Here is a 64,056-nt window from a genome sequence, read left to right as displayed (position 1 = left end):
CTCGAACATGCAACGTACAATTGTCCATGGGAAAAACAATCAGGATTAAGATCTATACCAAATTTTTCTAATGATTGACCTTGAGCTTTGTTAATGGTGATTGCAAATACTAATCGAATTGGGAATTGCAATCTTTTAAATTGAAAAAGCAGATCCGTTGGAATCATGGGAATCGCTCTTTCACTTAGCCATTTATTATTTTTATAATTTTTTAGAATATTCGGAAATACTTTTTCAATCAATTCATTTTTGGACGTCACTAAATTACAGAAATCAGCAGGTAGTTGTATACGTCCTGAAATTGAGTCTACTGTTTGACCAGAGTCATCGTTTTGCAATCGGACACGCATATTTGTAGTTAATTTTAATATTTTTACGTGTGCCTACAAATTAGAATTTTTTAGGCAAGCATTCATTTCGTCTGCAGGAGTTAAACTACGTAAAAATTGCGAATATACAACATTCTTGGCTTTCCCATTGTCTCTGCATATACAAAGCCGTATGTACTAATAATGACATCATATGCAAACGCTCTTTTTTACAAACAAACAAACATGCATACACACAACTCGTTTTTATATAGATAGATAGATAGATAGATAGATAAAATACAAATTAACTGCGTAAAACTTGCGAATATACAACATTCTTCGCTGTCCAATTGTCGCTGCATATAAATAGATTGTCAGGTTTACCGACCCTCGAACATGCAACGTACAATTGTCAATGGGAAAAACAATCAGTATTAAGATCTATACCACATTTTTCTAATGATTGACCTTGAGCTTTGTTAATGGTGATTGCAAATGCTAATCGAATTGGGAATTGCAATCTTTTAAATTGAAAAGGCAGATCCGTTGGAATCTTGGGAATGCGAGGAATAAGAACAGCCTCACCCTCAAAAGGCCCTGTCAAGATTGTGACCTCTATTAGGTTTTCCATTGTTTTTTTTACGGCAGGTCGAGTGCCATAGCAAAGCTTTGGTGGGTTTATATTTCTTAAAAGTAATATTGGTGGGCCTATTTTTAGTGGTAGCACGTGTGGTGGAAACCCTGAGAATAATATCTCGAGGTAAAAACTGATCACCGACCATAACGATGGCCACTTCGTCGATAGTTGGAGCATTGTATCTACGCACATGTTGGCCAGGAGGCGTTTTGTCAGCGGAAATAACAATTTTATGCGTATAAGTAGGCATCAAATCGATGGCTGTTTTGAACAGACGCACTAAATTATTATTTTCGTGGAAAAGATGTTGTAATTGGGAAAACGATTGTCCTTTCAATGTTGGGAGAAATTTCGCAACGTGCATTCAATTCAGAATTTCTATCACTGATGAAGTACAATTGTAAAAATTTATGATTCTCGCCTGAGAATGGTAGAAGAGACTCTGCTCTATGATAAATTTGCCCTTTTACTTTGAAAGTAGACATAAATTGATCTGGATTTTCAATTTGGGCTCCAAACGACGTCATTTGGAAACATGAGTTGTATTTTCTGATTCATTTATATTCCTTATGTCCCGGTGTCCCGGTCGTCATTTATATCCCCCTGTTTTATATCCCGCTTATTTTTCAGTTTTTTCCTTTTTTTAGTTTTTTTTTTACTTTTTTAGTTCTTTTAGTTTTTACGTTTTTTAGTTTTTTTTAGTTTTTTAGATGAATTTTTTTTAGTTTTTTACCTTTTTTTCTTTTTAGTTTTTATTGGTTTTTATCTTTTTTTAGCTTTTTATCTTTTTTTTTTATTTTTTTTTTTAATTTTATTAGTATTCTTTTTCTCTTCTATTTTTCATTTTTCCTTTTTTTTAGTTTTTTTTTAGTTTTTTAAGTTTTTTCCTTTTTTTAGTTTCTTTAGTTTTTTTTAGTTTTTCGGCTTTTTTATTTTTTTATTAGTTTTTAGTTTTTTTTGTAGTTTTTGCCTTTTTTTAGTTTTTTCAGTTTTTTTTTAGTTTTTAGTTTTTTAGCTTTTTTAGCCTAACCAGGATTTGAACCTGGGACCTTCATTCTCCGTTCTGACACCCTCTCTCACCGAGTGACTACTCCAGCATGTTCATTTTGGTGTTTTAAATGGTATATTATTAACCAAATTAATGTGTTTTACAATATACTAAGCATCGTCATAACAAAAATGACGGCAACTAATTTCATGACGTCAGCCGAAACATGACGTCACCTGATCCACAGATCCACAGACCCAGAGACAGACAGACAACTTATTTTTATATATATAGATTATGTGTACGAGGGGGTTTGTACCCTCGTTAATACCTGGCTCTTTACACTAAATCGTAAGTTTTGTCCCAATTCTTTAAGAATGACCCCGAATCAAAAAGGCCGTAGAATAAATAGTTGAAATCACTAAAAATATTTCAGCATAAAGAGCGAGGTATTTATCTCCTCCTAAATACCTCGCTCTTTATGCTAAAGTATTTTTAGAACCCCCTCATATGCGTAATAATCTCTGTTCGTTTTAAATTTCAATGCCATTCCTTACTTTCATTTGAAAAAACGTTTTCATGTTTTTTTTTTTCATTGTTTTTTTTTTATAGTAATGCTAGAAAATCCTGCGCCCTTTTCATTGAATTTTCTTCCCCCATGACATATTCCTCAAAGGAAAGATCCTCCCACAAAGCCTCTCCCATCAATCCCAACCCCCAAACCAAAAATCCCCATGAAAACGTCTGTACACTTCCCAATAACCATTACTATATGTAAACACTGGTCAAAGTTTGTAACTTGCAGCCCCTCCCTCAGGGATTTTGGGGAGTAAGTCATTCCCAAAGACATAGTTATTATGGTTTTCGACTATTCTGAACAAAATGGCTATCTTAAAATTTTAATGTGTTGACTTTTGGAAAAAAATGAGCATGGGAGGGGGCCTATTTGCCCTCCAATTTTTTGGTCACTTAAAAAGGGCACTAGAACTTTTCATTTCCGTTAGAATGAGCCCTCTCGCGACATTCTAGGACCACTTGGTCGATAAGATGACCCCTGGGAAAAAAAAAAAACAAAAAAAAACAAACAAACAAATAAACACGCACCAGTGATTTGTCTTCTGGCAAAAAATAGAAAATTCCACATTTTTTAGATAGGAGCTTGAAATTTTTGCTATAGAGTTCTCTGATATACCGAATGTGATAGTGTGATTTTCGTTAAGATTCTATGACTTTTAGGGGATGTTTCCCCCTTTTTTCCAAAATAGGGCAAATTTTCTCAGGCTCGTAACTTTTGATGAAAAAGACTAAATTAATTGAAACTTATATATTTAGAATCAGCGTAAAAATTCGATTCTTTTGATGTACTTTTAGCATCAACATTCCGTTTTTTAGAGTTTCGTTTACTATTGAGCCGGGTCGCCCCTAACTACAGTTCCTTACCACGAACTGTTTGAAAAGAAAATAATTCGGTATTTCGGGGCTTCTGACATTATTACTGCTTTGCGGAAGTTAGGCTCAAAATTTAAAAAGGATTATATATTTTTTCTCTGGGCCCCTTCCACCTCTTAGTTCGTTTATTTTCCCGTTAGTTTTTCACCTGTTTTCGCTTTATAGTTGTGTTATCTCTTAGCAGTTCTTTCGTTAGTTGAGTTATGGCTGTGGTATATATGTTTTATCGCTCGTATAGTTGTGTTATTTTCAAATTATTCTCCATAATAGAGAGGCTCCGAACACCCAGCATTGTATATTAAGCTCTTAATTTGACGTTTTTTTCTAACGTGACCAGATTCGTCCTGCGACCTTTTCATTGAATTTTTTTCGCCCATGGCATATTTCTCCAAGGAAAGATCCTCCCACATAGCCCCCTCCCTCAACCCTACCCCCAAAACCAAAACAATCCCCCTGAAAACGTCTGTACACTTCCCAATAACCATTATTATATGTAAACACTGGTTGAAGTTTGTAACTTGCAACCCCTCCCCCACGGACTGTGGGGGAGTAAGTCATCCCCAAAAACATAGTTATTATGATTTTCGACTATGCTAAACAAAATGGCTATCTCAAAATTTTGATCCGTTGACTTTGGGAAAAAATGAGCGTGGGAGGGGGCCTAGATGCCCTCCAATTTTTTTGGTCACTAAAAAGGACACTAGAACTTTTCATTTCCGTTAGAATGAGCCCTCTTTTGACATTCTAGGACCACTTGGTCGATACGATGACCCCTGGGGAAAAAAAACAAAAAAAAAACAAAAAAACAAACAAATAAACACGCACCCGTGATTTGTCTTCTGGGAAAAAATGCAAAATTCCACAATTTTGTAGATAGGAGCTTGAAACTTTTACAGCAGGGTTCTCTGATACGCTGAATCTGATGGTGTCATTTTCGTTAAGATCCTACGACTTTTAGGGGGTGTTTCCCCCTATATTCCTAAATAAGGCAAATTTTCTCAGGCTCGTAGCCCGCAAGCAATATTAATGTGCTGCCAAAGGGTTTCAACTTCCCTCTCAAATCTTTCAAGCATTGATCCAGAGCCTCGAGCGATTTTTTGTGTGCCATTGTGCACTCATCCCAAATAATAAGTTTGCATTGCTGCAATACTTTTACCCATCCCAGATGATTTGGAAATATTGCACGTGGGAGTTTCTGTAGAATGCAAATTCAGAGGCAATTTCAAAGCGGAATGAGCAGTTCTTCCACCAGGCCGCAACATTGCGACTATTCCGAACGACGCAATTGCCAACGCTATGTCATTTTTTGATCGAATTGATGCCAGAATCAGTTTTATCATAAATATTTTACCAGTACCTCCTGGCGCATCCAAAAAGAAAATTTCTCCAACGTTGTTATCGACACAATGCATTATCGTATCATAAATGTCTTTTTGTTCCAACGTTAACTTGGAAATGTTATTTTGTACATACGACAATAGATTACTCGTACTGTAACATTGTTCACGATCCAATTCTACACATGTCGAAACAGCAGCGATACGGTTAGGTGAAGGCATTCCCAAATCCTGAAGAGGTTTTGTTTGCCATACGTACGCACAAATCTTCTATAATAACTAAAGTGTAGTTATAAATTTCTGATGTAAAATCAAAAGTCATATCTGACGTCTCTAACTGATTTCAATGGAGTATATCTTCGGACATTTTTGACTTATATTTTCCCCATAACTCTGTAGGAGCTGATGGAGAGCAAGTTGTTAAAATGATGCCAAACAATGCACGAATTTGACTTGGGGTTGACGTTTCGCACGCGTCATTGATGCAGTTATCCCAGTGTTGGTCATTCTCCAATAAATTCAGAGCTTGGCATGCACTACGGTAAGTGTCATGTATAGTACCGTTTACAGTTCTCAAATACTCAAAGGATGTCGGACCGGGTACATTCACCAAAAGCAGGCGTAGAAAGAAGCATTCATGTTGATTGGGGTGAACGGTGTAGAGTCTTCCTATCGTGGTATCTTTGAAGATCGTAGGTTGGCCGTCGACTGACTTACCCTGTTTTCGACGTTCAAATACTTTATTTTAGTATTCCACGTGTAATACGAAGGCACTTCAGTATACAGCAGTTTTTTTTTGCAAAAGAATCATTTTTGCAAAGCGAAAAAAAAGCTGTTAATGTTGTATCACCGTCAAAGCAAAAATGACGACAACTAATTTCATGACGTCAGTCAACACAGAAACATGACGTCACCTGATCCGAAGACAGACACACAGACAGACAACTTTATTTATATATATATAGATATATATATATCATATATATATATATATATATATATTTATATATATATAATATATATATATATATATATATATATATATATATATATATATATATATATATATAGGTACTTATATGTTATCCCAACTACACTCAAGAAGTTTGATCTGTTGTAAAACCGGTTTCTCTGTCTGTATTGGAAGATAATTAGCTTAGTCTAAGTGAAATTAAATAAAAAAAACTAGTTTTTTTAACTGAAAGTAAGGAGCGACATTAAATAAAACGAACAGAAATTACTCCGTATATGAAACTGGGTTGTCCCCTCCGCAGTCCTTCGCTCTTTACGCTAAGTTTGATTCTTTGCCACAATTCTACTTTTTAAAACAATTAAAAACTTTAGCGTAAAGAGCGTGGGACTGCGGATGGGACAATCCATTTCATATACGGAGTAATTCTGTTCGATTTAAGTTTTAATGTCGCTCCTTGCTTTCAGTTAAAAAAACTAGATTTTTTTTATTTTAATGGCTAAATGGCTTTCTCTTAGTTTTTGATCAGACGATTTTGAGAAATAAGGGGTGGGGAAGGAGGCCTAGCTGCCCTCCAATTTTTCGTTTACTTAAAAGGCTACTAGAACTTTTAATATTCAACGAACGTTTTTATTAGTAAAACGGGGGCTTGGGCCCCCCCAAGCCCCCCCGCGCGCGTAAGTCGTTACGCGCCATATTAGTTATGCGCCATTGTAGTTGTGTCCCTGTGTCCCACCTGTGAATATAGATAGATTATATATGTGTTTCAAACTACGCAAAAATTGCGAATAAACAACATTCTTGGCTTTCCCATTGTCTGTGCATATTCAAAGCCGTATGTAGCTAATAATGACGTCATATACAAACGCTCTTTTTACAAACAAACAAACATGCATCCACATAACTCGTTTTTATATAGATAGATACAATACAAATTAACTGCGTAAAACTTGCGAATAAACAACATTCTTCGCTGTCCAATTGTCGCTGCAATATAAATACATTGTCAGGTTTACCGACCCTCGAACATGCAACGTACAATTGTCCATGGGAAAAAAACAATCAGGATTAAGATCTATACCACATTTTTCTAATGATTGACCTTGAGCTTTGTTAATGGTGATTGCAAATACTAATCGAATTGGGAATTGCAATCTTTTAAATTGAAAAAGCAGATCCGTTGGAATCATGGGCAATCGCTCTTTCACTTAGCCATTTATTATTTTTATAATTTTTTAGAATATTCGGAAATACTTTTTCAATCAATTCATTTTTGGACGTCACTAAATTACAGAAATCATGCAGGTAGTTGTATACGTCCTGAAATTGAGTCTACTGTTTGGACCAGAGTCATCGTTTTGCAATCGGACACGCATATTTGTAGTTAATTTTATATTTTTACGTGTGCCTATAAATTAGAATTTTTTAGGCAAGCATTCATTTCGTCTGCAGGAGTTAAACTACGTAAAAATTGCGAATATACAACATTCTTGGCTTTCCCATTGTCTCTGCATATACAAAGCCGTATGTACTAATAATGACATCATATGCAAACGCTCTTTTTACAAACAAACAAACATGCATACATACAACTCGTTTTTATATAGATAGATAGATAGATAGATAGATAAAATACAAATTAACTGCGTAAAACTTGCGAATATACAACATTCTTCGCTGTCCAATTGTCGCTGCATATAAATAGATTGTCAGGTTTACCGACCCTCGAACATGCAACGTACAATTGTCAATGGGAAAAACAATCAGTATTAAGATCTATACCACATTTTTCTAATGATTGAACCTTGAGCTTTGTTAATGGTGATTGCAAATGCTAATCGAATTGGGAATTGCAATCTTTTAAATTGAAAAGGCAGATCCGTTGGAATCTTGGGAATGCGAGGAATAAGAACAGCCTCACCCTCAAAAAGGCCCTGTCAAGATTGTGGCCTCTATTAGGTTTTCCATTGTTTTTTTTTACGGCAGGTCGAGTGCCATAGCAAAGCTTTGGTGGGTTTATATTTCTTAAAAGTATTATTGGTGGGCCTATTTTTAGTGGTAGCACGTGTGGTGGAAACCCTGAGAATAATATCTCGAGGTAAAAACTGATCACCGACCATACCGATGGCCACTTCGTCGATAGTTGGAGCATTGTATCTACGCACATGTTGGCCAGGAGGCGTTTTGTCAGCGGAAATAACAATTTTATGCGTATAAGTAGGCATCAAATCGATGGCTGTTTTGAAAAGACGCACTAAATTATTATTTTCGTGGAAAAGATGTTGTAATTGGGAAAACGATTGTCCTTTCAATGTTGGGAGAAATTTCGCAACGTGCATTCAATTCAGAATTTCTATCACTGATGAAGTACAATTGTAAAAATTTATGATTCTCGCCTGAGAATGGTAGAAGAGACTCTGCTCTATGATAAATTTGCCCTTTTACTTTGAAAGTAGACATAAATTGATCTGGATTTTCAATTTGGGCTCCAAACGACGTCATTTGGAAACATGAGTTGTATTTTCTGATTCATTTATATTCCTTATGTCCCGGTGTCCCGGTCATCATATATATCCCCCTGCCTTATTTTTCAGTTTTTTTCCTTTTTTTAGTTTTTTTTTTTACTTTTTTAGTTCTTTTAGTTTTTACGTTTTTTAGTTTTTTTAGTTTTTTAGATGAATTTTTTTTTAGTTTTTTTACCTTTTTTTCTTTTTAGTTTTTATTGGTTTTTTACCTTTTTTTTAGCTTTTTATCTTTTTTTTTTTTTTTTTTTTTTTTAATTTATTAGTATTCTTTTTCTCTTCTATTTTTCATTTTTCCTTTTTTTTAGTTTTTTTTATAGTTTTTTAAGTTTTTTCCTTTTTTTAGTTTCTTTAGTTTTTTTAGTTTTTCGGCTTTTTCTATTTTTTATTAGTTTTAGTTTTTTTTGTAGTTTTTGCCTTTTTTTTAGTTTTTTCAGTTTTTTTTTTAGTTTTTAGTTTTTTAGCTTTTTTAGCCTAACCAGGATTTGAACCTGGGACCTTCATTCTCCTTTCTGACACCCTCTCTCACCGAGTGACTACTCCAGCATGTTCATTTTGGTGTTTTAAATGGTATATTATTAACCAAATAATGTGTTTTATCAATATACTAAGCATCGTCTAACAAAAATGACGGCAACTAATTTCATGACGTCAGCCGAAACATGACGTCACTGATCCACCAGATCCACAGACCCAGAGGACAGACAGACAACTTATTTTTATATATATAGATTATGTGTACGAGGGGTTTGTACCTCGTTATTACCTGGCTCTTTACACTAAATCGTAAGTTTTGTCCCAATTCTTTAAGAATGACCCCGAATCAAAAAGGCCGTAGAATAAAATAGTTGAAATCACTAAAATATTTCAGCATAAAGAGCGAGGTATTTATCTCCTCCTAAATACCTCGCTCTTTATGCTAAAGTATTTTTAGAACCCCTCATATGCGTAATAATCTCTGTTCGTTTTAAATTTCAATGCCATTCCTTACTTTCATTTGAAAAAACGTTTTCATGTTTTTTTTTTCATTGTTTTTTTTTTATAGTAATGCTAGAAAATCCTGCGCCCTTTTCATTGAATTTTTCTTCCCCCATGACATATTCCTCAAAGGAAAGATCCTCCCACAAAGCCCTCTCCCATCAATCCCAACCCCCAAACCAAAAAATCCCCATGAAAACGTCTGTACACTTCCCAATAACCATTACTATATGTAAACACTGGTCAAAGTTTGTAACTTGCAGCCCCTCCCTCAGGGATTTTGGGGGAGTAAGTCATTCCCAAAGACATAGTTATTATGGTTTTCGACTATTCTGAACAAAATGGCTATCTTAAAATTTTAATGTGTTGACTTTTGGAAAAAAATGAGCATGGGAGGGGGCCTATTTGCCCTCCAATTTTTTGGTCACTTAAAAAGGGCACTAGAACTTTTCATTTCCGTTAGAATGAGCCCTCTCGCGACATTCTAGGACCACTTGGTCGATAAGATGACCCCTGGGAAAAAAAAACAAAAAAAAAACAAACAAACAAATAAACACGCACCAGTGATTTGTCTTCTGGCAAAAAATAGAAAATTCCACATTTTTTAGATAGGAGCTTGAAATTTTTGCTATAGAGTTCTCTGATATACCGAATGCGATAGTGTGATTTTCGTTAAGATTCTATGACTTTTAGGGGATGTTTCCCCCTTTTTTCCAAAATAGGGCAAATTTTCTCAGGCTCGTAACTTTTGATGAAAAAGACTAAATTAATTGAAACTTATATATTTAGAATCAGCGTAAAAATTCGATTCTTTTGATGTACTTTTAGCATCAAAATTCCGTTTTTTAGAGTTTCGTTTACTATTGAGCCGGGTCGCCCCTTACTACAGTTCCTTACCACGAACTGTTTGAAAAGAAAATAATTCGGTATTTCGGGGCTTCTGACATTATTACTGCTTTGCGGAAGTTAGGCTCAAAATTTAAAAAGGATTATATTTTTTTCTCTGGGCCCCTTCCACCTCTTAGTTCGTTTATTTTCCCGTTAGTTTTCACCTGTTTTCGCTTTATAGTTGTGTTATCTCTTAGCAGTTCTTTCGTTAGTTGAGTTATGGCTGTGGTATATATGTTTTATCGCTCGTATAGTTGTGTTATTTTCAAATTATTCTCCATAATAGAGAGGCTCCGAACACCCAGCATTGTATATTAAGCTCTTAATTTGACGTTTTTTCTAACGTGACCAGATTCGTCCTGCGACCTTTTCATTGAATTTTTTTCGCCCATGGCATATTTCTCCAAGGAAAGATCCTCCCACATAGCCCCCTCCCTCAACCCTACCCCCAAAACCAAAACAATCCCCCTGAAAACGTCTGTACACTTCCCAATAACCATTATTATATGTAAACACTGGTTGAAGTTTGTAACTTGCAACCCCTCCCCCACGGACTGTGGGGGAGTAAGTCATCCCCAAAAACATAGTTATTATGATTTTCGACTATGCTAAACAAAATGGCTATCTCAAAATTTTTATCCGTTGACTTTGGGAAAAATGAGCGTGGGAGGGGGCCTAGATGCCCTCCAATTTTTTTGGTCACTTAAAAAGGGCACTAGAACTTTTCATTTCCGTTAGAATGAGCCCTCTTTTGACATTCTAGGACCACTTGGTCGATACGATGACCCCTGGGGAAAAAAAACAAAAAAAACAAAAAAACAAACAAATAAACACGCACCCGTGATTTGTCTTCTGGGAAAAAATGCAAAATTCCACAATTTTGTAGATAGGAGCTTGAAACTTTTACAGCAGGGTTCTCTGATACGCTGAATCTGATGGTGTCATTTTCGTTAAGATCCTACGACTTTTAGGGGGTGTTTCCCCCTATATTCCTAAATAAGGCAAATTTTCTCAGGCTCGTAACTTTTGATGGCGTAAAAGTAAAATGCATTTTGGTTGGCATGCTTTCCATGATTTTCATAACCTTAGTTTCTTAGCTAAAGTATTATATTTTCATCAGATTTTAGTATGCTCCATTATGATAAACCTAACTGCGCTTCTTGAGTGTGGTCGGGATAACACGTAAGCACCGAAAAATGTACTATTGAAGACTTAGGGCAGACACATGTCATCTTTACTTCTTTTTTCCCCATCGGGTATCCATTGTCCATTATTAAACCAATTCTCAACACTCCTTTGCTCTGAAGGATATCCTATTTCCCTGATTCTTCAGGTTTGGAACCCCTCTCTTACCCTCCCGAATAAAAATGCTGGAGCTCCGCCCATGCCGTTTAGTATGTATGATCCTGTTTTATTGTATTTTCCGAGCTTAAGTGAATAAAGCATCCTTACTTGTTTCTATCCACCTCTGAATTAAATAGGACTCCAACCAATTCATTATTTGCCTCGTTAATGGCTACATATGAACAACTTTGATCAGCCAGTCGATGAAAGTAGTTTTCCGCATATTTGTCATGATCTGGGAAACTTTTCACATTCAGCAGTTGACAGGCTCTTTCTTGTCGTAAATATACATTCAGAGCAAGTTTCACAGCTTCTTCATACCGTTCTGGTTTCAATAAACAATAAATAATTGTTCCGAACATTATGTTTAAAGCATGATAAAGAATACCGCTAAACACTGAAGATAGAACCCAAATCGAGAATGAATCTGTACAAGAAAAATAAACCCGTTTCTTATCATCCAAATTTACATGCTTTTTACTCAGAGGCTTTGAATAGTTTACCTATGGATACACTGCAGCTTAATGCCCAGGCAACATTATATTGAACTCTTGAATATAATCCAAATAACGCACGACTACACCCGCCATAATTGTGTCTTGTTAATGATTTTGAACACTGTTAGACTCTCAATCGTTAAATAAATAAATAAAACAAGGTTTTTTAACGAAAAGTAAGGAGCAACATTTAAACTTAAACGAACAGAATTACAGAAATCAGCAGGTAGTTGTATACGTCCTGAAATTGAGTCTACTGTTTGACCAGAGTCATCGTTTTGCAATCGGACACGCATATTTGTAGTTAATTTTAATATTTTTACGTGTGCCTATAAATTAGAATTTTTTAGGCAAGCATTCATTTCGTCTGCAGGAGTTAAACTACGTAAAAATTGCGAATATACAACATTCTTGGCTTTCCCATTGTCTCTGCATATACAAAGCCGTATGTACTAATAATGACATCATATGCAAAACGCTCTTTTTACAAACAAACAAACATGCATACATACAACTCGTTTTTATATAGATAGATAGATAGATAGATAGATAAAATACAAATTAACTGCGTAAAACTTGCGAATATACAACATTCTTCGCTGTCCAATTGTCGCTGCATATAAATAGATTGTCAGGTTTACCGACCCTCGAACATGCAACGTACAATTGTCAATGGGAAAAACAATCAGTATTAAGATCTATACCAAATTTTTCTAATGATTGACCTTGAGCTTTGTTAATGGTGATTGCAAATGCTAATCGAATTGGGAATTGCAATCTTTTAAATTGAAAAGGCAGATCCGTTGGAATCTTGGGAATGCGAGGAATAAGAACAGCCTCACCCTCAAAAGGCCCTGTCAAGATTGTGGCCTCTATTAGGTTTTCCATTGTTTTTTTTTACGGCAGGTCGAGTGCCATAGCAAAGCTTTGGTGGGTTTATATTTCTTAAAAGTATTATTGGTGGGCCTATTTTTAGTGGTAGCACGTGTGGTGGAAACCCTGAGAATAATATCTCGAGGTAAAAACTGATCACCGACCATAACGATGGCCACTTCGTCGATAGTTGGAGCATTGTATCTACGCACATGTTGGCCAGGAGGCGTTTTGTCAGCGGAAATAACAATTTTATGCGTATAAGTAGGCATCAAATCGATGGCTGTTTTGAACAGACGCACTAAATTATTATTTTCGTGGAAAAGATGTTGTAATTGGGAAACGATTGTCCTTTCAATGTTGGGAGAAATTTCGCAACGTGCATTCAATTCAGAATTTCTATCACTGATGAAGTACAATTGTAAAAATTTATGATTCTCGCCTGAGAATGGTAGAAGAGACTCTGCTCTATGATAAATTTGCCCTTTTACTTTGAAAGTAGACATAAATTGATCTGGATTTTCAATTTGGGCTCCAAACGACGTCATTTGGAAACATGAGTTGTATTTTCTGATTCATTTATATTCCTTATGTCCCGGTGTCCCGGTCGTCATTTATATCCCCCTGTTTTATATCCCGCTTATTTTTCAGTTTTTTCCTTTTTTTAGTTTTTTTTTTACTTTTTTAGTTCTTTTAGTTTTTACGTTTTTTAGTTTTTTTTAGTTTTTTAGATGAATTTTTTTTTAGTTTTTTACCTTTTTTTCTTTTTAGTTTTTATTGGTTTTTACCTTTTTTTTAGCTTTTTATCTTTTTTTTTTTTTTTTTTTTTTTAATTTTATTGGTATTCTTTTTCTCTTCTATTTTTCATTTTTCCTTTTTTTTAGTTTTTTTTTTAGTTTTTTAAGTTTTTTCCTTTTTTTAGTTTCTTTAGTTTTTTTAGTTTTTCGGCTTTTTTATTTTTTTATTAGTTTTTAGTTTTTTTTGTAGTTTTTGCCTTTTTTTTAGTTTTTTCAGTTTTTTTTTTTAGTTTTTAGTTTTTTAGCTTTTTTAGCCTAACCAGGATTTGAACCTGGGACCTTCATTCTCCGTTCTGACACCCTCTCTCACCGAGTGACTACTCCAGCATGTTCATTTTGGTGTTTTAAATGGTATATTATTAACCAAATTAATGTGTTTTACAATATACTAAGCATCGTCATAACAAAAATGACGGCAACTAATTTCATGACGTCAGCCGAAACATGACGTCACCTGATCCACAGATCCACAGACCCAGAGACAGACAGACAACTTATTTTTATATATATAGATTATGTGTACGAGGGGGTTTGTACCCTCGTTAATACCTGGCTCTTTACACTAAATCGTAAGTTTTGTCCCAATTCTTTAAGAATGACCCCGAATCAAAAAGGCCGTAGAATAAATAGTTGAAATCACTAAAAATATTTCAGCATAAAGAGCGAGGTATTTATCTCCTCCTAAATACCTCGCTCTTTATGCTAAAGTATTTTTAGAACCCCTCATATGCGTAATAATCTCTGTTCGTTTTAAATTTCAATGCCATTCCTTACTTTCATTTGAAAAAACGTTTTCATGTTTTTTTTTTTCATTGTTTTTTTTTATAGTAGGCTAATGCTAGAAAATCCTGCGCCCTTTTCATTGAATTTTTCTTCCCCCATGACATATTCCTCAAAGGAAAGATCCTCCCACAAAGCCCTCTCCCATCAATCCCAACCCCCAAACCAAAAAATCCCCATGAAAACGTCTGTACACTTCCCAATAACCATTACTATATGTAAACACTGGTCAAAGTTTGTAACTTGCAGCCCCTCCCTCAGGGATTTTGGGGGAGTAAGTCATTCCCAAAGACATAGTTATTATGGTTTTCGACTATTCTGAACAAAATGGCTATCTTAAAATTTTAATCTGTTGACTTTTGGAAAAAAATGAGCATGGGAGGGGGCCTATTTGCCCTCCAATTTTTTGGTCACTTAAAAAGGGCACTAGAACTTTTCATTTCCGTTAGAATGAGCCCTCTCGCGACATTCTAGGACCACTTGGTCGATAAGATGACCCCTGGGAAAAAAAAACAAAAAAAAAACAAACAAACAAATAAACACGCACCAGTGATTTGTCTTCTGGCAAAAAATAGAAAATTCCACATTTTTTAGATAGGAGCTTGAAATTTTTGCTATAGAGTTCTCTGATATACCGAATGTGATAGTGTGATTTTCGTTAAGATTCTATGACTTTTAGGGGATGTTTCCCCCTTTTTTCCAAAATAGGGCAAATTTTCTCAGGCTCGTAACTTTTGATGAAAAAGACTAAATTAATTGAAACTTATATATTTAGAATCAGCGTAAAAATTCGATTCTTTTGATGTACTTTTAGCATCAAAATTCCGTTTTTTAGAGTTTCGTTTACTATTGAGCCGGGTCGCCCCTTACTACAGTTCCTTACCACGAACTGTTTGAAAAGAAAATAATTCGGTATTTCGGGGCTTCTGACATTATTACTGCTTTGCGGAAGTTAGGCTCAAAATTTAAAAAGGATTATATTTTTTTCTCTGGGCCCCTTCCACCTCTTAGTTCGTTTATTTTCCCGTTAGTTTTCACCTGTTTTCGCTTTATAGTTGTGTTATCTCTTAGCAGTTCTTTCGTTAGTTGAGTTATGGCTGTGGTATATATGTTTTATCGCTCGTATAGTTGTGTTATTTTCAAATTATTCTCCATAATAGAGAGGCTCCGAACACCCAGCATTGTATATTAAGCTCTTAATTTGACGTTTTTTCTAACGTGACCAGATTCGTCCTGCGACCTTTTCATTGAATTTTTTTCGCCCATGGCATATTTCTCCAAGGAAAGATCCTCCCACATAGCCCCCTCCCTCAACCCTACCCCCAAAACCAAAACAATCCCCCTGAAAACGTCTGTACACTTCCCAATAACCATTATTATATGTAAACACTGGTTGAAGTTTGTAACTTGCAACCCCTCCCCCACGGACTGTGGGGGAGTAAGTCATCCCCAAAAACATAGTTATTATGATTTTCGACTATGCTAAACAAAATGGCTATCTCAAAATTTTTATCCGTTGACTTTGGGAAAACATGAGCGTGGGAGGGGGCCTAGATGCCCTCCAATTTTTTTGGTCACTTAAAAAGGGCACTAGAACTTTTCATTTCCGTTAGAATGAGCCCTCTTTTGACATTCTAGGACCACTTGGTCGATACGATGACCCCTGGGGAAAAAAAAACAAAAAAAACAAAAAAACAAACAAATAAACACGCACCCGTGATTTGTCTTCTGGGAAAAAATGCAAAATTCCACAATTTTGTAGATAGGAGCTTGAAACTTTTACAGCAGGGTTCTCTGATACGCTGAATCTGATGGTGTCATTTTCGTTAAGATCCTACGACTTTTAGGGGGTGTTTCCCCCTATATTCCTAAATAAGGCAAATTTTCTCAGGCTCGTAACTTTTGATGGCGTAAAAGTAAAATGCATTTTGGTTGGCATGCTTTCCATGATTTTCATAACCTTAGTTTCTTAGCTAAAGTATTATATTTTCATCAGATTTTAGTATGCTCCATTATGATAAACCTAACTGCGCTTCTTGAGTGTGGTCGGGATAACACGTAAGCACCGAAAAATGTACTATTGAAGACTTAGGGCAGACACATGTCATCTTTACTTCTTTTTTCCCCATCGGGTATCCATTGTCCATTATTAAACCAATTCTCAACACTCCTTTGCTCTGAAGGATATCCTATTTCCCTGATTCTTCAGGTTTGGAACCCCTCTCTTACCCTTCCGAATAAAAATGCTGGAGCTCCGCCCATGCCGTTTAGTATGTATGATCCTGTTTTATTGTATTTTCCGAGCTTAAGTGAATAAAGCATCCTTACTTGTTTCTATCCACCTCTGAATTAAATAGGACTCCAACCAATTCATTATTTGCCTCGTTAATGGCTACATATGAACAACTTTGATCAGCCAGTCGATGAAAGTAGTTTTCCGCATATTTGTCATGATCTGGGAAACTTTTCACATTCAGCAGTTGACAGGCTCTTTCTTGTCGTAAATATACATTCAGAGCAAGTTTCACAGCTTCTTCATACCGTTCTGGTTTCAATAAACAATAAATAATTGTTCCGAACATTATGTTTAAAGCATGATAAAGAATACCACTAAACACTGAAGATAGAACCCAAATCGAGAATGAATCTGTACAAGAAAAATAAACCCGTTTCTTATCATCCAAATTTACATGCTTTTTACTCAGAGGCTTTGAATATTTTACCTATGGATACACTGCAGCTTAATGCCCAGGCAACATTATATTGAACTCTTGAATATAATCCAAATAACGCACGACTACACCCGCCATAATTGTGTCTTGTTAATGATTTTGAACACTGTTAGACTCTCAATCGTTAAATAAATAAATAAAAACAAGGTTTTTTAACGAAAAGTAAGGAGCAACATTTAAACTTAAAACGAACAGAAATTACTTCGTATATGAAAAGGGCTGCTTCCTCATGAACGCCCCGCTCTTTACGTTAAAGTTTGACTTTCTATTAACTCTACTTTTTAAAACAGTAAAAAACTTTAGCTTAAAGAGCGGGGTGTTGATGAGGATGCAGCCCCTTTCATATACGAAGTAATTTCTGTTCCTTTTAAGTTTTAATGTCGCTCCTTACTTTCCGTTAAAAAACCTTGTTTTTTTAATTTAATTTCTGAATGTTTTTGAATCAATGCATGTTTTGATTTTGGCTCTCCGCAGATGAATGATTAAAACGAAATTTGTATATTTATTTTTTTTGCCTAAATTGCTTTCTCATAGTTTTGATCGAATGATTTTGAGAAAAAAGGAGTGGGGGAGGAGGCCTAGTTGCCCTCCGATTTTTTGGTTACTTAAAAAGGCAACTAGAACTTTTAATTTGTTACGAATGTTTTTATTAGTAAAAGATATACGTAACCTACAAAATAGCATACGTTACGAACCTCTGTATTCTTATGTTTTTATTACGTATATGAGGGGGTTCACCCCCTCGTCAGTACCTACCTCTTTACACTAAAGCTTAAATTTCATCCCAATTTCTTAAGAATGACCTGAATCACAAAATCCGTAGAATAAATAGTTGAAGTTACTAAAAATACTTTAGCATTAAGAGCGAGATATTAGGAGGAGGTGAGCCCATCATATGCGTAATAATTTCTGTTCGTTTTAAGTTATAATGCTGCTCCTTACTTTCAGTTGAAAAAAACTTTTTCATATTTATTTTTTCATTATTTTTTTTTAAATAATGCTAGAAAATCCTGCGCTCCCTTCATGGAAATTTTCTTCCCCCGTGATAATTTCCTCCAAGGAAAGTTCCTCCAACATATGTCCCTCTTCTCAAACCCTCCCCCCAACCAAAAAATCCTCCTGAAAACGTCTGTACACTTTAAAATAACCATTACTATATGTAAGCACTGGACAAAGTTTGTAACTTGTGGTCCCTCCCAAGGGGACTGTGAGGGAGTAAGTTGTCCCCAAAGACATAGTTATAAGGTTTTTCGACTACGCTGAATAAAATGGCTATCTCAGAATTTTGATCTGGTGACTTTGGGAACATAATTAACGTGGGAGGGGGCTAGTGGCCCTCCAATTTTTTGGTCACTTAAAAAGGCCACTGGAACTTTTCATTTCCCTTAGAACGAGCCCTCTTACAAGATTCTAGGACCACTGTGTCGGTAGGATCACCCCTGGAAAAAAAAACAAAAAATAACAAAAAACAAATAAACACGCATCCGTGGTCTGCCTTGTGGCAAAAAAAGACAAAATTCCACGTTTTTGTAGATACGAGCTTGAAAACTTCTGCAGTAGGGTTCTCTGATATGCTGAATCTGATGGTGTGATTTTCGTTAAGATTCTATGACTTTTAGGGGTTTTTTCCCCTATTTTCTAAAATAAGGCAAATTTTCTCAGGCTCGTAACTTTTGATGTATAAGACTAAACTTGATGAAACTTATATATTCAAAAACAGCATTAAAATGCGGTTCTTTTGATGTAGCTATTGGTATCACAATTCCATTTTTTAGAGTGTTGGTTACTATTGAGCCGGGTCGCTTCGTTACCACGAACTGTTTGATTTATGAATTATGATTGAACTATCAAAATAAAACCCGCCGTAACTGATGGGTTCAATACACATTGCCATTTCCCTGTCTATAAGGCGAATATTGCTAAAGATGCAAAGGCATTATATCAATAGGCAATAGTAAGGAGAGAGGTAGGCTTTGTAGTGACATAACCTTTTAAAACCGATTTCCTGTAATTTCAATTTTTTTTCTGTACTACAAGCGTCACGTGATTTTTTGTAGCGACAGGTGTGACTACGGTTTGACTTGAGCATAGTATATCTTGAAAAAACCCTTGGGGTCCGTTTTTAACCCTGACAGAGTAATAGGACAGGGTTTTTTCCAAAGTCCCTGTCGAAGCTGTCTACGGCTTTTGAGCCTTTTCTGTGACTAGCTGAAAAAAAATCTATCCATAATATAAATTTTAAAGATATTTTTTTTAAGTGATTTTTACCTTCTTTGTTGATCTTCAAACAAATAAAATAACACGGTTCGAAATAAAAATTGTTTTCAGTAAAGCACAAATGATAGTCTGTTATTTGGAAGGCAAAGTGGGCGTTAGCATTACTCCTATTCGCGGTAGTTCCTCTTTGTTTAAGTTTGACTTGATTACAGTTATATTTTTTGGTCGTTCTGGGTTTCACTCATTTATTGATCGTGATTTGTGTTTAGTTTTACAGTTACAATACCATTTAACTTTATTTCTGCACGTCTTAGGTTTAATGGTGCTCTTTACTTTTCTTTAAAAACCACTTTTGTGGGAAAAGTTTTTTTAAATTAATCAACAGTAAAGATAGATTTTTTTTTCCGACTAGCTGCAGACAGGGCTAGAAAAAAAATTGTAGATAGATACGATAGGAATCTAGATGAAAACCCTGCTTTAGCATTTCCCTTGGGGTTAAAACGAAACATTATGATTTTTTAAACATATGCTATGCCCGAGTCACCCCACAGTCACATCTGTCAATGAAAAAAATATAAACTTTGGTAACAATTTGTATTTTTCCTTGATTTCAACGTCACGCTTGTACAACAGATGCAAAAAATTGAAACGGCAGGCTACTCCTTCGTTCCTTACAACTTTGCATGCAGACCCACTATGCTTCACCCCCTCCCCCCGAATGTGCAAATATATAGCCATAATTTGTTTATGAAGTTTTATATTTGCATCATGTTTTGGTATCTTTCATTAGGATTAACCTAGTTTCATTTCTTGAGTGTTTGCGACATAACGGATAAGTACCGAAAAAGTTATTTGAAACGACGGTTGTAACCGGAACAACACCTTTTCATTTCATCTAAGGCTCAGAATAGAATTACATTTATTTTTTAATTGCTAACATGAAGAATTACAAGTCAATATTAGAATTATTAAATGAGTTGAAAGAATTAAAAAAAAGCGATCCTAACGTATGCTTTCATTACGGTAAAAAACATGACCGAGTAAGAATTATTGGGCTTACAAGGGAATTACAAGCAGAAAATCTATTGAAATGGCTAACCCTTTACGAGATTCGCTAGGATAAGAAAAACATTATAATGATAAAGTTGACAAAAATAATTCTATGCAAGTTGTTTATGGATTATAGGTAGGAGTCTAAACCTTTTCTTGGACACAGGCTGTTCGTCTATTCAAATTTAATTCAACGCAGTCATATGGGAAATATTACTGCAACGCAGTCATATGGGAAATATTACTGCAACGCAGTCATATGGGAAATATTACTGCAACGCAGTCATATGGGAAATATTACTGCAACGCAGTCATATGGGAAATATTACTGCAACGCAGTCATATGGGAAATATTACTGCAACGCAGTCATATGGGAAATATTACTGCAACGCAGTCATATGGGAAATATTACTGCAACCGTTTTGTGAGTTATGCGACGACAGTTCTTCAAAACCAGAATCGTTCGGTTCATTACGCTTTTCGAAATATGAGGTGATATTTTGTTGCATGAATTGGCTATAAAGAAATTGGTTATAAAAGTGTGTCATTCACCCTTCCATTTAAAGAGGCCAGGCAAAGAGGGAAACGTCATCAGTTTCCTAATGTCGAATGTTTTACAGATACCCTTAAATAACACAGGGGGTTGTATTATACAGGCAGAATTGACACCTTGCGCGGCTATGGTGTCTTCTCTCAATTTTGGGAAAAGTATTTCGCGTAGTCCAACCCCCGATTAGGAAATATGTTTTACAAAGTGCCGCGGAAGCTGTGTCAAATATTTTTTTGAATTTCAAGAAGGAAAAATAATTGTCAAGTAAAAGAAACTTCGAAGAAGAATCGGAACCTGCAAAGGGAGTCAAAAAACCTATAACAAGACAGAAAATTAAGGTTTAAAAAAAAACTTGTTGATTTCTCATATCTTCCTTCGGAAGTTTATGTGCCTAATATTTCCAGTGGACAGTCACTTTTTCAAGCACCTCTCTTTTGCATTTCAGTGTCCTATAATAGATATGAAGATATGAGCCTTTTTCAAGAATTTGCCATTATTTAGCGAGAATCTTGTCTTCTTTTACTTTTTGGGGGCAAAGAGTTTGTTTCTGGATATAGCTAATACTTTTTTGAAAATCAAATTAAAGCTTCCTTCCCTGGAGGGCCAACTAGTGGCCAAGACGGGATAAGTTTTGAAAGTAGACTGGTTAAGATATATGGACACAATGTTAAATTAATCAACCTACAAAATATATTTTTTGTGATTCAAATACCAAGTGGATCGCATGTATTTTGTGAAAATATTCTTGGCCCATCTTCTATAATCCCATCAAAGGTAGCCATCATTCTTATGAAAAAAAAAAATAAACAACAGTTCTTAGGGTAATTGTAAGGAGAAGCCAATTTATTTTAATCTCGGCAAACTTCAGAACCTGCAAAAGGGCAGTTAACTGACTGCCTTTTTATAATTTAAATATTGCTGACATGAACTATTACCTTCTTTGCGAACTAATTATGCGAGCTTTTTGTCGAGATCATCAGAATTCCGAAACTAACATGAGCTACAAAGAATTGGTCGATAATAAAGTATTCGTCTAGACTTGAACTTAAGCAAAGGGTTGGGGAGCTGGAAAAGAATTAAATTACAAACTTTTTCTCGAAAATAAAGAAATACAATGAAAAAAAAATCTTGAATTACTGAGTTTCCAGGAATTAACATGATTTTTTTAGAGAGAGAGAGAAATAAATATATTAAAACAACAAAAACAAGAACAGAACAACAATAGAAAAAAAACATAATAAATACGAATGCATATATTAAACATTCAGTTTGTTTCCATTAGTTCTTTACAATCATCTTGACCAAAATATCTACTTATTTTTATTTGTCGTCGATATTTTAAAAAACAAAGCAAACTCTTCAAGATACATATAGTTTTCAATAAAACGCAAATGACACAATAGGCTTTATATTTTTACAATTAGGAGATGGAGAAGGGGCAGTAGCAAAACTTCTGTTTGTCGTAATTTTTGTTTGTTTTATATTTGACTTGAATATTCAATTCGATTCTTACTCGTTTAAGATGTATCTATACTAGTGTCTGTTATCTTTGTGTTTGCTATCATCGTTTGTTTTGTTTTTGTTTATATAGCAATTTATTTCTATCTATATGGAAATATTGAAGATTTTCATGCATGGAGAGGTTTACATTAAATTGCTTAAGGAGCAAAAAACTGGTAATTGCAAAAATTTTTGTATATATTTTGACAAGGGACTCCAACAATTCAAAAACCTTAAAATATAAAACCAAAAGTTTGAAGCTTAGTAGAAATCTTTGTTATAAATCGTAGTTGCTCTAATAATCACATATTTTTGAAAAGACTTAGTATGAAAAGACATTACAATAATTCAAAAACCTTAAAAAAGAAAACCAAAAGTTTGAAGCAAAGGATAAATCGTGGATAGAAACCGGACTTGCTTGCATACTCGTATATCTTTGAAAAGACACCTGTATAAAAACACATTAAATTGCTTTAAGAGCAAAAGACAATTCTACATGAAAAACTTAACTAGAGGTAGACCCAAAAAACGAAAACTTACAAGTCTTATAAATGATAATTCATCTGAAGAAAAAGACGTTTTTGTCCCACCATCTGAACAATTACCAAATCTACTGGATAGATAGATAGATTTATTCACACGAAAGCCCAATTGGGTTATGGTGACGTAGACAAAACAAGGGAAAAAATACAGCAACGAAATATAGACTGAAAAGACACTAAAACCAATTTTTTTGGTTTTTTTAATCATCACGATACCTCATGCCTACCCAGACAACTTTCCAACATTTTATTTATATTTATGTAACACCTACTTCTCAAAATTTCTTAAATCCAGTCTCTCCACCAACCTCTCTACCAAAAAATTCCAAACGTAACTCCTTCAACTCCCTACATTTCCCTAAGAAATTATGCAAAGACACATCCATCTCTCAACACATAGGGCAACTGTAAGGACCACCCCTCAATCTATTTTTCCCTAAATATCTCCTACGTTCTCTAAAAGGCATAAAATTCCCCCTTATATACATTACCCATTTCCAATCTTTCGGAGCTAATGCCATATTTAGGTAAATTTCTTCGCCCCAGTTCTCTTCGACCTCCACATATATCCCAAGAGAAGGCGAGGTGGGCTCCTCAGCTTGCCAAACCTGAGCTTCCTGAGACTCTAGCATAGTAGCAACAAACCTAGATACAGTCCCAACATCTTTCTTATCCCCTTTCCTTCATTCCAGCAGTTACCTATCCCTGAACGATCTAATATATTCCTCACCTGATTTGGCCTCGAATCCTTCATTCTGTCTTGAAGCATCATAAAAATGCTTGTTTAATTAGCCTATTATCTTTAATAAATGACACCCTTTCCCAATATTTAATCATTCTAATTAACCTATTCTGTCTCATATACTTTATTCCTATATCTCCTCTCAGCACTAACCTATTAAACTTATTATCAAGGCCTAACATACGCTTAAAAAACCTCAACTGCATTCTTTCTAAATTTAACGCCCAAAGCTCCGCCCTGTAATGTAAAGCTGATCTAACCCAAGTATATAAAAATATACTTTAGCAGTCTTATATCATATTTTCCTTAATACTACTTTTACTTAACATTCCTAGTGGTCTATTTCCCTTAATTTCTTCTATCTTGAGATGTTTCTTCCATTTCCCATCTGACAAAGCCTATAACCCAAGTACTGATATTCATATACGTAACTGAAATATACGTAAACTGACACTGCGAATCTATCCGTTCTTCACTATTCCTAAAACCATTACCAAGATTTCTTTACGTTTAATACTAGTTTCTTATCAAACAGTTTGTGGTAAAGAACTCTAGCAAGGAGCGACCCGGCTCAATAGTAAACGAAACTTAAAAAAATGGAATTTTGATATCAATAGTCACATCAAAAGGATCGTATTTTAATGGTGATTTTAAATATATAATTTTCATCAAGTTTAGTTTACCCATCAAAAGTTAGGAGTCTGATAAAATTTGCCTGATTTTAGAAAATAGGGGGAAACACCCCTTATAAGTGATAGAATCTTTTTTTCAGGGGTTATCGTATGGACCCAGTGGTCCTAGAATTTCGCGAGAGGGCTCATTCTGACGGAATTTAAAAGTTCTAGTGCCCTTTTTAAGTGTCAAAAAAAATTAGAGGACACTTAGGCCCCCTTCCACGCTTATTTTTTCCCACTGTCACCGAATCAAAATTTTGAGATAGCCATTTTATTCAGCATAGTCGAAAAACCTAATAACTATGTCTTTGGAGACGACTTACTCCCCCACAGTACCCATGAAAGGGGCTGCAAGTTACAAACTTTGACAAGTGTTTACATATAGTAATGTTTATTGGGAAGTGTACAGACGTTTTCAGGGGGATTTTTTGGTTGGTTTGAGCTGGGAGGGCTGGGAGGCTTTGAGGGGAGGGGGTTATGTGGGGGGAACTTTTCATGGAGGTAATTGTCATAGGGGAAGAGGGGCGCAGAATTTTCTAGCATTCAAAAAACTTGAAAAAATAAGTAAGAAAAAGTTTTTTCAACTGAAAGTAAAGAACAGCATTAAAACTTAAAACGAACAGAAATTATTATGCATATGAGGGGTTCACCTGCTCCTAATACCTCGCTCTTTACGCTAAAGTATTTTTAGTGATTTCAACTACTTATTCTACGGCCTTTGTGATTCAGGGGTCATTCTTAAGAAATTGGGACAAAATTTAGGCTTTATTGTAAAGAGCGAGATATTGACGAGGGGCGAACCCCCTCATATACGTAGTAAAAACATACAAATATAGAAGTTCGTTACGCAAGTTAATTCGTAAGTTACATGTATTTTTACTAATAAAAACGTTCGTAAAAAATTTAAAGTTCTAGTTACCTTTTTAAGTAACCAAAAAATTGGAGGGTAACTAAGCCTCCTCCCCCTCTTTTTTCTCAAAATCGTCCGACTAAAACTATGAGAAAGCCATTTAGCCAAAAAAAAAAAAAAAAAAAAAAAATAGTATGCAAATTTCGTTTTAATTATTCATGTTTGGAGAGCCAAAATCAAAACATGCATTAATTCAAAAACGTTCAGAAACTAAATAACTGAACTGAAACTGTTTTTTAAACTAAAAGTAAGGAGCGACATTAAAACTTAAAACGAACAGAAATTACTTCGTATATGAAAGGGGCTGTTCCCTCCTCAACGCCCCGCTCTTTACGCTAAAGTTTTTTACTGTTTTAAAAAGTAAAGTTGAGAGAAAGAGTCGAACTCAAGCGTAAAGAGCGGGGCGTTGAAGAGGGAACAGCCCCTTTCATACACGAAGTAATTTCTGTTCTTTTTAAGTTTTAATGTCACTTCTTACTTTCAGTTAAAAACACTTGTTTTTTTTTAAAATTTAATTCCTAAAATAAGAAGATGCTAGATCTAGCAGTTGTTGCAAATGTTCTTTACTTTCCGCTACCAATGCTATGTCATCCGCAAAAATTAATGCCATAACGCTTGCACTTGAAAGCGCAATTATTGGGGCGTCTCTGCCTTTCAAGTATTCTTCAAAATCATAAATATACAATGAAAATAGCCTTGGGGACATTGTACACCCCTGCTTAACACCAAGTCTACTCCCAATAACCCTATATAAATCCTTGCCTACCCGTACTACAACCTTAACTATATTATACAAAGATGCTATATTCTTATTAAATGCGCTTGGTAGCCCTAGTTCTAACAGCGACTCTATCATTAAACTTCTATCCACTCCATCAAACTCCCCTTTTAAATCCAAAAATGCAGCAAATAGCCTGCCCTCTTTTCTCATAACTTGCTTCCTAATTATCCCTAATAAAATAAAAATCTGAGCTATAGGACTATAGCCTTTTCTGAGCCTGCCTACGAATCTGATAAAATTCTATTCTGGTCTATCCAACTATCTATCCTACGACAGAATATCTTAGCAAAAACCTCCCTGCTATAACAGGCAGCAGCCTCATCCGTCCCCACTTCAAAAATACGGTTGGTATCCCATCTATATACCTGGAGCAGACTCGTCCTTATTCCTCTCATTGTCTCCCAAACTTCACTTACCTGGATGGGAGCAACCAAATCATAATCACATTCTTTTATTGGCCTATCTGCTACATCACGAACTGCAGATACTAGATCTACACTCAAACTAGTTCCTCATTGGCCCCTAATCAATTCATTTTCTCTCTCCTCTAAATATGTAGGCCAAGAATCTATTGCTGGTATACCAACATAAACCTCTTTTCCTCCTATAGAATTTTTAACTATACGCCCAAAGGTCCTAATATCCCCTTCTCTATAATCTTTTTTTCAGTTTCTCTCCTGTCCTAATTTCATGCTCTTTTTTCTTAAACTTCAACATTTTCTAATACTTATTCCGAATCAACTTATAATCCATATAAAATCTAGTATTTTCTCTACTACTTATGCTATCCCTCGCTTTCCGCAGTGTCTCTAAGATTTCTTGGCGTTTCCTTTCACCATCATAAGAATGTCCATTCTTAATATCATTCTTAACTCTGCAAATTAACTTTGAACCTACCTCACATGCAAAATTATTAACTAATACTAACGACTCCTCTATTTTTCCATCACCTAGTAAAACGAAACATTTTCTATTTCCTGCTGAACTTCTTCACTCGTCATCATACTCTGAAAATTTTTTCTACCGGTCCTGAGTGCCGGGCCCCGGCAGCGAAAACCACCGATAACAGCGAAGCCATACTACATATAGTATGGAGAGTCTGGCATCTTCACTGCCGGGCCCCGGCACTCGGCACGGGGCAGGCTTCTATATATGGATTTTCATCGTCGCTTGTCTTCTACCCACAAGCACTTTGAGACAATTTGCTGTCTTGTTCATATTGCAGTCTTTTCAAGGATATTTGATTATTAAGGCAAGTCCGATTTCTAACCACCATATCTACTAAGCTTCAAGATTTTAGTTTTCTTTTTTAATGTTTTTTTATTGTTGTAATCCCCTGTTAAAATATATGCAAATACTTCGTTGCTGTTACGCCTAAAGATCGTAACTGACATTTCCACACTTCTGAGATATTCGAAAAAAACTGTTTTCTAAGCTCTTCGAAAGGAAGAATCAGCAGGGAAATGTAGGTTCAGTCAAACTTCGAGTATGTAAAATATGGGCGGGCTTTCCGCTGGTTAATAGAGGTTTTTGCTAAATTAAACCGATTGGCCTACAAGGCAGATAAGACATCTACTTGTGATGCTCACCTACAGGTACCTACAGCAAGCAGACCAGAAGCTATTCACCTTCTCTCCCCACCAAAGGCAAACCCGAGGACTTTCCAAAAAGCTGTTCAAATCCAATGTTAACACCAAGGTCCGATTAGATTTTTTTTTAGCCAGCAAGTGGTGAATGATTGGAGCCAACTAAGCCAAGAGAAAATTTCTGCAATCTTGCCTAAGAAATTCAAAAAAAGTCTTGACAAGGAATGGGAGGCCGAAACATAGAGATTCCAGTGGGAAAACCCCTCTCAGCACTCATTAGCATAACACTCTTGGAAGACAATAGAGAGTCAGTTGGGAGGATGATGCGGTTTGTCATACCCAGCCATCTCGCACACTCAATCCGAAGTTGCTGTTGTGTGGCCGTGCCAACTCTAAATTGCTGGAGAATGGTTCTTGAACGACACCTACCATATGATCACCGTTACCGAGTGGGCTTAAATTGCATTTCTCCAGCACTCTCTAGTCCTGATGGTTTGTCGCTTGACTTTAACATAATGACCAGATATATCGCCATCATCAACTATGGAGCATCACAGTTCTCGCAACTAATTCACTCCGAAGTGTGAACAAAGGTAATTAAGACAAAAGGATACTTGATTTCTATTTTGTAGACAAATTCGAAGTTAACCAATCTCGAGAGTATTAGGGCTACAGACTCGCTTTAGAATTTGTAGCATAGCTCAATATTCTCCATTACATAGTGAGAAATAAACCATAGTTATTAGAATTTTAAACTGTGCTGAACAAAATAGATATCTCAAAATGTTTATCAGACGACTTTGGGGGAGGGGCCTTTGAAGGGGGTTAGCTGTCCTCTATTCTGTTGGCCACTGAAAAGGGCAATAGAAAATTTTATTTCCGTTTGCATGAGCTATTAAGTCTTTCTCCATGACATTCTTGTCACCCGCTAGCCCTGGTAGAAAAAAAGGAGACACAACAGTGCTACCCATACAAAAAAATGAGTTTCTTTGTTGTTGAAGGTGGTTGACTCTAGTTACCCTATTCAAGGTTTTTGACGATTCTGATTCCAATAGTACACTTTTTATTTCGATCACACCATTTTCGAGGGATTTCAGGTTTTTTTTCGAAATCACCATAAGACTCTTTTTGCACTAAAATTTTACTTTTAAGCGAACCGAAATAATAGTTATCATTCCTGAATCATTCCTGAATTTGTTCTATGAATTTTTTTTCTCTTAATTGCATTCAATCTCTTAAGAATCATTTGGCAAGCCTCCTGTCGGCTGCCCGTGTTAACGACGAAAAATTCATTGCGAATTCTATCAAGGAACTATTCTTCTTACTAAGTTTTAACATTGAAGTCCCTGAAATCAAATAAATGGTAGAATTTATAAAAACCTAGTAGATAAGAGCGATATTTTTTTAAATAAGCCATAAAAAAGACAGATTGGTAGCTTACTGATGTTGCAATAGCTTCCTGGCGAGAAGACGATTTATGAAACTTACAAAGGGGACTGGGGGGTTAAACAATAGGGGCTCTTGTAACCCTCTAATTAAGAGTTTTGGGACATATTATTACAAAGATACCGTTTTATGCGGTAGCATCCACTTAAGAAGTGGCACCAAAAGTACCAATACTAGTTTTATATCGCACTTACGGATGGAAAAATTGACAAAATCACGCAGACATGAGTAAAAGTTTTAAAATGAGCCATTAAACAATTTTCCAAGTAGTTCTCGTAGCCCACTAGATCTACCCTTTCCACTTGAGACATGGTACCAAAGTACCGTTTTTAGTGTCATTTGGCACTTGCAGATGGTGGAATTCATAGGAAGAACGTTGACATGAGTAAAATGATCTGTTAAATACCGGTCTGCGATGTCTCAACCTTTGAGAAGTGACACAGAAACTGCTATTTTTAGTGCCATATGACACTCGCAGATGGCAAAATTTCTTAAAAGCACGTAGATATGATAAATAGCCTTTAAATGAGTCATTAAGTTTCTCTCTATAATGTTCTGGTAACCCACTAGGCCTGAAAAAAAAAAAAAAAAAAAAAAACGGGAGACAGATCAGTGCTACCCATGCAAAAAACTGATTTTTCTTGTTGTTCAAGGAGAGGGACTGTAATTTCCCTGGAGACGGTTTTCGACCATGCTGATTTCAATGGTACACTTTTCATTTATATCTCACGCTATTTTCAAGGGGTTTCAGGTTTTTTCAGAATCACCAAAAATTTCCTTTCGCAATAAATTTCCAAACGGTTCGTTTTAACAAATTTTAATTAAGGACCGACCCGGCTCAATAGTAACCAAAACTGTAAAAACAGAATTTTTAAACCAATCTTTATTTCAAAAAAATCGGAGTTTTATGCCGATTTCAAATATATAAGTCTTATTAAGTTTAGTCGTACCCATGAAAGAAAATCGCCTGATCAAAATTTTGAGATAGTAATTTTATTAAGCATAGTTGAAAGGCCAAATACTTATGCCTTTGGAGATACCAAAAACCCCACAGCCTCTGGGGAAAGGCCTTCAATTTACAAATTTGCACATTGTTTAATTATACTATTTTCTATTGGGAAGTATGCATAATTTTCTTCGGGGGGGGGGGGTGAACTTTTTGCTGGTGGCATTGCTCACGGGGATCATTTTCCCTGATGGGGGAAGTTTCCAGGGGGATGAATCTTTTGGAAAAATGTTACACTGAGGAAATTTGCCAGAATTCCTATACGAAATTCTTCTTATGTCTTGTTTTCTCATTGCTGACTCAATTTTACGCAGAAAGACGTAAAGGGTAATTGTCCGGTGTAAAATTTCACAAGGATTGAATTGTCTAGAGAATAAATCCTTGGGGAGGAGGGATTTTTCCTTAGAGAAGTAGCCAGATATCCTGGAATTATATAAAAACGATCAGAAATTAAATTAAAAAAAGAAAGTTTTTTCAACCGAAAGTAAGGAGCAGCTTTAAACTTAAAACGCACAGAAACTAGTACTTTTATGAAGCGGGTTACTTCTCCCCAACACCTCGCTATTTACGCTAAAGTTTTGAGTGCTTAAAAAATCTTCTTTTTATTCTAATTAAACTTAGTGTTTCAGGAGTCATTCTTAAGGAATTGAGACAGAATTCAAACTTTAGTGTAAGGAGTGAAATTGACTTTTTAGCTGTTTTTAATAAATGCAACCATGGATGCGCCTACACAATCTTCCCCACCCAGCGTCTCAAATACTTCTACCAATTATATAGTATTACTCGAGTCTCTTTGCCCGTGGGCATAAAAGACTGCAATGGCTTCATGTTCTTTGACACGATTCGAGTTTGGTTGATTTCACACATCCATGACTTCAGCTTCGATATAAAATGCCACAATGTCACTCTGCAAGAGCAAATTTTGAAAATTCTTAAGCCGCAAGATGGTATTGTCACCCGAAACAATATCCATGGACTGGCATCCATGACGCTTGCAGTGCATCAATTGAATCGCTTGCTTGGTGTTTTAATTTTAATTTTGTCCGGAAAGCTGAAAGACACATGAGACAATAGTAGCGCGTAGTTTGATTCTTCTCTGGACTTAAAACCCGTCTAATAATAGTAATAGGAAAGAAATATCCAATTGAATCAGGGTCTTTGGCAGGCTCGTAAAGAAGCCATACCCAGTGTTTCACTGATTCAATGGATGGAGCCCTTACCCCTTTTTATCTTTAAATTCAACCTCTTCATACTCTGTATCATACTGCAACACTGAAACGCCAAACTTTAAATCTTCATTTGTCCTGTCTATTCCCTTAAGTGTTACGTGATATTGTCCATATAATTAAAGTCTACTTCAGGAAACTCTGCCCCCTCCCTAACCCCATTAACTGCTAAATTGTCCAAATGTGTCTTGGTGGTACCCATTGCCCTAGATTTATGGCCTACGACAAGGACTGCAAGCTTGAAGCACTGAAGCCCTGTGTCGAAACAAAAGCGCTGTTCACCTTAACAAGCCCTTAAATCTGTGTTATATCTCGCAACCCCTCTGTATAAAACAAATTCTTTTTTAAATTTTGCTGCATTTAAATTAAATTTTCTATAAATAAAAGATCTGACCAGCTCCCATTTTATGATCCTCCACCCTATTAAAAATACTCCCCACCCAAGCTGAAAAAAATGCAATCAAAATTATGCAAGTCCGGGTAAAGTGTCCACATTTTTGTTTGCAGGTAATGCGAGTACGCATCACCCATCTTTTAATTGAAAAAATATTTTTGAGCGATGGATGCTTTAACACTGTTATAGCTCCCGCTTCCCGAATGTGTTTTTCGAGAAGCCCCCGAATCTTGCTGATATAAGAGTGTATTATGTCCACCGGATCTGTATTGATACTCCCACTTGTAAGAGTTTGAAGGGCTCTCCAAATTCAGCTCTAAAAACATAAAAATTCCGCAAAGCGCCATCGGCAAGGTAAAAATCTGGCAATAGCCTACAGGGCAATACGGTGAGTCGGCACCACTTTGTCCTACTCCCCCTCAAAACTCTGTGGGATGGGTGCTTTCTCAACCTCGCTTGCTGGTAGCTGATCAACTCATTCATAGTCCTTTCCGAGGCCACTTTCCCGCAAAAACACATCTAAATCAAAGTTGAAAAAGGTATACTAACAGGGCTCACCTCCAAACCATAATCCCCCTCATATTTACTATTCTCAGGGGTTGTACATGAATTGCCATAGAATTGGGATGGCAAGATAATCGTCTCAATATAGGCCCCTGGTGTAGGTAATAATGCTGGTACGTGAGCCGAGAAAATAATAAGAGCTGAATAGCACATTGAAACACTCTTGCTTTCATCCTGTGAAAGAATCGCTCAAAGAGAATAGAATAGTTAAGAGTGACCCATCGGATAAACTGAGACCACACTGCCAATGGTTTATTGATCATAGATGAGCAATTTGACCCTTCGGATATACTGAGACAAAACTACCAGTTAAGAATTTAATGACCATACATAGGACTCACAAAGTGACTCTTTGGGCTCATAGCCACAGGAACTACTAGTTAAGAACTAGATATTGGAAATCACCATATAAATGTGACGAAAGTTTTCCCTCTTTACGTTTAAGGTATTATAATGTTTTAAAGAGTCTTAAAATTTACTGAGGGACTGTTGGTGTCCACTGTTGGGGTTTGCTCTACTTTGATCCCAAGGAAGTCCGCAAACAAATCCTCAAAATATACAGTCACAACCCTTTTTGAGTGCAGCCTGAAAAAAGAAATAAAATTTATTCACTTGATGCATTTATGATTTTAAACTGAGAAAAAAATATTAATCTAAGGCTCCTCAACCCCCTTCAGAACTAACAGGTCGGGGTCTGTTATATTGCTGAAAAAGAATATTAATCTAAGGACCCACAAATCCCTCTTCTTAGAACACAAAGTTCTAAATACTAGAATGCACCATTTTTAGAAGCATGAAGATCTTAGTTATTTCCTTTTTTATTAACCCAAAAGGAATGTCAAATTATTAGCTATTTCCCTAGGGCTTCCCCTCAAAACTATAGTGAGGGCCCCTGATATTTTTCCCCATCATTAAATTAAAAAAAGGAAACTGATTATTAATATTGGGGTTGGGATCCCCAAATCTCCTTCTTAGAGGCAACAGTAAAACGCATTTCAAGACTAGAATGCATTATTTTTAGAAGCCTGAAGGTTTTGGGTATTTCCTATTTTATTAACATGAAAGAATGTTTTTTCTATTTCCCAGGGGTCACACCTCAAAACTATTTGACTAGACGCCCTTTATTAAAACAAAAGGAACGCGTTACTTTCCCAAGATTGGTAATATCATCACTATTCATAATAGTTTCCAGAAAAATTTAGCTTTTAGTGAAAAGCTCTTCAAAGCTTGACAAAAATGGATTATTTTAAAACCAACATGATCCTACTTATTTCCCTTAGTGAAAGAATTAACCTTTTCAAGAAATGCCAGTAAATTTACCCTTACATTAAGATCAGCAGCTTGCATGCGGAGGGCCGAAGGGGGCGCATCATGGCCTTGCACGGGGAGTGTAGAAGGTTTGGCAGTTTCCTTGTCATATGGCTCAGATCTTGAAGACCCGGTGACTTCTTGCATGTGGAGCACAGATGGGCTAGCATTCTCGCCCTGTAATGGAACTCTTTCTTAGGCACCAGGCATAATCTTCGTCCTCTTTTGGGGAGGTTTTTGGTCTGGGTTTAAAAAAAAAATTTCTGTGAAGTGAAAAACTTCATCTTATTTTCAAGACGTCCCATACTTAAATTTAACTCGCCCCTATTACACCCCATCCTTTCTATATCTATGCCAGAAAACCAGAGTTTTCACGCTCCCGCGATGATAAAGAGAAAAAAGAATAAAAAAAACTGAACACACTGAATCTGCTGAGGTTGCTGAAAGTCTGAGAGACTTAAATCTGTCTTGTAGGCAGACCTCCGAAGTTTGCGTTATTCTGCTATAGAGTTCGAAGTTCTGGTAAAGCTAGTCCTTGTTCCTCTAGCATGTTAGAGCTGCTTTCCATAATCGTGTTTGGCTGGGAAATTACACAGTTTATGTTCCTTAACCTCATTGGGCGTCAAAACTTCAGAGTTACCTGAATCTTATAGACTATCCTATCTTTTTTATTTGTAAATTCAAAACCGGTTTAAGCTGTTGTGGCTTTTTGAGTATTGCCAGGAATACTTCACATTTTTTACCAATACGTGAGACTTGCAAATTGCGAGGTTGCACTAGGGAAAATTTAGCATCGTGAAACTTCCTCTATGATGTTTGGAAGGCATCTTAATTAGGAGTATAAATTGCTATGGGCAGGGGTCAGTCGACCCCCAGACCATGCTTGCCCCTCTACAGACACTGGTTTCCCCAGTAGGATAGGCTTTTCTGTTTTGAGAATGCCCACAGCCACTACCCCTTTCTTCCTTTAATGATTTAAGTTGAGCAGCGACCCCCTCAAGACGCAGGTGTTATTTGTTTTCTAAGAGATGCAGCTGTCTGTTTCATTATAGAGAATGTTTTCTAAGAAATGCAGGTGTTAATTACCTAATAGTTTCTTTTAGAAAAACCTTTAGGGACTTCTTTACCCCACGATTTCTAAGATTGTTACATTATAAAGAGTCTTTAAAGACTTTCAGAGGACTTCTTTACCCCAAGATTTTTTTTATGTTCTTTTAGAAAACTAAAGTACCCCCGCCAAATTATGATTTCCTTTTAAAAACCTTCACAAGGCCATCCCTCCTGTAAGGGTAGAGTACTTACATCATCCCAATATTTTAATGCCTTTCCGCCATTTCCTATTAGCAAATTTGCTGCCATTGTCTATACGGAGAGCCGTTAGAAAGACTATTGATTTTATTGAACAAAGGCCTGTTGATCTCCCGTTATTTCTCGGTTCCTGGGGGGTATAAAAATAGGTATTAGAGTGAAAATTTTATAAGTCTTACATAGGATTTTGAACGTGACATACCTGAACTTTTAAAAAATGGTAATATCTCAAAGATATCAACTGTTAAGATATCAACACTAACCAAATAACTATCTATATTAGATAAACATCTAAAAACCGTCCCTCCTGCTATTGCATGGCTTTCACAATGATAAAATACTCTATTTCTCATTTATTTTCTATTTTCTCAACAAAATATACGCTTTTACCTCCAGTCTGCAATTTCAATCTACTTTTCCGCTAATCAAAGCATATTCTAGCAGGTTGGTAAAAAGGGTATAGACTGGGTTAAGCCGTTAATGATACGCAGTCCCAAACACAGAACAAAAAATTGCCTAATCACAAACAGAACTGGTTAGTAAAGTAAGGTGGCAGCACTCTTGGACACGTAGAAAAAATGCTCCTTTTTAGGTGTCCAATTTCTTATCTATTAGTCTAACAAAACATTTTGGCAATGGGGGCAAGGAACTGTCAGATACCTTAATCACTTTTAATTTTAATCTAACTTCGATTTTAAATTGTCTGCTTGGTTCCTTGAACGGAGATTTCCCCTTAAAAACAGAAACATCACTTGAAAACACAAAAGCTTTGAGGAATAACTTCAAACTGCCTTCTCTAATACCCACTGTTATACTCAACTTGAGCTCACGCATTGTTTGATCTGGCCCAAGGACGTAAGGACACCCCCCTTTTTGATCACAAACAGGAGTTACACACAGCCTTCCAAAATGTAATATCACCTTTGTTAGCAAAAGGTCCATACTTTCCGTAAGAGCTGCAGAGGCAAGCTGTGGTGCATAATTTCTGTAAGACACTTATATCTTCCTCGCAGTAAACTGAAATTAAGGGTAGGGGTAAAAACAGGAAAAAAAGAATGTGTTACTCTCGGCACAATTGTCAGCAAAAAGGCATTGTTATTGCCACCAACTCTTAAAAGGGTGGTTAATCACTTGCGATTTAAGGAAAACAAAAGAGGTTTGAAAGGATGAGATCTTAATGAAAACTATTTTAACAAAAATTTGGTCTCTTTAAAACCTTAAAAGTAAATGGTAAATCCCCAAACCAGAATGAAGTTATTGAAATAGACGTTGAACTTCTCCAGCACACCTGACTGCATTTTGGAGTAAACTAAACTGATCTCTTGCATCACCAACAAATATATTGCAAAAGAAGTTGGGCCTAGAAGAATAAATATTGAAAAAAATTATTCGATGTATGTACATACAGAAGACTCAGAACCAAAGGAGGGGGTTAGTATTAATGCCAGATTCAATTTCCAAAAATTGGTATAGCAAGATTCTAATTTGACCAACAAATTTTCCAAAAACGTGCATGGAAAAAACTTCAAAAGCACAAAACTTTACATTAGGTAATTTAAGTTTTAAAACTTTATTGGGTAGAATAAAATTTTAACAAATGAAATAAAAAAATGAAGGACAATGTAAAGCTATTGCAGTAGATTTCGGTTAAGTTCAAAAATTAAATGTTGCTATAGTATAATATGTGCTTAAAATCCCAGAAAATATGGTGTTTGTGGCAAAAGAGCTTGCGACTTTTGCAGGACCAGGAGGCATTAAATCAAACATTACAGTTCATAAGTGTGGCCAGGACTAATGATTCAAGGAAGAGGAAGTTCGCTTTTTGCTTTCTTTAGTAATTTATCTTAAGCGAAATGATAATAGCACGACCCATTGGTGGAGTCTAGTTCGATGGAGAGGGGAGGGTATTAGAAGAAAAACTTTGATTTGTCGAAAGGTCATCCAAATTATACTAAATAGTTGGAACCTAGAAGAAGAAACAAGGATTTTTGTGAAAAATATCCCAGTCAAAGGTTCTAGACACTTGAACATTTGATTAAAGTAAAACTCCAATGATGTTGATGCCCTATAAAGTGTTACAATAACCGTGACATACAGGTTACAATTGTTTTGGAAATAAAATAAATTACTATGTCGATCGGAAAAAAAACAACTAAAGACCAAACCAAAACCCTAGCTAGAACTTATTAGAACTTGTTAAAACCCTAGCCTATATGTCAGACTAACGTAAATACTTTGATACCCCAACACCTCCACCATCCGGGAGGTTTTGTCAGGTATAAATTACATAAGACAAATATAAGCCTAGATCTCATTTATCCCGAAGTTAGGTTGAGATTTTTTCACCCATTGGGATGAAAATACATAAGACAAATTTCATAAGGCTCCTTTCCGTCTTTTCAAACAATTCAAATGGTTATAGAAACTGAAAATTTGTAGCTATAGTTGTAACTTATGATTCAGACAAAGTCTGATTGACGTCAAACACTACCTTTCAGTTGATCCCCTGGTTGCTGTAATTTTGGTACGCATCACCCCACCTCCACAGAAGGTAGGTTCGTTCCAGATTCTCAAAACACGCATGTAAGGCGATAGTTGATACATCTCATTAAGATTAATGGAGATCAAACAACATGAGCTTGCAGATGTCTATATGACAAGAATTTTATGACCCCTAGGGAAAATTTCTGCATATTTTGGACAAAAGCTGTTGCATCCGATAAAATATTCTGGTAGATAGTATGTTTACAAGAATTCAACGTCCCCCTTCCAGTTCCTTCGTACCCTAGAAAGGTGAAATTATGCCCAAACCCTAAAAGCCACAAACGAAACAATAGCTTTTATTTCCACCCCAGTGGGATTGATATCCCACAACCCTACTGGAAGATGTCGTGCGAACGGAGACGTAAGTATCACTATTATTCAAACGCAGTGTTCATAGCTACTTTTGAGCTGCATAATCAGATAGTTCTCGATTGTTGCATGTTTTCTACCCACAAAGCTTTTTGTGCATCATTTTTGCTTGCGATTCTTTGTGATTCTCGCTGTCACTGGTCTTCAAACCACAGATTTCTTTGTGCCTTATTTTCATTTATCATTACCTCGCACATTTTTCTATGCCTTTGAATTGTAGATACAAAAAATGTTCGACACGATCATCCCTGTAAAAATTGCACTCTTAAGGAGAGAAGGTAGTACACTGCTAAATCGAGAGTTTAAAGTTCAAAAAATACCTAGAGGACCCCCCCCCCCCCACAAATAAAAAAGTAAATGCGCAATTATTGAGAATGACGCGTCGTTGAAAGAACAACTACGTGGACAATCAAATATGGACAATCAAATCCCTTTGATCAAAATTTCAGGACTATCAATATCGATTTCATTGTCAATATAAAAAATTCCAGTTCAAGTAATTGTTCAACAACTTGGACCATCCAAGACAAAAAGACCAAATCTAACAGCTAAAGGAAAATGCTAAAAAAAAAATATTAGAGGCAATGGTGATCCTTAATGAATCTCAATTCCCAAGAACACTTTGAAGACATGCGACAACAAGCATCACACCCAATCATAAACGACAGTTAGGTACCCAAAATTAAATACAGGGGATATTTTAGTCCCCGTCTTGTACTAGTTCTGGAACTATCGCTTTTTCTGAGGCCATAATAATTTCAATGATTAATGAAAAATTTGGTTCAATTTCGCTTTCAAAGGCTATAGCGAGAGAAAGGTTGGAATGGTTAGGATGTGTTCTGCAGATGAAGGATGACAGATTGCCAAAGGTTTTCCTTGTCAGCAAACATTCAGCAGATGAAAGATAACAGATTGACGAAGATTGTCCTTTTTGGCCAACCGTCTGGGGCTAAACGGATAGCAGGTCGTCCTCGTCTGGGGTGGGAGGATGTCATAAATAAAGATTTAAAGGAAATGGGAACTTCCTGGGAGGGTCTAAAAAGGGAGGCCTTGAATAGATTGGGTTGGAGGAGGAGCATGCGTAGCTGGGTTGGCCTCAGGCGGCCTGGTGCTGCGGTGAGTTATTATTATTATTAGTAGCAGTAGTTGTCAGCCAACTGTCTAGGGCTAAGCAAAAAGTAGATAGTCCCCAAATTGGGTGGGAGGAAGTCGTAAGGACCGATCTGAAGGAAACTGGAACTTCTTGGGAAGGTGCAAAGAGGAAGGATTTGAATAGATTGAGATGGAGGGAAATAGTAAGTAGTTATATTGGCTTCAGGCGGCTTGGTACTGCAGTGAGTAATTATTAGCAGTAGTACTGGTGGTAGTAGCAGTATTATACAATAAATTTGTATCTAATCTGAAAGGAATATATAGCTAGTATATTTGCCTGTGCATAATTATGTATGTTTGAAGCATTTAAAGGGATGGATGGTATAAATTTTTTAGTTGATGCTATGTCGTATCTTGGATTGCAATGACAGACCAATAGCTATCAGACGAATAAATGACTACAAGGGCTTAATATTTTTGACCATTGTAAAATGATATTTTGCTTTTTGTTCTTATGTTTAGCATTACAAGATCCTTGGCACTCCACTTTCTTATTGATAACAATAACGATTCTCTCAAAAAGAGAACAAACAAACAAGATTATAAGTTTTAGCGTTCAGTATCAATTCAGTAGGAGGGGAGAATACAATTTTAATAGCATCAATCATTAATTTTTTAGTCAGCGTTTAATGGAATTCAAATGAGCCCTTAAAAATGACTAAGATATTGCAGTGTCCTAATAGCGGAGTAATAAAAGGAAATAATTATGTAATGGAAATATTTCCGTGGCTCATTCACCACCGAAGTATTTTAGTAAAAATTTTTTGTATGACGTTCCTTCTTAAAGCGCTTTAGTACAACAGTATAAAACATTTCCCGCAGAGATAAAAGCCTTTGGCCTTTTCTTTGCTGAAACCTACTTTAAGAACAAGCCACGGGGAATCAGGCAACGGTGTCACTTAAATATGACATCAGACTCCAAAAAAGCAGGTTTTCAAAGGAAAAGTGTGTTTATTACCTTGTTAAAGATAAGTGTGTTAAACTATCTTGTATATGAAGTTGCAGTTTTAGTCAAAATTTGCATTAGTTTAATATTACCTTTTTTTAATATTAGCCAAACCTATAAAAATCACTTTGACATAACGATAACCTTTCAAATGAGCTCTTAAACATCTCTCTATGATATTTCAGTGCCCAACTAGTGTCAAAGAAATAAAAATGAAGAAGAGAAAAAGAGAAGGGACTTATCCGTGCTGCTTGTGCAAAAAAAGTGAGATGGGTGACTGTAACATAAGATTTACGCCTATGGCAACTTCAATGGTGTAATTTTCATTCCAGCCAGATACCGTTTTTAAGGGGTTTCAGGCTACTTTTCGAAATTCACATAGCCTTGTTTCTTTTACCAGCAAGAATAGCTGAACCAACAACTACTATTCCTGAATCAGATTCAAATGGCAATTTGTCTTCATTTGAATGGTTTTTTCCAAAACGTGTTTTAAGATCCTACGGGCTAGAGTTCGTTCCTCCCCAAGTTGCATCCGATGCAGCAACCTCATAGAGCTCTGATAACCTCTTCTGTTTGCTATTGCGCTCAAACAGACTTACAAAATTAGGGACCCCGGCGGTCAAACTGGACACCGATATAGGAAAGGTAAAACAAGAACACTAGAATATTCAGTTGCGATCTTAAAACCATATTGTAAACGGTGATTTGATTCTCCCTTGTTGATAGGTAGTACACTTCTTCGTTTCTGCTTGTGTCTCGAAGATACAAGAATAATTTACACGAGCAAGAAAAAAAGCTTTCATTACCATATTTTTAATATTTATTCAAATTGGACAAAACTAACCAATCAATGGCTATTAAAATCTTTCTCAGTAATTCATCTAGACAACTGTTTAGCTAAGTGTTCATTATTTAGAAAGTAGAGTTTTTCTGAAAATGGCCTCCTGATATATTCGTGTGTTCTTTTTTCTTGTAGTGTTCTATTTTTTTATCGTACTTTCGAATTTCAGCTTCAATTTTCTTTAAAAGTTCTTCATAGAATTGCGTCATTTTTCTTTTCTTTTCGCGGCTTCTTGCCGCATAAACATTTCTTTTTTCTCTTTTTTCTTTTTCTTTTGGATCCATTGATAACAAATCAAGAGAGGATTTTCTCTTTCGTCCCGTTTTCTTAGGCTTTTTCTTATCTTCCCTTATGGGAAAAGGGCAATTTTTTATTGTATTTATGCGGTTTTTACCAATCTCTGGCTCTGCACTGTTACTAGGGAATTGTTCATCAGTCTTAACAATTCCAGCTATATTTCTTCTATTGGCGTTCGCAGACTTACCCTTTATGCTCATAACAGAGTTCTCAGATAGATTGTTTTTTCCTTGTTCTATTTTGAAATCACAGCCCTCCTTGGAATTATTTATATCATTGTTATGATATTGTGGTGCGTTAAACTTCTTAGGATTTTTAACTGTAGTTAAATGTTCTGAATCAGAACTTGATGAACTACTACTATCATCACTCTCAGATTCCTTAGAACCCTCATCATCGTCACTAGAACTCTCAGAACTCGAAAAACTAAACTTTCTTTCTTTTCTTATTTTACGATTAATATCTCCTTTAGAATTTTCCTTATCCTTTTTAAGTGGGTAATTTTCTCTAAGGTTTGGTACGCTATTTCTTTCTGGAACAAAAATTGAAGAATATTGAGCATAAGAATCACACGGAGCATGCTCAGTGATAATACCCTTTTCCTTCGAGTTATCTTCATCTTCAGAGCTCAACGCCAAATCGTCCAATATACCTCCCTTGGTGAGTTTGTCATCGGCTGAGGTTTCTTTCAAGCTACCTTCATGAATTTCAGCTATATTTCTTCTATTGACGTTCGTAGACTTACCTTTTATCCTCATAACAGAGTTCTCACTTAGATTGTTTTTTTCTTGTTCCATTTCAAAATCACAGTCCTCTTTGGAATTATTTATATCATTGTTATGATATTTTGGTGCGTTAAACTCCTCAAGATTTTTAACTACAGTTTGCTCTGAATCAGAACTTGATGAACTACTATTATCGTCACTCTCAGAATCATTAGAACCCTCATCATCGTCACTAGAACTGTCATCATCGTCACTAGAACTCTCAGAACTAAACTTTCTTTCTTTTCTTATTTTAGGACTAAAATTTTCTTTAGAATTTTCCTTATCCTTTTTAAGTGTGTAATTTTCTCCAGGGGTCGGTACGCTATTGCTTTCTGGATCAAAAATTGAAGAATCTTGAACATAAGAATCATGCGGAGCATGCTCAGTGATACTACCCTTTTCCTTCGAGTTATCTTCATCTTCAGAGCTCAAAGCCAAATCGTACAATGTATCTCCAGTGTTGGGTTTGTCATCAGCTGAGGTTTCTTTCAATCTACCTTCATCAATTTCAGCTATATTTCTTCTATTGACGTTTGCAGACTTACCCTTTATCCTCATAACAGAGTTCTCAGTTAGATTGTTTTTTTCTTGTTCCATTTTGAAATCACAGTCCTCTTTGGAATTATTTATATCATTGTTATGATATTGTGGTGCGTTAAACTCCTTAGGATTTTTAACTACAGTGTGCTCTGAATCAGAACTTGATGAACTACTATTATCATCACTCTCAGATACCTTAGAACCTTCATCATCGTCACTAGAACTGTCATCATCGTCACTAGAACTCTCAGAACTAAACTTTCTTTCTTTTCTTATTTTAGGATTAAAATCTTCTTTAGAAGTTTCCTTATCCTTTTTAAGTGGGTAATTTTCTCCAGGGGTCCGCACTCTACTGCTTTCTGGATCAAAAATTGAAGAATATTGAACATAAGAATCGCACGGAGCATGCTCAGTGATAATAACCTTTTCCTTTGAGTTATCTTCATCTTCAGAGCTCAAAGCCAAACCGTCCAATATATCTCCAGTGGTGGGTTTGTCATCGGCTGAGGTTTCTTTCAAGCTACCTTTATCTTCAGGGCTCAAAGCTAAATCATTCAATAGACCTCCAGTGGTAGGGTTATCAAAACATCGATCCATTGGGGCAGTGAGAGGAATACTCTTTTCCTCTGTGCACTCATTCAAGATGTTTGACCCCTGAGTAGAAATCCTGGAAACAAAAGAAAACTCGCTGCTTTTTTCATCTAACATACCCTTTATTTTTTCGGTTTGTAAATTAAAAGTTATTTCGGAAATAGTTTTATCCTTAAGCGATGCCTCTGCTACTCCGGATGGTTGAAAATCACAGTCTAATGTATTTTTGACACAACCGTCTTTAACAATACAATCGATTTCGTTATCTAGGGTCAGTGCACATAAATTATCTGACCGAAGTATTTCACTTTGAGGTTCACCTACGTCACTCACGTCATCTACCGACCTCACTTTGAGGTTCTTTCTCTTTTTCAAATTTCCATTCTGCTTTAAGCATAAAATCTCTTCCGATGCTTTTCTTTTAGTTGAGTTTCTTATAGATTGTTCGTTTCTAATTATTGCTTCTTCTCCAGAAAGTGCACATAAATTATTTGACGGAAGTATTTCACTTTGAGGTTCGTCTACATTTAATTTATTTCTCTTGTTCAAATTTCCATTCTGCTTTAAGCATAAAATCGCTTCCGATGCTTTTCTTTTAGTTGAGTTTCTTTTAGATTCAGTTCTAATTAATGCTTCTTCTCCCGAAACAATTAGAACATTATTATCATTGTCGCGTGTTTTGACTAGTTCAGGATTGCTAGCCAAGTTTAATCCGTCATCATTGGAACAAAAAGTAGTGTTTGATCCACGCCTAGTAGCATCATCTTGACAGAAGTTATGGTTGGACCAATCATTGTATCCAAAATTTTGTTTGGCTAACAACATACTGGCCCCAACATCCAACATTTTATTTCCTGAAAAAAAGTCATCGCAACATTCGTTTCTATTCGATGCAGCTTTTTCTGGAATGATTACTACATTAGTGTTATTCCTTGACTCTTTCCCATTATCAAACCCCTCAAAAAACTTGGTCTCATCAACACACGGCACATTTTTGCTTGGCGCATTAACGGTAATATTATTTTCAAGGACATCTTTTTCTGAAGAATTAGTAGCTGTTAAATTTTTTCCATTTTGTAAAATTTCAGTGGTCTTTCGGGTGTCTGTTTGGAAATTCATTTCCTTTAAGCAGCAATAGATTATGCAAGATAATTTAAACTGAAATGCATTTTACTGGCTACAATAAGCTAATTGAAAATTTGTTATTTGATAATAGTTGTTTCCCTTAGATTTTTTTAATAGATCTGTGACAGCTGGTCACAATGTTTTTGAACTTTTTCAATAACAGTTTAAGATCGTTAAGGAAAGAAGTTAAAGCATAATTGCTTTCTGCTTCTAATGGCGTAATACCATGACATCACTGGGGTAACTGAATTATATCAAATGCTTTAACTTGCAGTGTCTAGAGAGAGTATAAAATATTAAAAAGAATATATATATAAAAAATTTGTTGAAGTCAATTTTTCCTTCAGCAAGTGAAAGTCCATCACCGAATGACTTGATAACTTACTCACCAACAGCCTAACACTACTCATCGTTTGAAATAGCCTATTGTGATTATTTCTTTTCGTTTTAAATTTGACTTGACTGTTCATTTTTATTTCTGTGCGTTCTAGGTTTCAAATATTAATTTATCAAATATTTAGTTTATATTCAATCTTTGTTAGATTATTTCGTTTCGTTTGAAAATTATTTCGATAACTATTTTAATTTCTGTTTTTTAAAGGTTTCATTTATTCATTCCAAGTAGTATTAGTTATTTTTTGAGTTGATAAATCTTCTTAATTTTCGTCCGTTTTTCCAACTTTTTTGGAAATTAAGCATAAAGTTTCACTTATTAATCCATATTCAATAATGTTCGTTTCAAGTTTGACTTTACCATGAGACTTTGGTTCTCATCGTTTTAGGTTTTACTATCTTTATTTTTTGTGCAAAATAATTCATTTTTTAATGTGCTTGCAATTACATTTGTAGATGACACTGTTGTATCATCTACAATATGACAATGTGATTTCTGGGAGTTTATTTGATGTCATTCGTTGGATATGACCAGGCCAGCAGAGTTTCTGACTCCTAATTTGGTTCATGATAGCGCATGAGCAGTGGAGGAGTTTACGGAGGTCTTCATTAAATACTCAGTCAATGTAGGTTATTCTTACTATGCGACGGAGGTAAAAAGCGGGTACATTTGTTTCAAATGCGGAGATTCGGCGTTTGTTATCCTTTTTAATTGACCAAGTTTCACTTGCACTTACAGCAACGGGAATTATGAGAGAGTTAAAGAGCCGGACCTTATTTTGATAGTGATATACGTTTCCATATTGATGATAGGCTCTTAAGGGTGCTGGTTGCTAGGCCAAGACTACAACTAGTCGATTTTGATTGATTGTTAGTAGTGGTTAAAAGAGTGGGCGAACGCCGACTATTCTACGAGAGCTCTCTGTTGATTCTGCCTCATTCGTTCGTTCTTATGCATTCTACAAAGCATCATTCTAGTTCAGTACTGAACTAGATTTGATGGTGTAAACATCTAAACTACTCGGATTATATTTATTTTCACATTTTTAATCTCTGGTGACCTAAGTTGGTCGTTAGATTTAATTTTATTCTATTTTTTGAGGAGGTGACTTGGCTTTTTCACATACTTGGAACTAACCTGATTCCGTATCGGCTAACAATAACTATCTAATATATTATTATTTAGTAGCAGTGAAATTCTACTGAATGTGAAATTCAGTAGAAAGAAATCTAGTGATTTTTGAAATTGTGGAAGCAACTTTTATGCTGAGTTATGAAACTAGTTAAATTTATTTGGAAATGGTTTGGTCCCTGGACCTTGTGGTTAATTTGGAGGTAAAATTCTAGTTAATTGACTTCTTGCTCTCTCAGAAAGGGTTTAGGTTAGGAAAATGAAACTTTCAGGTATGAATCTACAGATTAAAGTATGTCCCGGGAAGGTATTTTGAAGCAACTACCTCCATTCCTTCTCCCTCTAGAGGGCCCTGACTTTTGATGACCTTTAAAAATATGTGTTTTACAAAAGTGAAACATTGCAAAATAGATCTTCTGCTTAATTTAAGTACAACAAAATTGTTTTCAGCTTCATAACTTTGCTCAATTCCATTTTATAATGTTTTAAAGATATGCAAATACATTTCCTAAATTTTTGAAAAAAAACATTGATATGGCTCAAAATTCTACTCAAATAACAGGAATTGTATTTTCAGAACTAAAGGCAGAGAAAAAGCAGCTAGTAACTGAAAGTTAAGGTAAAATGTTGTTTTGTCAAAATTTCAATTATCAACCTGTCATGTAGGCAAATTTTAGGGCCCTCTAGAGGAAGAAGGAGTTGACGTGGGTACTTTAAAATACCTTCCCGGGACATACTTTAGCCTGTAGACCCATCCCTGAAAGTTTCATTTTCCTAACCTAAACCCTTTCTGAGATAGCAAGAAGTCAATTAACTAGAATTTTACCAATTTGGATACTGTGGTTAGTTGAGCAACAAGAAAACTTTTGCGACATGAACAGCAAGAGCTGCTGTTTATTTTTTTTTAAATCAATAAATTGAGGTTGTCATGTGTATAAAGCATTAATAAAAGATAAATTATTATGGATCCCTCGTACTTCCTTCGAACCTTCGAAAAAAATGTAGTTAAAGCAGTTACATCAATACTCTTTTGTATCGATTGACTAATAAACTAAAGCTATCATCATTAGGGACTACTAATTCATGAAATATATTATGATGTATTGCTGGTGCATCCCTCGCTATAAATGCGAGAACGAAGCTTCACGATTTGGCATTGCGAAATTCGTAAATTTGCCTTGGTGCCCTGTAAAACTGTTGAGTGAGCTAGTTCCTGGCGAGATCTGTCTTGTCTTTTCTTACATGGATATGAAAATTGCAAATATAATAAATGCAAATTTGCTAGATTTTGAAACTAATAAGGCTGCCTGCAGCTTCAACAAACAACATGTTATAAAGAAAGCCAAAACTACACTCAAAAGTTAGCCTGGTTGCAATATATAGCCTCCTTCTGTACCTTCAATTGTTTTGATGTAGAGGGTGAGCTAAAAGTTAAAGATGCGTTTGTTTCTTACTTTGATAATAGGCCTATTGGGAAAATACAGTCTCCTTTGTAAGTCGTTCTTATTCTGTAAATATTGGCACACGAGGGAGTACCTATTCTTGGTATCAATCACATTTATCTGGTCAATTCAGCTCGATTGATCCGCTCTCTTCTGACCCGTGAGTTTCGCATTCCGCAAGGATCTGCAATTTGGCCGATATTCTTTTTATTCTTTGTTAATGACCTCATAAACACGATTAAAAATCTATAACTACCACTTGCTGTCGTCTTTGTCAACCCGCATCCGTCACTAATTGTGACAAGAGTTTGTCTTCCTGGATTAACTTATTGCTTTTACTGATGACAGTACTCTTTCCATAGCCGGTAGAACTGAGTCTGATTCCATTCAAAGATGATTTCGCTTTCTGAATGACTTATACAGTGGTTTGCTCTTAATTACTTTTCCTTAAATGTTTGAAAGTCATTTTTTCTCATTTTCGAAAGAGTTTCAAAGGCTTGCTCTGATTTAAATGATATAGACTTATCGAGAGGTTTCCTACGCAGACCTAAGGATCGATTACTATGCATCTTGCTCGATGGAAATCTTTCTTTCAAGCACTATATTAACCAGACCCCTCGGGACCCTTAGAAAACTTAATCACATATTTTCAGGTGGAATCCTTAGTATCCTATTTTATAGCCTAGTTCAGTCTTATGTTTCATATTGTTCTATTATTTGGATGTCGACTTTTTCCCTTGTCACTGAAGCCAGTTCCGAAAACTCTATGATAAAGCAATGACTCGTATATGGAACGCTAACCGTTACTTACTTCAACCCTTGCTTGACTTGAAATTTCTTTATTTTTTGCCTTGTACTTCTTTCTTTTTATTCAAGTTGCATGGTCACCTTTCTGCCGCCCTGTGTACTTCTATATCTTTTACTTTGCAGTAATCAAATAATCATTTCTGCACTTCCAGTAATTTAGACAAACCTTATACTCCATCACTACGGTCTGACTCCAACCCTCTGATAGCTTGTAACATGGCATGGAACACTCCAAGAGTCTGCACAGAGCTGCCACTCGTTTGGTGTCTTCAAAAACTACGTCCGAGAACTTCTCGCTAATAATTAAGTTTCCCTGGTTTTCCTTGGAGTTGATGTCTCCGGATACGGTTTGCTGTTTAATTGAGCTGGTGGAATCATACACTACTCTCCTGACTAGCTCGTGATTTTTGGCATTGTTTAGGTTAGCGACTAGATTATGGATTTTTTTTTATGTGTGTGTGTATGTGGGTCATCTTGAAGGTGTGAATGCGTTATGCTAAAATGTTTCTTTGATGTATTTGTTTCATTCTGTTTCCCTTTTTTTCCTGGCCATAGAATCTTATCTTACGGGGGAGAGTAAGTTGAGGTGGTTGTTGTAAATCTATATATATAAAAATAAGTTGTCTGTGTGTGGATCTGTGGATGGATCAGGTGACGTCATGTTTGTTCGCATATGACGTCTGAATTATTTCACACTAATACAAAAGAAGAAAAAAACTAAAAAAGGTAAAAACTACAAAAAAAACTAAAAAGAAAAAAAAACTAAAAAAGCTAAAAAACTAAAAAAAACTAAAAAAAAGGTAAAAATCTAATAACTAAAAAAAAACTGAAAAAAATAAAAAAAGGCAAAAACTACAAAAAAAATAAAAACTAATAAAAAAAATAAAAAAGCTAAAAAACTAAAAAAACTAAAAAAAACTGAAAAAAGGTAAAAAACTAAAAAAAACTAAAAACTAAAAAAGAAAAAAACTAAAAAAAGGGAAAAAACTGAAAAATAAAAGAGAAAAAGAAAACTAAAAAAATATGAATAAATATATATAAAAATAAGTTGTTTGTGGGTTATGTCTGTCTGTCTGTCTGTCGAGTGACGTCGTGTTTGTCCGCATATGACGTCTGAATTATTTCACACTAATACAAAAGAAGAAAAAAAACTAAAAAAGGTAAAAACTACAAAAAAAACTAAAAAGAAAAAAAACTAAAAAAGCTAAAAAACTAAAAAAAACTAAAAAAAGGTAAAAAACTAAAAACTAAAAAAAACTGAAAAAACTAAAAAAAGGCAAAAACTAAAAAAAAACTAAAAACTAATAAAAAAAACTAAAAAAGCTAAAAAACTAAAAAAACTAAAAAAACTAAAAAAAGGTAAAAAACAAAAAAAAACTAAAAACTAAAAAAGAAAAAACTAAAAAAAAGGAAAAAACTGAAAAATAAGAGAAAAAGAAAACTAAAAAAATATTAATAAATATAAAAAATATAAATATAAATATAATATAAATTAGCAATCAACAAAGCACCGAGACACAAATGACGACCGGGACACAGGGAGTATAAATGACGACCAGGACATAAGTAAAAAAAAAAACTAAAAAAACTAAAAAAATGGTAAAAACTACAAAAAAACTAAAAACTAATAAAAAAACTAAAAAATCTAAAAATCTAAATAAACTAAAAAAGAAAAAAAAGAAAAAAGGAAAAAAATAAAGGAGAAAAACAAAACTAAAAAACGAATGTATATACAGACCGGGACACCGGGATACAAATGACGACCGGGACACAGGGAATATAAATGACGACCGGGACACAGGGACACAACTACAATGGGGACGCCGGGGGGCACAGGGGGATATAAATGACGACCAGGACACCGGGACACAAGGAATATAAATGACGCCCGGGACACTCAAAGAGAAATCACAGACTGGAACACCGGGACACAAATGACGACCGGGACACAGGGAATATAAATGACGACCGGGACACAGGGACATAACTACAAAGGGGACGCCGGGGTGCACAGGGGGATATATAAATGACGATGGCGACTCAGGGAATGGTCGATTAGCAATCACCATCAACAAAGCTCAAGGGCAATCATTAGAATCATGAGGTATAGATCTGAATACGGATTGTTTTCCCATGGACCATTATATGTTGCATGTTCAAGAGTCGGTAAACCTGACAATCTATTTATATGCACAGACAATGGGACAGCAAAGAATGTTGTATATTCGCAAGTTTTACGTAGTTAAAAACATATATATATATATATATATATATATCTATATATATAAAAATAAGTTGTCTGTCTGTCTGTGGATGGATCAGGTGACGTCACCTGAAAAAACTGGATCAGGTGACGTCAAAACTGAAAAAACTAAAAAAAGGCAAAAACTACAAAAAAAACTAAAAACTAATAAAAAAAATAAAAAAGCTAAAAAACTAAAAAAACTAAAAAAAGGCAAAAACTACAAAAAAAACTAAAAACTAATAAAAAAGCTAAAAAACTAAAAAAACTAAAAAAAGGCAAAAACTACAAAAAAAACTAAAAACTAATAAAAAAAAATAAAAAAGCTAAAAAACTAAAAAAAACTAAGAAAACTAAAAAAAGGTAAAAAACTAAAAAAACTAAAAACTAAAAAAAAACTAAAAAAAAAGGAAAAAACTGAAAAATAAGCTAAAATAAAGGTAAAAACCAATAAAAAACTAAAAAAAAAACTGAAAAAACTAAAAAAAGGCAAAAACTACAAAAAAAAACTAAAAACTAATAAAAAAAGTAAAAAAGCTAAAAAACTAAAAAAACTAAAAAAACTAAAAAAAGGTAAAAAACTAAAAAAAATAAAAAATAAAAAAAAACTAAAAAAAAGGAAAAAACTGAAAAATAAGCTAAAATAAAGGTAAAAACCAATAAAAAACTAAAAAGAAAAAAAGGAAAAAACTAAAAAAAATTTTCATCTAAAAAACTAAAAAAAACTAAAAAAAGGTAAAAACTAAAAGAACTAAAAATGAAAAAAATAAATGACGAAACTCAAAGAGAAAGCGACCAGGACAAAAGGAATGTTCGATTAGCAATCAACAAAGCACCGGGACACAGGGAGTATAAATGACGACCAGGACATAAGTAAAAAAAAAAAACTATCTATATATATAAAAATAAGTTGTCTGTGGATCTGTGGATCGTGGATCAGGTGACGTCACCTGAACAAACTGGATCAGGTGACGTCAAAACTGAAAAAACTAAAAAAAGGCAAAAACTACAAAAAAAACTAAAAACTAATAAAAAAAATAAAAAAGCTAAAAAACTAAAAAAACTAAAAAAAGGCAAAAACTACAAAAAAAACTAAAAACTAATAAAAAAGCTAAAAAACTAAAAAAACTAAAAAAAAAGGCAAAAACTACAAAAAAAAACTAAAAACTAATAAAAAAAATAAAAAAGCTAAAAAACTAAAAAAACTAAAAAAACTAAAAAAAGGTAAAAAACTAAAAAAACTAAAAACTAAAAAAAAATAAAAAAAAGGAAAAAACTGAAAAATAAGCTAAAATAAAGGTAAAAACCAATAAAAAACTAAAAAAAAAACTGAAAAAACTAAAAAAAGGCAAAAACTACAAAAAAACTAAAAACTAATAAAAAAAGTAAAAAAGCTAAAAAACTAAAAAAACTAAAAAAACTAAAAAAACTAAAAAAAGGTAAAAAACTAAAAAAAATAAAAAATAAAAAAAAAATAAAAAAAAAGGAAATCTATCTATATTCACAGGTGGGACATAGGGACACAACTACAATGGCGCGTAACTATTATGGCGCGTAACGACTTACGCGCGCGGGGGGGCTTGGGGGTGGGCGCGAAGCGCCCCCACCAACTAGGTGTTGGGGTGGCGCGAAGCGCCACCCCATCAGCTAGTATATATATATATATATCTATCTATATAAAAATAAGTTGTCTGTCTGTCTGTGGATGGATCAGGTGACGTCACCTGAAAAAACTGGATCAGGTGACGTCAAAACTGAAAAAACTAAAAAAAGGCAAAAACTACAAACTAATAAAAACAGTAAAAAAGCTAAAAAACTAAAAAAACTAAAAAAACTAAAAAAAGGTAAAAAACTAAAAAAAATAAAAAATAAAAAAAAACTAAAAAAAAAGGAAAAAACTGAAAAATAAGCTAACATAAAGGTAAAAACCAATAAAAAACTAAAAAGAAAAAAAGGAAAAAACTAAAAAAAATTTTCATCTAAAAAACTAAAAAAAACTAAAAAAGGTAAAAACTAAAAGAACTAAAAAAGAAAAAAATAAATGACGAAACTCAAAGAGAAAGCGACCAGGACAAAAGGAATGTTCGATTAGCAATCAACAAAGCACCGGGACACAGGGAGTATAAATGACGACCAGGACATAAGTAAAAAAAAAAAACTATCTATATATATAAAAATAAGTTGTCTGTGGATCTGTGGATCGTGGATCAGGTGACGTCACCTGAAAAAACTGGATCAGGTGACGTCAAAACTGAAAAAACTAAAAAAAGGCAAAAACTACAAAAAAAACTAAAAACTAATAAAAAAAATAAAAAAGCTAAAAAACTAAAAAAACTAAAAAAAGGCAAAAACTACAAAAAAAACTAAAAACTAATAAAAAAGCTAAAAAACTAAAAAAACTAAAAAAAAGGCAAAAACTACAAAAAAACTAAAAACTAATAAAAAAAATAAAAAAGCTAAAAAACTAAAAAAACTAAAAAAACTAAAAAAAGGTAAAAAACTAAAAAAACTAAAAACTAAAAAAAACTAAAAAAAAGGAAAAAACTGAAAAATAAGCTAAAATAAAGGTAAAAACCAATAAAAAACTAAAAAAAAAACTGAAAAAACTAAAAAAAGGCAAAAACTACAAAAAAACTAAAAACTAATAAAAAAAGTAAAAAAGCTAAAAAACTAAAAAAACTAAAAAAACTAAAAAAACTAAAAAAAGGTAAAAAACTAAAAAAAATAAAAAATAAAAAAAAAATAAAAAAAAAGGAAAAAACTGAAAAATAAGCTAACATAAAGGTAAAAACCAATAAAAAACTAAAAAGAAAAAAAGGAAAAAACTAAAAAAAATTTTCATCTAAAAAACTAAAAAAAACTAAAAAAGGTAAAAACTAAAAGAACTAAAAAAGAAAAAAATAAATGACGACACTCAAAGAGAAAGCGACCAGGACAAAAGGAATGTTCGATTAGCAATCAACAAAGCACCGGGACACAGGGAGTATAAATGACGACCAGGACATAAGTAAAAAAAAAAATTAACAAAACTAAAAAGAAGGTAAAAACTACAAAAAAACTAAAAAGAAAAAAAAACTAAAAACTAATAAAAAAACTAAAAAATCTAAAAATCTAAATAAACTAAAAAAGAAAAAAAAGGAAAAAAATAAAGGAGAAAAACAAAACTAAAAAACGAATGTATATACAGACCGGTACACCGGGATACAAATGACGACCGAGACACAGGGAATATAAATGACGACCGGGACACAGGGACACAACTACAACGGGGACACCGGGGGAAACAGGGGGATATAAATGACGACCGGGACAAAAAAACTAAAAAGAAAAAAAAACTAAAAACTAATAAAAAAACTAAAAAATCTAAAAATCTAAATAAGCTAAAAAAGAAAAAAAAAGGAAAAAAATAAAGGAGAAAAACAAAACTAAAAAACGAATGTATATACAGACCGGGACACCGGGATACAAATGACGACCGGGACACAGGGAATATAAATGACGACCGGGACACAGATACACAACTACAACGGGGACACCGGGGGAAACAGGGGGATGTAAATGACGACCGGGACACCGGGACAGGGAATGGTCGATTAGCAATCACCATCAACAAAGCTCAAGGGCAATCATTAGAATCATGAGGTATAGATCTGAATACAGATTGTTTTCCCATGGACCATTATATGTTGCATGTTCAAGAGTCGGTAAACCTGACAATCTATTTATATGCAAAGACAATGGGACAGCAAAGAATGTTGTATATTCGCAAGTTTTACGTAGTTAAAACCATATATATATATATATATATATATATATATATATATATATATATATATATATATATATATATATATATATATCTATATTCACAGGTGGGACATAGGGACACAACTACAATGGCGCGTAACTATTATGGCGCGTAACGACTTACGCGCGCGGGGGGGCTTGGGGGGGGCGCGAAGCGCCCCCACCAACTAGGTGTTGGGGTGGCGCGAAGCGCCACCCCAACAGCTAGTATATATATATATATATATATATATATATATATATATATATATATATATATCTATATTCACAGGTGGGACATAGGGACACAACTACAATGGCGCGTAACTAATATGGCGCGTAACGACTTACGCGCGCGGGGGGGCTTGGGGGGGGGGGGGGAGGGCGCGAAGCGCCCCCACCAACTAGGTGTTGGGGTGGCGCGAAGCGCCACCCCAACAGCTAGTTTATTGATAAATAAATAAACCTGAATTCTGATCTGAATTCCAGCAGGTCTAGGTTTTCGATTAGTTATCAAATACCGTTAATCTCAAATAAATATATATAGATTGAAAACATCCTAACCAAATCATTTGGACATAACGAGTATATTTTGAGAGAAAAAGTATTTAATTTTACATAAGAGCTTTGATGTGGTAGCATAAGCTCTTTATATGGTCTTTTTTTATGTTTTATTTGTCCATGTTGGCATGTACTGCTTACCCGGTAAGCATATGCTGCTTAGCCAGAATTCATTTTTTCTCACTTTGTTTCTTTTCTTCTTTTATTTTCTCTTCTAGACTTTCATTTACTTGCTTTGTGATTTAATTTTACCTATTCATTTATTTTTTTATTGTGTTGATTGTTTGTCGAAGTGTTCAATCCTTATGTTTGTTACCCCAACAACTACACGTTCTGCTCTCCACTGGGGCGTATCCTCATTTTGTTGTTGTGTTGAGTTGAGTTGAGGCAATAAATTCTCATTCTTAAGGTTTTCCCAAATCGTTTCCACTCTGTAAGTAGAAACTGGGAAATATAAGATGAAAATTGATTTTTTTTTTTTTCAATTATCAATAAGACAAAGAAAAAATAAAACAACTTACCTAAAACTTCTTTTTAGTTCAATTTTAAATATTCCAAACCGTTTCTTAGGATCTTTGGGCTCCAATTCAGGTCTTACTGAAACTTTACAGAACCTGTGAAGTTGATTATTCAAACCACGAAATATTTTTGTTTGTTGTATAACCCTTCCGACCACTCTTTGTTCAAGCTTCCTAAAAGTAAGTCATGAGCTACCCAAAAAGGCAATCAAAGTAGGTTACATTTCAGCAAAGATTCAAATCACCAGAAAACATAACAGTTGAAACTAACAAATAATCAGCCTTAAACAATGTATGCTCCTCAGTTCCTGAAATTAAAGTTCTAGGTGTTCTACAATTTAAAGCCGTATTTCAGTGGTTTAATATTCCCTAAGAGATTTCGTATTACAAATTTTACACTGATTCATTCCTCACACTACTCTTCAGCCACGTTTTGGCAGGCGTTTTTGAGAAAACATTTCCCTATGTTTCGCTTTTCCTCAGCTAAGCTAACCCTGAGCGGACACCAGATATCAATCAGGGTGTCATTTATCCTTAGTAGTGATTACGCTTTATCATTGATTTACTAAAATTAATTTTTATGGCATAATTTAGGTTGTCTAATCAGGGTTATTTCTTAAGGTTTCATTCTTATCCCACAAATAATATTAAGGGACGATGACCTTAGGAGAGGGAGCGGTGGTACTTCATAATACCTTTCCGCATAGCATTAAGCTCTGTATCCATTCCTAAAAGTTCCATTCACATCATTCAACTACTTTCCAAGATAACCAAAAGCCCCTCGTCTGAAATCTTACCACTGAAAGCAACTGCAAAAACCAGGACAAAGTAATTATACGATAACTACATTGGTCAATTCAGCTCTTGAGTTTTATAATTAACCAAGAATTCCTCAACGCATAAGGCAGGGGCGTGAGACTTGCTTAGAGGTATCCACTGTTTTCAATCTTACAGAACAACTATTTGTTGGTTAGAGGAGGGGGCCAGAGTAATTCTGAGGCTCCTCTTTTACCATTTAAGTAAAACACCCTTTATAAATTATGACTAGTAAGGTTATATGCTTGTAATCTACCAGTTCATTTCTATGGGGAGAAAACCTCACTTGGGAATTTCGCTTGAACGTCTCTATTTTTACATCACCTCAGATCTTCGCGTTCAGCGTTGGAGTGGGGAGAAAAACCCTTCCGCTATTACCAAACGGTACTCTAATCTGTAGTTAACCCTTATCTATATTCGACAAAATGGCTAAATCTTTAGAGCCACACTTCCAGGAATATTTTCTCACTTGGAGGATGTCTCAACAATACAGGAGTATCACCCTCCTATGAATAATCATATTTTCCCCAAAAATCTATAACACAAGCGAGAATGACAAACTATAGGAATTTTAAAAGGATAAGAAACTTACTATTAGTTTTTCTGATTACAAAAAAATAACTGAACTAGAAACAGATAAAATACCAAAAGCATGATGCCTCTGGGGCTGGTTACTTATCGAGTGATCGAAATCACGTCATGGGCTAATTAATCAGAAAAGAAGGTAAACAATATAGCACTTGACTTTGCAGACCCTTGTTGATCTCCCTTTCAAGGTCCTTCAGCCAGGAAATGCAGTGGGTGGTTGGGGGTCAGCTATTCTTTGCTTTTACACAAGGTTTGCAAAATGATTAAAAATCAATACCTAGCTTTATAAGCCATATGATATTTAGTTTAGGAGGGGTGATATATACTTCCAATAAGTTCCGGATACGAGTACGAGCACCTGTTGGAAGGTATCCCCCTAGGGTTCTAGGGGTTTATCCCCTGCCCAGAAAACATCCGGCTCCCCTTTCATGAAAAAACCCTCCCCCAGCAGAAAAATTCCTCCGTGGAGTTTTTTCACTTAAAAATACCCCCCCAGGAAAATTCTCCAAACACAATTCCATTCTAGCAGAAAATTCCACACAGACAATTTCTTGCGGACAATCCCGGGTGAAAAATTTTTCTTAGCGTACTTTCATTTGAAAAAGATTAACTTTTGATTGTTAAAAGCCAGAAAAAGGTATTTTTCAGCAAAGGCTCTTTTTTAGGGGGGGGGCACAAAATAAACTTTAAAAAAACGCATCAAAATGGGAAATTGACATATACTCCCTTGTTATTTTTGGGAATATTTCTGGTCTCCGCTGTTTATGAAAGTAAAGTTTAACATTAAACCACAAAGGGAGCAGAACTTATTCCGTACAGGAGGGGGCCTGCCACTTCCTCATCCACACGTCCACTTCAAGATCGCAGAAACTTCATAGTGTGCTCATTAGATCGGAAATTGAGAGTCCTAGTCCTTTTTTTAAAGTCCAAAGGGATTGGAGACGAACCAGTCATGTGGGGGGGGGAATTTTACAGGGGGTATTTCCACGGTTTTTTGGAGGAATTATTCAGGGGATATTTCCCACGAGGGGTATTTTTCGGGGGGGGGTATTTCCCGCGAGGAAAAATCCTAGGGGAGAATTTTTAGTGGGGGAGGGGGTGTGATTCCGTGGGAGGATTTTCTAGGAGGAATTTCACACTAGGGAGGGGGATATTTTCCACAAGGGAGTCTTCTTCCAATGGGGATTTCCCACGAAGGAGTATTTTCCGCGGGGGGATAGTTTCCGTGGAGGGGTATTTCTCACGCCTGGTTACTACTGAATTATATAAAAACTTGGTAAAAGCAAAAATATGATTGCTTGGGAAAGCTAGAAAAAGTGTTTTTTGTATCTGTATCATGGAAAATTATACAATATAATGAGTCAATCAGAACAGCTAAAGCAAAGAGCATAGAAAAATGTCTGAGGTAATGGTCAATCAAACAGAAGCACAACGACATCCGTGGCTAGATGACTTGCGAGAGCAAGCATTACAAAGAATCAAAAAGGAAATGGACAATAAAATCTGCGACTAGAAGTCGAGTGAAAAAAGGATCACATGAAATCGTAAACAAAATAATGTGCAAAGAAATCTGCGGTTAGAAGAGAAGCAACTGCAAGAATCAGAACAAATTCCATGAGAATACAAATCCTATAAAATGCATGATTTTGTGAAGGATAAAAAGGGATTCAAGTCGCGCCAAAATTACTTAATTCAATTCAAATTGCTGATTTTCCACCGCATTGCACTGTAATAATAATAATTCGTAATTTGAAAATCAAATATATTCAAGGTTCCCCACGTGCCGAGTGTCAGGGACCGAGTGAATATATATATATACTAGCTGACACCTGCCACGCGCTGCTGTGGTGCTGCGCGCCACAGCAACACGTGGAGGGTCAGCTAGGCGCCCCCCCCCCAGCGCCACCTAGATTTTTCCTTTTTTAGGTTTTTTCTTTTTATTTTTTAGCTTGTTTCTTTTTTTCCTTTTTTTAGTTTTTTCTGTTTTTTCTTCTTTCTTTTAGTTTTCTTTTTCTTCTTAATTTATTGTAAATAGTGTAACAGACAGACACTATATATATATATATATATATATATATATATATATATATATATATATATATATATATATATATATATATATATATATATATATATATATATATATATATATATATATATATATATATATATATATATATTGCTAAGCAATTGCAAGCAAGGAAAAATATTATAAAAATAAGAGCATACCTTCTAAAAGCGCTGTAAAGCATTACATCAGCTTTGAGCCATCTCTCCAGTAATATTTTTTGATTTGTAGATAGCTTGTACTTCATATCCTTTTGTCTTTCAAGTTTAGGGACATATAGCATCTGTCCAATATGCGTTCCAAGTAAATTGTTCAACAGGATTATTGATTCATCGAAGTATTCTGTTATCATTACAAAATCGAAACTGTCATCAACTTTGTTTATGAATGCATTGATAGCTGTCTCATTATCAAAAGATTCCTCATCGAGTCCAAGTGTATAAGAAATTTGGTTTCGTCCAAAAAGCTCCTTAAATCTGTCACTCCTAATTTTATCTTTCTTTAAATTTTGGATGAATTCTTTAAAAGAGGATACGTTATAAAATTCTCTCATATCCATAAAATGAAACATTGATTCAAATTGATCAACAGGGTTTCGCATAATTGTAATGTAGAGAGAATCTTTTCCTAGTATTTTCTTGACATTTGTCAGATTCCACCTCTCATCTTCAATAAATACATTAAATTTTGAAACATTGACGGGAATGGAAGGCTTTAGGGTTGCGAACGCAATTGATTTTGTTTTTAGATCGAAATATTCTCCATAGAAGTAGGATATCCTTAAAAAATAGAATTTTATATAAATTTGATCATAATAAATTTTTAATTCCCCCCTATATTACTTTAAAGGTATCTGACTAATGGACAGAATCAACTCTGTGACGCAGGGTTGTACAGAAATATCCGTGAGACTTTTAAAGGTTACCTCCCACCACACCATACAACGCCTCATTAGACAGCTTTATCCACACAGCTGCCCTCTCTCAGCCAACAACTCTCACCATATCTTAGAAATGAACGGAGAAACAAAACTTTCAATAAACAACTCTGTTTATTTACATCCGTTTCATAATTTCTCTGGAAAATTATATAAATTAACTTCTTCTTTGGAGCTTATCTACAAGATGGAGCTTATTTTTGTTGGAGCTTTTCTAAAAACATAGATTTTACCTGCGCTTAACTAGTTTTGTTGGTATATTTGTTTTTAGGAGCATTGATTTTTAATAAAATTTAATTCTAATTCTGCCTCAACCAGGAATCTATGGGCAATACGCTATTAACTTCAAACTCAGTACTTCATCCAGGTCAACCGACCATACAATACAAAAATAAAACAAAAATAAACATATAACAAAAATAACAACAAAGGTAAAATAATCAATAAATAAACCAACCATTTTCGAGAGCCTTACATAATCTTGCCAAATAGGGAGTAAAAGACAGAAAATAGGGGCACATGAAACTTGAAGCTTGAAATAAGTAGAAAGTAGTTTGCATAAGTAGATTGCATAAGTAGATTGCATAAGTTTGCATAAGATGTCAAACCAGCAATGAGCAGAGACTACTACTAATGAAGAAATAAAACTTAAAACCGAAAAGTAATTAAAATGAACAAAGAAGCCAAATATTAAACAGACACTAATTACAAGCGTTAATCAAATTAAAGATGAAACAATATTAAATAAGAGGGGTGTTGGCAACTCTCTAACCCCCCAAAAGGCTAGGTGGACTATATACTCTTCACTAAAAAGTGATTGATTGCTCAAGCAAAAACTTTTACTTCGCAAATGGTTTTTTTCAATATGCTTGAAAAAGGAATTTTGAAGGAAAAAGAGATAAAGATAAAAAAAAAACACTTTTCTACAACGGTAAAACTGAATGAATTGCCATTAAGGCCTTACGTCAAGTAATATTTACCACTAATGACGGTAATGGTGCTGCTCTAATACACCCCAAAAGGGCAGAGTGTCATTAACCAGCTTGTGGTAAAAAGCTAAAAGTACGGAGCAACCTTGCGCTAGAAGTAACAAAAACTCTAGAACAAATATTTTCGTTAAATATATACATAAGAAATGGCTTTTTATGACGATTCTAATATCTAAAGTTTTTTATTTTATAGTTGTCCACAAAATGTTACGATTCGTAGAAAGTTTGAAAAAGAAAAATTATACAAATTACATCCCATATGAACGTTACACCGTTTAGATATCACAGAACTCTAATACAAAGTTTTTAAGCCCCTATCTAAATAAAGCGAAATGTTACATTTTTCCCAATCAAGGATGGGGGTTTATTTGCTCTTTTGTTTTTCTTTTCAGGAGTGATCGCATCAAACCAAATGGCCCTATAAAATCGGAAGAAGTCTCATTCATATGAAAATTGGAAGCTCGAGCGTCCTTTTAAGTAACAAAACGACTGCGCCACAATAAAGGGAAATTTTCCCTATTGAATGGCATAAAACAACAATTTTGCCACAAAAAAAGGCTAACAAGCTATCGACTAAAAACTCCGAAAAAGCCAATTGACTTGAAGGTGTCAAAAGTTATGTACTGAGATCCCAGTTCAAGAGGTAGTAATACCAAGCGGCGTGCATTGGTTCCTAAAAATGAAAATAGCTTGCATAAAATATGCAGTTAATATTGACTTGGCAATGGGGACTCTTAATATAAATATGCATATGAAATTTTAAAGGGCACAACGATGGGAGTATGTAGGATAATTTGAACCTTCACTTTCCTGGCGAAAAAGAACAAAAAATAGCAAACTAAAAACATCAGACAAACGTCTGCAGTCTTAACTTTACTAAGATAATTCTTAGCTCAGGGCTATGAAAAAAACTAAAATGACATCTTTACCCCTCCCCCAGAAGCGTCTGGGTTCTGACTATGTTCTTGGCCTAGTAACATAAATTGGAAAAACTTACTTCAGTAATATATCTGCTACTGTTGTACCTGAGACTTTAAATGATTTTGCAAATCCTATTTTCATGGCGTCTAAATTAACAAATCATTTTTGTCGTGATTCAAATCCAGACCACATTCTAATGAAGTAACTAAAATACTCCTCACAACACCACCGGGTTGATGAACTGGCTCACTTAATTTTCGCCTGAGAAATTATAGCGTATAGAGCAAAATGACAAGACTCAAATGAGTCCTAAAGTCTCAAGGGGATTTTTGCAGACACATTAAACATAACAATTACAAGACGATATAAACAAACTAACTAAACATAGGGTTCGAAAGAGACAATTTTCCTGCCCAAATGTATGGGTGCGTAAAGGAACTTCTTTCGTCTCTGATAGACGCTGAGGAGGGGGGAATTCGCAAAAATAAAACAATACGGTAATAACGATCGAGATTATGGAGGAAACCATGAAAATAATGATTTTCTGGAAGTTTTTAGCCCGTAACTTGGAGATATGGGCCTTAGTTCTGAGATTCCCTCTTATAAACTCGTGTGATCAGCCTACAGAGCAACAAGTTGAGCTCATGGATATTCCAACTATAGAGGATGGTCGCAAAACACAAGCATCGTTGCATAGTTCATAGTAACGGATGCCGAAGTAAAGACTGACTCTTACTAACAGTAACTGAAACTAAAAAATGTATTTCTGGTAACAATACATACATCAGAATAATTTTCTTTTCAAATTAATTGACCTATCAAAAGTTGATCGAAGTTGAGATCAAAAGTTGAGAGCCAGAAAAGAACTGTCTAATTTTAGTATAAGATATAGAATATTCTAAGATCGGGAGGAACACATGTAAAATTCCGCCATCAGGTTCAGCTTATTATAAAATTTTGTATTCGTTATAATTCAAATATGTATAAATGTGAAACTTGTAAAAAGAATATTTCAGACAAGGATGGTCACGGATGCGCGTTTTTTTCTCAAGGAGTGTTAGTGTCGAACCAGTTAGCCTAGAGTATTAAAGAAGCTCATTTGAATAGAAATTAACAGTTCTAATACCATTTTTAAATAGCAAAATAGCTAACACCACTGCACATTTTCTGCCACTTGATTGCACAAAACATCAGCTTTTGGCAAAATGCTATTGAGTAAAATATTCTGTGACGACCAAACGACTTATAATTATTGAAAAGCCATCTATTATTAACATCTCCTCAACAATTTTAGAATGAAAAATAGCCGCTACTCTTTTATTCATTTAACAATTTAAGATGAAGAAGTTTAACGGCGATCCCCCTAAGACACAGGTGTTATTAATTTTCTTCAAGACACAGGTGCATGTTAAGTAATAAGAAATATTTTTTTTTCAAAAAGATGCAGGTGTATCTTACGTAATAGAGAGTGATTTTTCTTTGAGTGTTTAAAAACCCACGAGGGCCAGGGCTTGTTTACTTCAGAATTTCTTTGGACGTTACTTGATAGAGAATATTATTTTTGGTTGCTACTTAATAAGGTTTGTTTAGTTGTGCAAATGTTACATAATAGAGTGTTTTTCTTTAAAAACCCCGCGAGGGCTAGGAAAAAAACCTTCAGGGCCCCCTTAAGTAAGGACATTGTCCAAACTGATCATGGTCTAATATTTACAGGTGAAGATGACTTAATCTAACGTGACTTGTTTTGGTTCCGTTGGACTTTATAATCCAGCAAACACTGGTTATGAAGGTCAAAGAAACGTAGCATATTAGATTTTACGGTTCACTCACCTCAGTATTGAAAAATAGTTCCGTCTGTCAACATCGAGGATATTATTCGTTAGTAATGGATACTTTTACTCTATTGGATGTTGATGGCTCTAGCAGTGGTGAAACCAAACCTAGAGTACCTAACGTAACAGTAGAAATTACAAGAGGTTGTCTGCAGCAAAAGTGTATATAATTCATATACAAAGATTACAAGACAGATTAAAGGCAATAATTAAATATATTGAAGGCAACGATCTGAATCAACATATAATGATGGAGTAAGTTTGTTACTAGCGAGAAAGAATCCTTGTTTGTCTATCATCAGTAGTGAGAGTGTCAGGAATAGAAACGACTGGGTTTCAGAACCAAAAAAATCATACAGAATCTAATGACTTTGGAAAAACGTTTGATTCTAGATGATGATTTTCTAGAGTCATCTCTTCAAAGGAAAATATTTTCTCAAAGTATGCTTAAAATAGAGGAGAAATGATTCTTCGTCTTTGGACTATTCTACGAAACTTTTACGTCATGGCTCTGATGCATTTACTGAATTTATTGACATATTAATTAAAACAAAACAACAAGATTTTTCAGTTTTGCTTTTAACCACTACCATTTTACAAGGCAACAAGAAATAAGTCGAATAAGTTTCGTATTTCACATTGCTTTAAATAAGCAAATTAAAACTTTTGTATTTTATAAAATCAATCCTTAGTACTGTCGACTTTACGAGGAGATGTAATGAAAATGAAGTAACATTTTATTGTAGAAAATGTGACCCTGACTTTGATTACCAGGATGAGTACAAGTTGAATCCTGACGAGCTGCCAAAACTTACCATTTCAAATGGTAACCTACACGTGGAAGAAGAAATCCAAAGGATACAGATTTTTGCACATACAAGTTTATTTAATAAGCAAATTCACGAACATTTTAAAAGTATTTCACGCTAAGGGCACTTAAATTT

At 34.9% G+C, this 64,056-nt stretch overlaps 1 protein-coding gene across 2 annotated transcripts; it reads right to left on the bottom strand.

Moving 5' to 3' along the window:
* Nucleotides 1-32,735: 32,735 nt before the first annotated feature.
* Nucleotides 32,736-62,205, bottom strand: LOC136029168 (galactose-3-O-sulfotransferase 3-like). Of its 2 annotated transcripts, XM_065707279.1 has the most exons (5): nucleotides 61,357-62,205; nucleotides 58,595-59,212; nucleotides 54,965-55,135; nucleotides 33,619-33,777; nucleotides 32,736-32,877 (listed from the first exon to the last, which is right to left on the bottom strand). In XM_065707279.1, the coding sequence occupies exons 1-5, from the start codon at nucleotides 61,419-61,421 to the stop codon at nucleotides 32,751-32,753; spliced, it is 1,140 nt and encodes a 379-aa protein (XP_065563351.1). In that variant the 5' UTR covers nucleotides 61,422-62,205; the 3' UTR covers nucleotides 32,736-32,750. The 2 variants fall into 2 exon arrangements, with proteins under 2 accessions (XP_065563351.1, XP_065563352.1); XM_065707280.1 differs by lacking the exons at nucleotides 32,736-32,877; nucleotides 33,619-33,777 and adding an exon at nucleotides 36,066-36,268 and having other exon boundaries at nucleotides 61,357-61,713.
* Between the last annotated feature and the right edge of the window lie 1,851 nt (nucleotides 62,206-64,056).

The sequence above is a fragment of the Artemia franciscana genome, chromosome 7 (assembly GCF_032884065.1).
Source record: "Artemia franciscana chromosome 7, ASM3288406v1, whole genome shotgun sequence".
NCBI lineage: Eukaryota > Metazoa > Arthropoda > Branchiopoda > Anostraca > Artemiidae > Artemia > Artemia franciscana.
Note: the sequence above shows the minus strand (reverse complement) of the source record. Positions and strands in the feature narration are given on the sequence as shown.

Excerpts from the sequence above, each read along its gene's own strand:
- LOC136029168 (XM_065707279.1), bottom strand. The coding sequence starts at position 61,421 with ATGAAAATAGGATTTGCAAAATCATTTAAAGTCTCAGGTACAACAGTA. Across the intron at positions 59,213-61,356 it reads GTAGCAGATATATTACTGAA|GATATCCTACTTCTATGGAG; the intron begins GTAAGTTTTTCC and ends CTATTTTTTAAG. Across the intron at positions 55,136-58,594 it reads CTTTACAGCGCTTTTAGAAG|GAAGCTTGAACAAAGAGTGG; the intron begins GTATGCTCTTAT and ends ACTTACTTTTAG.